Below are 65,423 nucleotides of genomic sequence, written 5' to 3'. Positions count from 1 at the left end.
CGCTTGAATACCTATATTATAATCGCAAACTTTATTATGACATGACAATCAAATAAAGTTAATTTTACCATTTAAAAAAAAACTGATGGAACTTACAAGAAAAAACTCTTTTTTAAACCAATAGAAACTGAAGAATTTCTTTCCACAAAACTTGAAAAACACGTATTAGCATTAACGTCGCATTTAGTCAAGAAAGTCATTATTTTTTTTATCACAATATAGGTTCTCACTATGCAACCAACGTAACATAAGAAACAACAAGAGTATTTGAATTCGTAAAACTTGCGGCGCAAGAAATGATTTTTTCCCAAAAATATTATATACTATATATATATATATATATATATATATATAATATATATAACACGCTTGAATACTTATTTTATAATTACCAAAAATTTGTATAAAAAAAACTTGAACAACATGAAATTCACAAGCAAAAAACGCTTTTTTCAACCAATAGAAGTCCACGGCAGTTGACTGTGAAACTTCTTTTATAAATATAGTAAGCCGTTTTTTCTTTCTTTTTTCTTTTTTTAGCCAATAGAAATTTAAGAAAGCTATAAATTTCTTTATTTAAAACTTGAAAAACACACATTAGCGTTAACGTTGCATTAATCAAGAAAGTTGTTTTTTGTTTTTTATCATAACATAAGTATTCATAAGGCAGCGTAACCTATAAAAAGCTCTATTTTTTCCCATTCACACACCATTCGTACTCAAGGGGATTAAGCATCTCTAAAAGGGTGAATTAAATGCCTTTAAAGCGTGCTAATAGAGACATATTTGTCACTCGATAGAACCCCCGGCCAATTATGTTCAATCTGTGATTACTTTAGGTGCCAAGAGTCGTAACGGAAAATAAAACCAAAACCACAACAACAAGTTATATGTTTGCTTGCCTTACAAGCGGAATCAACGCACAACCCATCCACTCATACGACGCAGCTCTACAGGTCAATAGCTCCGGGAAAGACGGTCTCGTGTTATGGGGTTTCACTGTATTTAAGGGAAAGTTTCCTGTCCAGGGGGTCGTCTATTCCGGGGCAGTGGTTCTTTCAAGTTTCTTCAGTCTCGGGTCACCTGGAGAGTAACTTCCTTGCTTCCCTGTTGTGTGGGCGGATTCCTTTGTCTTCCAGCCCCCCTCTTTTGGGTGTGTTCCATTTTGCTCTTTTGTTTCACGCCCACAGGTGTGAACTGAGCAGACAGACAGATGCTTCATTAAGTCGCTGATTTATCTCTACCTGTTTCAAGCTAGCCTTGAGACAGTGTATATCAGTATGAAGTGAAATGTTGGTTGTGAATGTGTATTCAAACGTTTAAGCTCTTAGATGAGGCTAGTAATTTATACTCTATATTTTTATTATCTTTTTAGCATTCATTTAACTTATGGCGTATACGTATAGTGTATAATAATTTCCAATTTAACAATAACATACTCATTTTTGTCATTCATTATTCATTCCTTTTTAAATAAATCTATAAAACGTCACGTCGTGGTACGCCTCTCTATTCTGGTGTAATAACGGTCAATTTAAGAGCCTCTTACTCAGTAAAGAACAGATTATCACGACAAAAGTAGTAAACTTCAGTTAAATGAGATTGATTAAAACTAGTGTTTCATAGTTAATTAATTAGGCCAATTAATTAATTATTATTCACGTAAATGTAATAGTTTCCCTTGAACTATAACCAAGGGTGGTGCCCCCTTTCTTCAGGTAAATCTTACCTAGAGGCAATTTTAAAGTTAAATTTACCAGAACTTAGATGTTCTGAAAATAAACCTTTTTATAAGGCCTATAAATCACTACATTGAGCACCACCTCTGGATGAAGCCGCCACTCCCCCGACGGAGGCTTGCCCCGAGAGAGCAGGTCTGCGACCTGATTCCGGTCCCCGGGCAAATACATTGCTCTCAGGCTTGCCAGGCGTGGAGCCGCCCACAGCAGGATGTCCCGGGATGCTTGCAACAGCTGTGCAGACCTGGTGTCCCCCTGGTGGTTTATATGCAATACAGTCGACACATTGTCTGACCGCACAAGCACATGTCGCCCTCTCAGGAAGGGAAGAAAGTACTGCAGGGCCATATACACAGCTCGTAGCTCTAGAACATTGTCAAGTCAAGACTCAATTACACTCCAAACCAGCAGAGGGTGAACATGTGCAAAAGACTCTGGTGGGACCAACATCCTGGCCTGTGTTGCCAGTAGGACCGAATTCACCTGCGCACCCACCAGAACAGCATGGCCTAAATGTTTGGACTGAGCCAAGTCAGTCTCTCTCACCTGCTCCTGAAAACAGGACATGACCACAGCTCCTGATCACCAAGAAGATGCAACTGGTAGGAAAGAAACTACTTTTAGTGAGAATTATGTTTGCTCCTGATTGCTAATAATTGATTAAGATACTTTTGTTTAAGCTAATTTAAGCTTGCATTTTGTCTTTTGGTTTGCACTTAAAACACGTACTTAAATAATTTTGTAAACTTGGTTGGAAAAGCAAGTTATATGAACATTTTATTTAACAAAAAGTTGACCTTTATTGAAATGTATTAAAACTAATTCATGTTTCTGTTTTAAAGGTTTTCAACCTATTCTTTATTGACAATTATATTCCGAACTGGAATCTTCGAGTGAAATCATCAGAAGAAAATAAAAAACCAAAGAAAGAGAATTGAGTTGTCCTTTGCATCCTTCGACAAGTGGTCAAGCCCTTTTCAAGTTTAGGCATAGTTGTGGTCCGAACACACACAGAACTTGACAAACATTGATGTGTTCCGAGCAGTCTCGAGCAGACCACAGCCCCTGGGCTGTACGGTTTTGCCACACTGCACCCCACCCTGAGAGGGAGGCGTCTGTTGTGATGGCCTCTCGACGGAATGCAACCGAACCCATCTGCATGCCTTGGAGGAGAAAACGTCTCTCTCTCCACGGAGCCAGAGTAAGGAGGCAACGGTGTGACACCTAGAGTCTCCTGTGCCGGTGCCACCTGGCATCCAAATGAAAGTTGTTCAGCCACCTCTGAAGGGGACGTAGCGACAACAGCCCCCAAAGAGACCACGGTGGCGGCAGCCGTCAGTTTGCCTAGGAGTCGCAGAAACTCCACGTAATGCAACCACATGCCCCTGCAAAAGAGGGGAAGGAGGCGGAGGATGTCGTCCACCCGCTGTGGTGAAGGCCAGGCCTTCATTGAGACTGTATCGGGTGTCATCCCGAGGAAAATTGTGCTCTGCGAGGGAACTAGGCAACTCTTTGTAGAGTTGACCCTGAGACCTAGTCGAGACACATGGGAAAGAAGGTTTGTGGTGTCCAGGGTCACCCGAGACCGGGACGGAGCACAGATGAGCCAATCGTCTAGGTAGTAAGTAAGTAAGCACGTAATTTTTATTTATATAGCGCTTTTCCAGACCAGGGTCACAAAGCGCTTAAACAATCAAAACAATATTCAATAAAGTATATACTTTAAAGGTCAAGATAAAACTGATAACACAGGTAGGGCAGGATCTTTATGACCTGCGACTGCAGGGGCGAGAGGGCTGCCATCACAACCCTGGTAAATACCCACGGCGAAAGGGAGAGGCCGAACGGGAGCACCCTGAACTGAAAATGACGTCCCTGAAAGGCGAACCTCAGGAACTGTCTGTGGTGTTTTGCCATGGGCACATGAAAGTAAGCATCCTTTAGGTCTGTTGAAGTAAACCACTCCTACGGAAACAGTGCGCAGAACCTCTGCAGGGCTGAGCATGTGGAATTTCAAGACCTTCAGGAACTTGTTGAGTCCCCTCAAGTCGAGGATAGGGCGGAGTCCGCCATATTTCTTTGTTACGAGACAGTAAGTCGAGTAGACCCCTCCTGGTTGTAACAGGGGATCTATCTGCTCGATTGCACCCTTGTTCAGGAGGACGGACAACTCCCGGTTGAGGGTTTGGGCTTTTGCCGGGTCGTGTATGATCCTGACCCAGCCAACGGTTGGGGGACGGCGTCGGAACTGAAGTTTGTACCCGTTGGTCAAGGTGGAGAGCACCCAAGGGTCCCTAGTGGAAGTAGCCCAGTAGCTGAGCTGCTGCTGGGAAAAACAGCCGACGGCCGACCCCAATGCCTCAGTGCCGGGTCCCCCGGCCTCGAAAGGCTCTGGTGGTACGACGGACAGTATGTGAGGCCTGAGGTTGCCCAGAGGGCAGCCGCTCAGGGGCTCGAAAAATCTGTGGACGTGGGCGCTGAGACCTGAGGTAGCCTCTGGGGTAAGCCTGTGGATGAGAGCGGCGCTGGGGGGGAGCTGAAGAACTCCTAGGTCTGCCCGGAGGAGGCACACTCCTGCGAAGCCCGGACAGCTGCTGTTGAGTTTGTCTGGCTTGGTCAGTTCGCTCAAGTGCCTCTAGCGCTGCAGGTCCAAAAGTTCCCCCGGTTCCACTGGAACACTGCGGAGGTTTCTCCTGCATGCCTCTGTCAGAGGTCATTGTGCCAGCCAAACCTGGCGGCGAGCCTGGACGAGAGTGGACATCAACCGCCCCAGCTTTCTAGACATCAGCGCGAATGCCTGCAGGGAAGCGTCACTGAAATTATGGACAGAAGCATCCAGCAGAGTGTCCTGTAGGGATGCTGATAAAGCAAGCATCAGGTGGGACATAGAATTACCTATGCGTCCCATGCGTGCCGCTGAGTCATAGGCTTTGGAGAGCAGGTCATCCGTCACCCGACACTGGGGACGAGGACACCTCGCATCCGTACTCAGAGCCTCATCAGGTGAGACAATTAACACAGCTATTGTCGGCTCAACCGCTGGTATGCGGCCCAAGCCAAACTTGGGTGCATCCTGCATGGCTGCCAGGGTCCAGCCGTCTGAAGTTGCACGAGGGAAGGCTCTAGAGTCCCTCCAGCATGCATGCAACTCCCTCAAATATTCATCAGATGGAGGCACAGTAAAGTTGGCGGGAGCTGATCCGCGCCTGAAAAAAGCACTGGCCGGAGCTGGCTAAGCCTGCGGTATATCCAACTGCAGGCGAGCCAGGGCCGTACGAATGATGGCCCCCATTGAGCCGTCTTCAGAACCAACAGTAGAGCTGTGCGCCGCGGAGGCGTGGGAGGCTACATGCTCACCCAACTCTCTTTCATCAGTCCCAGACTTGAAGGCCAGGAAGAAGGATCTCATTTGATTAACCTCCTCCGTTAATTGGTCCACCTCGGAAGCAAGTCCGGACTCTTTAACCTTCTTCCTAGAAGTGGGGCCTCTAGTCTCAGCAGCCTGCCGTTTAGATCGGCGGGATTGAGCTGGAGTCTGCCGCAGGGCTGAGGTCAACTGCTCAGGCAACGAAACGAGGCCCAACAGTTGTTCCACCTCAGCAAGTCTGGCAGCCCTTACTCCCCGGGGCATGAAGCTGCAGTTCATACAGGGATCTTCTGAAAGACCTTCCCTCAGATGCTCGAGACCAAGGCATGAGGGACACATATCATGGCCATCTTCAGGCTGCAGAGAAGCCATACAGACTGAGCAAGAGTGGCCGCCAAGCATGTTAGTAATGAGCGGAAGGCCACACAGAGAAAAAACAACAAACGCTGGGAGCGGGAGCGAAAACAAAGCCTTCACCAACGAGTGTTACACATATGAGATATAGTAGCTCAAACGCTGGCAGCGGGAGCGAAAACACAGCCTTCACCAACGAGTGTTACACATATGAGATAGAAGTAGCACAAATGCAGGGAGAGGGAGCGAATACGCTGTCGTCACCAACAAATATAAAAAATAATCCACTTTAGTAGCTGAAAATCAGCAGTACAAATGTCAAGAGAGGGAGCGAAAACACTGCCGGCACCAAAAGAAATCAAAATACAACCAAAAGCGAGTACAACAGGTTGTACTGATGTATAAATATTTAGTGTACAATGTTGAGAGAGGGAGCGAATACATTGCCGTCACCAAAGAAAATCAAAATACAACCAAAGCGAGTACAAAAGGTTGTACTGATATTCACAATAGATACGGTATATAAATATTTAGTGTACAAAGCCGGGAGAGGGAGCGAATACACTTCGGTCACCAAAATAAATCAAAATACAAACAGCGAGTACAACAGGTTGTACTGATATTCAATGATATATAAATATAGAATACAATGTCGGGAGAGGGAGCGAATACACTTCCGTCACCAAAATAAATCAAAATACAAACAGCGAGTACAACAGGTTGTACTGATATTCAATGATATATAAATATCGAGTACAATGACGGGAGAGGGAGCAAATACACTTCCGTCACCAAAATAAATCAAAATACAACCAAAAGCGAGTACAACACGTTGTACTGATATTCAATGATATATAAATATAGAGTACAATGTCGGGAGAGGGAGCGAACACACTCCCGTCACCGAAAGAAATCAAAATACAACCAAAAGCGAGTACAACAGGTTATACTGATATTCAGTGATATAAGAAAGTTGCTACTTAGCCAAACGATGACGATCCCCGGAAGTGTCCACGGCTCACCGCTACAACTTATCCGCGTCAAAGTTCGTTGCAGTCTCTGGAGGGTGAAAGTTTCGCAGCTCCGACAGAAGTCGGGAGGTTACCAGCAACGAAAGTACTAGCCCTTGAGCTAGCTCGGTGACATGCTACCTGCGCAGCGAGAAGATGAAAAGGAACAGATCCTCGGATGTCACCGGAAGATATACCCTATCCGGGGTCATCAGGTGACTTTGTTGGTATTGAACTCGAACAGCGCATGCGCGAGATGGATACATTCAGTGCTTGAAGCACCGGCTCTGGCGGTCAGTAGGGACGAAATAGAACACTGGCCACCACAGACTGGTAGAACATGCAGAGCAGTTTCCTGCAGATTTTAAATGAACGGAGCCTCCTCAGAAAGTACAGTCTACTCTGAACTTTCTTATACACATGGTCTGTGTCAGTTTACTGTCCAGCAACACACCGAGGTACAACTTGTCGCCTTTTATGGACACTGGACATGGCTTTGTCCTGGACCTCCCAAAGTCCAGCTCCTTGGTCTTTGAGGTGTTCAGCTGCAAGTGGTTCCTCTCACTCCAGTCCACAAAGTCCAACACGTCCTCACACCCAAGGCGTCATACCGTCCTACGCCGTGCAATTTCCCCCTGGCGTCCCTAAGGTGATGTTACAGGGGGGACAAAAACGTCGGTTTTAGCCTACCCGGGTCACCCAGTAATATACAGAGCACTCCCCGACGTCGGATTCAAACGACCTGGGTTACATTTCAGGCATCGCCTAACTCATCGTTGCCATGGTAACGTGACGTGACGTGTCGCTGTTGTCATTTGGCTACCGTAATTCTAAAACTATGAAGCGCACTTGAAATGTTTAATGTCAACAGTGCGATTCTACCCCCGATTGTGCTTAACGACCTCGATCCACTTTGAGGTCATACAAGATGGCTATAATTTGGTAAAAAATGCTTAATTTTAATTTTTTGAAGCTTGGATTGTTCACGCATCGCGGAAGTCAAGAGGCTCTCACGGAATAATACATGCTTTTTTGTTTAAAAGCGCCATGGAATACAATTGTAGATGTGTGCTTGTATAAAGACCGAGTTAAGTTTTGTATTTTGCTAAAATATAGCTAAAAAGTTTTCAAACTTCCGCACACGCAACTTCCGCCAAACCCCCGGATGATGACGTCAGACTTGTTGTTACTCGTCCCAGAGCATGCGTCTTTGCCCTCACGTTTGTGCAGTAACTTGACAGAACCAGGTGCGCGTCACTCGTCTATTAAGGTAAGATATAATTATTGCTTTAAGTCGACTCAGAAATAAGGTTTCATTGCGTGTAATGTAACTTTCTGTGGTGCGTTCACACGAGAGCTAGTTCGCTAAAACTTAGCTTTTTAAATTATAATGTAACTCACACACGTATTTTGTTTGAAAGGAGGAAAATATATTTATATTCCAATAAAAAGTTTGCTATATTGGCAGCTCATGGTAGGCGATTTATTTTATTAATATTCAAGATATTGATTTCATTTATCACTTCCGCATATTAATACAGATAACATATTTATCGTATTTAATTATATAAGTATACGTTTATTTGAACCCTTTTGGATGAGGGATTTGATCTGTTGTAGTTTTCTTTAAATTAATAAATATATTAAATAATAATGAAAAGTATTTTAAATTCCAGCATAAAGAGGTAAACCAGATGGAAACACCATCAAACAATGGATGAAGGAACATGGAGAGCTTATCTCTGAATGATCAAGTATACTTGCTTGTATTTATTGATTTATTATATTTAAAAGGGAGCACTAGTATGTTTTAGTTTTGTTTTTCCATGGAAGTGACCTGCAAGAACTGCCCAGAACTCCAGACCTGCTTGACATGAAACCTTTCTCTCTGTGGTTCCTGCCAAATGATTTCAAATGTGAGGTAAGTGAGTAAGTAATATTTGTAACATAGTGAACACAAACTTGTAAACCTACAGCACATCCCATCATGGAAATAATCTAAAATGCAATTCTATGTTCTTTTCTAGGTGAGATGGAGTGCTGCATATCAGGTGCTGGACTAACCATCGGAGGTGGAAGGGGTCATGGACATGTCAAAAGCAGGTGAGATGGTTACATCATACACACTTTGGTCATTAAAATAGTCATGTTTGGTAATAATGATAAATACATTTATGTGGCAGGACGCACTGACATGCTGACGCTTATGGCCAAGGTTTTCTGTCTTCTGTTGTTGGAAACACTTGGTCGTGCCTGTCAAGGTGGTAGGTACCAGACTGAAGAGTCTTTTTCAATAGATTTTACACTTCAAATGATCAGAATCATACGACTTCATTAATACAATGTTTTCCAGGTTCTGTTGACTTTCGGACAAAGAGGATTCGACGTTGTTATGGCAGTAAGGAGACGGCAGGAAGTGAAAGATTCTTGAGAAGGAGATGAACCACCTCTGGAAGTCTCTGTCAAGTCGTTGTGATTCCCTGAAAGAGTTGTCTCGCATGGCAGCGTCACAGCAAGGTAAGAGTTTATTTAGCAAGTGAAGAACAGAAATAGTCCAACTACAGCTGATCATTCTTATTGTCTTATTCTTTTAAGATGCACCATGGGCTTGACTGGTGAGGCTTTGAAGGATCTTCAGAGCATTTTAGGAACAGGAGCAAGTCAGCATGACGTCACTCGAACCATGACTCAGACCAGAACCTACTACACACAAGTCTTCGCTGAGGACGAGACCATCAACGTCGTGCAGATTGACTCTGATGGTTACTCGTGACATTTGTGACGATCTGTGAACAATTGTTTGATATAAAGCACAATTTGATATCATTTTGAATAACGTCCCATAGTAGTCATCATCAGTGCAGGTAATGTGTTGTGAAAATGACTATTGGTGATTTAAAAGTTGTAAAAAGCTCTCTGTTTAGCCTAGTTTGAGATCGACATAGAGTTCAACATGAACAATATTCAGGCAAAGCAGACATCATATGTTAATGAATCATAAATGAATGAATGCTTTATTTCAAACATGTTACATAAGAAACTAAACTTAAGACAAACAAACAAAACCAATGACATTAGTCAAACAATAATTATAGTCAAAACAATAATATTAACCCAATATGTCCAAAGTAAGAAGGATAAAGCATAAGCTCGTCTATACCTACCCCTTCACTACTCAATTATTAACCATCAACACCCAAAGTACATCAACAAAATACAAACATAAACAAACAAACATGCAGCAAAACACAGTGGCGATATTTAAGATAAATAGAGATAAACCACTGCTTTCTTGAAATCACCACACTTGCAATAACTTTCATAATTTTGTCATTCCATGTGAAATGGGTAAGCAGTAAAAATTGATGTAATTCATCAATAATCATCATTGTTTAAAATAGCAACTGAAGAGCTATTTGTAAATTAGACTCAAACTATGAAATAGAAGACAGCACGTCTAAAAGCTTTGTGAGACCCACAGTACATGTTTGAACTTTAAAATATGCATATTTATGTTATTGATAGGTGACTCAGGACTGCTGTTATACTATCAGAAAACTACACACACCAACATGATTCATTTGTTTGTTGTTTGTTGTTTGTTTGCTACATCAAAGGGTTAATTCTCTAACTTCAAGAGGCATGAAGGCCGTTGTAAAGCGGATATTTATATGACACATTCAGATGGTCTCCTACTATCATGTGAGAAGTTTGGTGTCAATGAGTCCAAAAATGAGGGAGATGTTGTCATTCTTCTGTCAAGATGGTCTCTGAGTGTAACAGAATGACCAGACCTGATCCTTCAGAAATGGACTCAGGCAACTTTTTTTCTACTCAGACCTCAGAGCTGATATTTGGATATGTTATTCTAGACTCCATTCTGAGTTGAGCTGTGGTGGTTTGATGTTGCTATGAACTGTGAATTCCTGTGCCCCATGGTATCATGGGAAACTTGGAGAAATCTGGACTTTGATTGACCATTGTTAATTTAAATGATCTGAAACTTTTAGAGGTTCTTCATGTTCCATTTGTACACATATATTTTCAAGGGTGTTTCTCTAGGTGCTTCCTGAAGCTACTTCCGGTTTGGGAGGGGTTATCATTATGGTTCTACCAGCATATGATTTTACAGGTGTCAGAGGTCACGCAGACCAAGTTTCATATGGCTGAGGGTCACAGAGGTCACATAAGAGCAAAAGAGCGACAGTCATGAAAAACACGTTTTTGGCCCCGGTTCATTCCCAGCGGCCCCTGGGGGTCTGAAAATGAGCATGATAGTTCACACTAGCCTCAATATCAACCCTCTGTTAATTAATGTACATGTTATTGATTACTAATGTATGATTATGTTTGTACTTAAGCAATACATATTATTGATTACGTGTGATTATAGATGTAATTATTCCAATAGTATTAAAATTGTAACTTTTGACACTGGATAAGCTATTAACTCCAATATGAATATTGTACATGAGTTGCTTTTTATCAACCTGTCATAATAAAAGATATGAACTGTTATCATAAAAACTTTTTTTTTTTTTTTTAAGCATTCATTGGTATCAATTATAGGCATCTCTGAAGTTACAACTGCATTGATCATGTTGGGATGAATACTATGGGAGCATTATTCAAAAAGATATCAAATTGTGCTTCATTACAGGTTTCATATCAAACAAATGTTCACAGATCGTCACAAATGTCACGAGTAACCATCAGAGTGAATCTGCACGACGTTGATGGTCTCGTCCTCAGTGAAGACTTGTGTGTAGTAGGTTCTGGTCCGAGTCATGGTTCGAGTGACATCACGCTGACTTGCTGCTGCTCCTCAAATGCTCTGAAGATCCTTCAAAGCCTCACCAGTCAAGCCCATGGTGCATCTTAAAAGAATAAGACAATAAGAATGAGCAGCTGTACTTCTGTTCTTCACTTGCTAAATAAACTCTTACCTTGCTGTGACGCTGCCATGCCAGACAACTCTTTCAGGGAATCACAACGACTTGACAGAGACTTCAAGAGGTGGTTCATCTCCTTCTCAAGAATCTTTCACTTCCTGCCGTCTCCTTATTGCCATAACAACGTCGAATCCTCTTTGTCTGAAAGTCAACAGAATCGGAAAACATTGTGTATGAAGTTGTATGATTCTGATCATTTGAAGTGTAAAATCTATTGAAAAAGACTCTTCAGTTGGTACCTACCACCTTGACGGGCACGACCAAGTGTTTCCAACAACAGAAGCCAGAAAACCTTGACCATAAGCGTTAGCATGTCAGTGCGTCCTGCCACAGAAATGTATTGATCATTATTACCAAACACGACTATTTTAAAGACCAAAGTGTGTATGATGTAACCATCTCACCTGCTTTTGACATGTGTTGACCCCTTCCACCTCCGATGGTTAGTCCAGCACCTGATATGCACTCCATCTCACCTAGAAAAGAGAGAGAACTCGGGATTTGATGACGTGGTGAAGATCCTGGATCAGCAGCAGCTCTAGAGGTGGAGCCCTGGGGCTCCGGGAGAGAAATAAAAAGGTGTGGGTTTGGGACAAATGTATACAATACACAGGTATACAGACTCCGGTGACGGGTGAAGATATAGAGGGGAGAGGGGGGGGGGGGGGTTGAAATGTTAGAGTGTGGTTTTGTGTGTGTGTGTGTGGTTTTGTGTGTGTGTGTGTGGTTGTGTGTGTGTGGTTGTGTGGGTGAGTGTGGTTGTGTGTATGAAAAGAGTGCAAGTAGAGACCCAGGGGCACCAACCACCCAACCCTGCATGGTGGGCAGGCAGAACCCAGTGACACCAAGAAGCCACCACACCACCAGCCAGGCCAGAGGGCACATACCTAGCACAGCAGGATCCAGACATGGGGGCCCAAGCCGCGGCAGGAACCCGCGGGAGACCAGGACCCGGCAGGCGAGATAACCACCAGAGCCAAGCCCGACCCCAAACACCAGCGAGAAAGCGGACCACCACCGTGGGGGCCCCGGCGGCGCGAGAGGGCAAGCACAGGCGCCAAGGGCCCGCCCTCCAAGGGACAGCCAGGAAAACCAGTCAGGGGATAGAGCTCCGGGGCCAGGCCGGGCCACGGAAGACCCCCAGATCGTCAGGCCACCACCAAGTCCATAGCAGGGGACCGCGAGAAGACAAGCCAAAGAGATAGGGATCCACCACAGCAGCGGCAGCGGAGCCCCCCCCAATACCCTGTGAACACGGCCAGTAGCCGGGTCGAGCGCCACCGCATGAGCCCAGGGGAACAATGGCCAAGCACCGGCTCAGGTCCTCCGGTGAGAGTCCCCCGGGTCACAGGGGGGCCACGGTTGTGTGGGCAGGGATCCCATTAAATTTTATTAGTTTGTTGGCAGGGCGGGGGTAATGGGGCTGCAGCCGTCCGGGAACGGCCCCCAATCTTCAAACTGTAGAACGTCCCCAACAGCCACAGCCCACCTCCTCCATGTCATGAGGGAAGTTGGGGGGCCAGCAGTATTACATGGGCGGTCAACGGTCTCTAAGGTGCAAAGGCCCCGCCCATCACACGTACTGACCCCCAGCCCCCGCCCCCACCCACCATGCAGCACCCAGAGGGACAGCATTACTTGCATGGGCGGTACATGGTCTCTACGGTAACATGGGTCCGCCCAATGCCTCCGCCGTCCCCCTAACATGTCCCTGCCCAGTGTGGCCCCCCCCACCCGGGAAGCCCCCGAAAGACCGACCAACCCGGCCACGCACCCCCAGGACCAAGGGCGACAGACTCCCCCACCACAGCACATGCCACACAGGGCAAGTAGAGGACCACAGCCACCGCTGCAGCAGACACCCACCCCAAGACAGGCCCCCACAGCCCCCCACCACAGACCAGGTGAAGCCATTGGGGCCGGAGGGCCATCCAGAACACCCGGCCAGCTCCAGCCCCACCCCTAACGGTTCACCCGCCAACCCCGTCAGCCGGACCAGCAACCCCCCCGCCCCAGCACCGCCCCCAACGCAACCCCCCCCCGCACACCACCAAAGACCCCCCGGAAGCGGGCCACCCCCACGCCGGCACACGGGGCCATCGCGGCACCAGCGGTCACCACCACCAGGCCCAAGGCCCCACAGGTCCACCCTCACACCCGAATCGGCCAAGCCAGAACGGCCCCGGCGAGGCCAGAGGCAAGCATGACCCCCAGCGCCACCGACGGTCCTAAGAGTTTGTGTTCACTATGTTACAAATATTACTCACTTACTTCACATTTGAAATCATTTGTCAGGAACCACAGAGAGAAAGGTTTCATGTCAAGCAGTCTGGAGTTCTGGGCAGTTCTTGCATGTCACTTCCATGCAAAAACAAAACAAAAACATACTAGTGCTCCCTTTTAAATATAATAAATCAATAAATACAAGTAAGTATACTTGATCATTCAGAGATAAGCTCTCAATGTTTCCTTCATCCATTGTTTGATGGTGTTTCCATCTGGTTTACCTCCTTATGCTGGAATTTAAAATACTTTTCATTAATATTATATATATATTCTTTCATTTAAAGAAAACAACAGATCAAATCCCTCATCCAAAAGTGTTAAAATAAACGTATACTTATATACTTAAATACGATAAATATGTTATCTGTATTAATATGCGGAAGTGATAAATGAAATCAATATCTTGAATATTAATAAAATAAATCGCCTACCATGAGCTGCCAATATAGCAAACTTTTTATTGGAATATAAATATATTTTCCTCCTTTCAAACAAAATACGTGTGTGAGTTACATTATAATTTAAAAAGCTAAGTTTTAGCGAACTAGCTCTCGTGTGAACGCACCACAGAAAGTTAAATGAAACGCAATGAGTCTTAAAGCAATAATTATATCTTACCTCAATAGACGAGTGACGCGCACCTGGTTCCGTCAAGTTACTGCACAAACGTGAGCACAAAATGCGATCGATCTTTGTCAACAAGTGTGACGTCAATATCCGGAGGTTTGGCGGAAGTGGCGTGTGCGGCAGTTTGAAAACTTTTTAGCTGACGCTAAATTTAAACTAAACTTAACTCGGTCTTTATACAAGCACATCTACAATTGTATTCCATGGCGCTTTTAAACAAACAAGCACAATATCTCATTTTATTCCTGTGGTGTGACGGCTCTACATTCCTGCACGATCAGTTTATTAACGTGCGTGACGTCACCTCTGCAGGATCGCGATTACTGTTGACAAACGTCACGTAGACGCTCATAATCGCAGCTAAATAAGCATATGTCCATAAACGCAATCTCAATGAAAGGTTCTATTTTCATAGAAAAGCGCACCGGATTATAAATAGGATCAAGCGAAATAGCACATCCAGACTTTATTTTACTCATTCATAAAACAATGTCAAAATTATGGAGTTGAAACACCTAAAGATATACAATATAGTCACTTTTACAGGACCTTTTAAGCATGTATTAATCCATGAGAGCCTCTTGACTTCACGCGATGCGTGAACAATCCAAGCTTCAAAAAATTAAAATTAAGTATTTTTTACCGATTTATGTTCATCTCTTGAAGTGGTTCGAGGTCGTTAAGCACAATCGGGGGTAGAATCGCACTGTTGACATTAAACATTTCAAGTGCGCTTCATAGTTCTAGAATTACGGTAGCCAAATGACAACAGCGACACGTCACGTCACGTTACCATGGCAACAACGAGTTAAGCGACGCCTCAAATGTAACCCGGGTCGTTTGAATCCGACGTCGGGGAATGCTCTGTATATTACTGGGTGACCCGGGTAGACGAAAACCGACGTTTTTGTCCCCCCTGTAACGTTACCTTAGGGACGCCAGGGGGACATTGCACGGCGTAGGACGGTATGACGCCTTGGGTATGAGGACGTGTTGGCGGGGCACCACTCCGACAACCAGCGATTAAATGATGAATAGCGAGTAAACATATCATCATTGGCCATATTGGGAAGGGGTCCAGAGAACACTACGGAGTCCGACATTGTTCGTGCGAATGCACACACCGACTGAACGTTAACCTTGGTGACCTCCGAGCGACGTAATCGGATGTCGTTGCTGCCGACATTAATAATCATCTTACTGTATTTATGTTTAGCTTTAGCCAGCAGCTTCAAGTTTGATTCAATGTCGCCCGCTCTGGCCCCAGGACTACTCTTGCTGGCTTCGCTAGTTTAACGTTCCGAAGTATGGAATCGCCTATGAACAGAGCAGGTTCCTCGACTGGTGACTTGTCGAGTGGAGAAAATCTGTTGGAAACGCTAAGGGGTTGGTGGTGCTCCGTTGACTTTGGCCGGGAACTATTCCTCCCACGAACAGTCACCCACCAACCCTGGTTTCCCGGCTGCTCGGGAATTGCTGGAGGACTACCTGCTAGGCTATGTGGCTGTGCACTGTCTACCTGACACTGGCTAGCTAGCGGTTTAGCATCGACAGCGCACAACCGGCTCTCTAGTTCAACGAGCTTCACCTCCAATCTAGCTAACAGGCTACACTTCACACAACTACTGCTATCTCTAAAGGAGGTCGAAGCGTAACTAAACATCTGACACACCGAGCAGGAAAGAACAAAGGAGGGAGAGGGAGAAGGAGGAGACATACTGAGAGGAAAGTTTGACGAATGCGCTCACCGGGAAGTTTTTCAAACTTGTCCTCGGCCCGATTCGACTCCGGAGGATGTTGGTCCAAAAATAAATGTAGATGTTCACGGATGCTCCAGTAATAAGGCGATCAAAAAGAGAAACGATTGTTCTGCTTCGAGCGAGAGAGACGCTGCACGGTGCTCCACTACGATACGACAGGTGATACCCGTGTTCATGTGAGGTCAGACGGGTAGATGTTAGGTCAGACAGGTACATATGAGGTCAGACTTGTACAGGTGAGGTCAGACAGGTAGATATGAGGTCAGAAGGGTAGAGGTGAGGTCAGACGGGTAGATGTGAGGTCAGAAAGGTAGAAATGAGGTCACACTGGTACAGGTGAGGTCAGATAGGTAGATATGAGGTCAGAAGGGTAGATGTGAGGTCAGACGGGTAGATGTGAGGTCGGACGGGTAGATGTGAGGTCAGACAGGTAGATGTGAGGTCAGACAGGTAGATGTGAGCTCAGACAGGTAGATATGTGTGCGTGGAACCATAAGTAGATTCTGATCCACAGACCTCAGAGCCCGAGCTGGGGTGTAAGGCTGGATCAGATCAGTGATGTAAGGAGGAGCCTGACCACGAATAGCTCTGAAAGTAAGAACCAGAATTTTAAAGTTGATCCTGAAAGAAACTGGAAGCCAGTGAAGAGTTTTAAGGATCGGAGAAATGTGAGTTATCCTACTTGAGCGGCTCAGAATTCTCGCTGCAGAGTTCTGAATCAACTGCAGACGAGACGATCCTTCTTGTTAAGACATGAAAACAAACTGTTACAATAGTCCAGACGAGAAGAAACAAACGCATGGATTATAAGATCCAGATCATGTTGTGACAACATTTTCCTAAGTTTAGAGATTTTTCTCAGTTGAAGGAAACCGTTCCTGGTCAGTTTTCTGCAGTGTTGAACAAGAGACATGTCTTTATCAAATACAACACCCAGGTTTCTCAGGCTCAGTTTGACAGACTGACCTAAGTCACCCAAGTACTGACTCAACCCTGGAATCTTATCATCAGGAGCAATCACCAGAGTTTCAGTTTTGTCCACATTTAGCTGTAAAGTGTTTTCACTCAGCCATTGTTTGATTTCTAGCAAACAATTGACTAAGCTGTTCAGCCTTTGGGGCTCAGTTGGGTCAAAAGAGCAGTAGAGCTGGATGTCATCAGCAAAAATGTGATAAGAAACATCTGGAAATCTCTGAATGATTTTACCAAGGGGAATCAAGTACAGCAAAAACAATAAAGGACCCAGAACAGAACCTTGAGGGACTCCACACAACAGATCTGCCGATTCAGACCTCATTTGATTGGCAGATACACTAAAACTGCGCCCAGAAAGGTAAGATGAGAACCATTCTAACACAGACCCAGACAGTCCCACTTCATCCCTTAGTCTTCTCAGCAGGATCTGGTGATCAACTGTGTCAAAGGCTGACGACAGATCTAAGAGAACCAGAACAGTGAATTTACCAGAGTCAGCCGACACCATGATGTCACTGGACACTTTCAATAAAGCTGTCTCCTTAGAATGATGTCTACGGAAGCCCGACTGAAACTTCTCATGGATGTCGCTCTGATCCAGGAACAAAGACAGCTGCTCAGACACCACCTTCTCCAAGATCTTGGACAAGAAAGGGAGCTTAGAAATAGGCCTGAAATTACTGAGGTCAGTTGGGTCTAAGCCTGGTTTTTTGAGCAGAGGCTCCACAATGGCATGTTTAAATGCATTGGGAAAAACCCCTGTGGAAAGGGAGAGGTTTACCATATTGGTAACCCAGGGGCCAATTACATCAAATACTTTGATAAAAAGCCTACAAGGAAGGACGTCATCTGAGCAAGAGGAGGGTTTCATCTTGTTCACTAGTGCCGAAATATCACCCAAAGATACAGCAGTGAAGGATGACCAAGAGGAGGAGATGGGCTCAGAGACAGTAGGGGTTCCCAACAAAGGGGGAGAGATTTTCTCTTTGATCAATTTAATTTTGTCAATGAAAAATCTCAACAATGCATTGCTGTCAGCTTCACAGAAGACCGGCGTGATTTGAGGAGCAGGAGACACGAGAGAATTAATCGTGTCAAACAAAACTTTGGGGTTTTTCCTATTTGCTGCTACCAGTTTTCTGATGTAATCAGATCTAGCAGTTTCTACCATCTCATTGTAAGAAGTCAACAGATCCCTGAGGTGAAGTCTGTGCACCTCAAGTTTAGTGGACTTCCAGAGACGCTCAGTCTTTCGACAAAGTCTTTCAGACTCAGGAGATCTTCATTTGTCCAAGGGCACCGTTTTTTCTGAATTTTCAAGTTCGATTTAACAGGTGCCACTTGATCCAGTATTTCAACACAATGATCAGTGTAACAGTTAATCAAACTGTCCACATCTGGACAGTCATCAAAGGAAAGATGGTCAAACATAGCAGAAAAACTGTCTGCAGTATCGGCTGAGATGACACGCCTCTGAGACCTAACTTTCAAAGGCTTAGGTTCAGGGATGAAGTCCAGGTTGAACAAGACAAGAGAATGATCACTCAGATGGACATCATGTACAGATACATTAGAAATGTTCAGGCCAAGAGTAAAAACTAAGTCTAAAATGTGGCCTTTTTGATGAGTGGGTTCAGAAACATGTTGCTCAAAATTAAAGGCTTCGGTTAAAGTTAAAAGTTCTTTAGCAGAACAAGATGTGACGTCATCAACATGAAGATTAAAGTCTCCAAGAATAAGAACAGATTCCATCTGAATAATGGAAGATAAGAAGTCACTAAAGTCTTTCAAGAACACCGCCGCCAGAGTTGTTCCGAGCGATCGCAATTGCGCGTCTCATCCTGACCTGTACTCCAGCCCGACTCGATCCCTTGTGGAAATCGCCCGGTACTCGAGAGATCAAACGATATTCCACAGAGTCCGAGTCGATGAGAAGCGGAGCCGGAAACACGTTCACCGGACGTTGGTAGCTGTCGCGAGTGAAGTCCTCCATCGACTCTCTGATGTTGAGAAGAGCATCACGATCATAGATCTGAGATGCTTGAGACATATCTTAAGTGATATGAGCATAAAATCCGGACAAGTAGTCGTTAAAACGACTGTTTTTGGCAATTATTGCAGGAGCTTACGTTTCAAGCAGCCGATCAAAGGCTCACCGGAAGCGGAAGTGTGAGGTCAGACAGGTAGATGTGAGGTCAGAGAGGTAGATGTGAGGTCAGACGGGTAGATGTGAGGTCAGACAGGCAGATGTGAGGTCAGACAGGTAGATGTGAGGTCAGAGAGGTAGATGTGAGGTCAGACGGGTAGATGTGAGGTCAGAGAGGTAGATGTGAGGTCAGACAGGTAGATGTGAGGTCAGACGGGTAGATGTGAGGTCAGACAGGTAGATGTGAGGTCAGACAGGTAGATGTCAGGTCAGACAGGTAGATGTGAGGTCAGACGGGTAGATATGAGGTCAGACAGGTAGATGTGAGGTCAGACGGGTAGATGTGAGGTCAGACGGGTAGATATGAGGTCAGACAGGTAGATGTGAGGTCAGACAGGGAGATATGAGGTCAGACAGGTAGATGTGAGGTCAGAGAGGTGGATGTGAGGTCAGACAGGTAGATGTGAGGTCAGACGGGTAGATGTGAGGTCAGAGAGGTAGATGTGAGGTCAGACAGGTAGATGTGAGGTCAGACGGGTAGATGTGAGGTCAGACAGGTAGATGTGAGGTCAGACAGGTAGATGTCAGGTCAGACAGGTAGATGTGAGGTCAGACGGGTAGATATGAGGTCAGACAGGTAGATGTGAGGTCAGACGGGTAGATGTGAGGTCAGACGGGTAGATATGAGGTCAGACAGGTAGATGTGAGGTCAGACAGGGAGATATGAGGTCAGACAGGTAGATGTGAGGTCAGAGAGGTGGATGTGAGGTCAGACAGGTAGATGTGAGGTCAGACAGGTAGATATGAGGTCAGACGGGTAGATGTGAGGTCAGACAGGTAGATATGAGGTCAGACAGGTAGATATGAGGTCAGACGGGTAGATGTGAAGTCAGACAGGTAGATATGAGGTCAGACAGGTAGATGTGAGGTCAGACAGGTAGATGTGAGGTCAGACGGGTAGATATGAGGTCAGACAGGTAGATATGAGGTCAGACAGGTAGATGTGAGGTCAGACAGGGAGATATGAGGTCAGACAGGTAGATGTGAGGTCAGAGAGGTGGATGTGAGGTCAGACAGGTAGATGTGAGGTCAGACGGGTAGATGTGAGGTCAGAGAGGTAGATGTGAGGTCAGACAGGTAGATGTGAGGTCAGACGGGTAGATGTGAGGTCAGACAGGTAGATGTGAGGTCAGACAGGTAGATGTCAGGTCAGACAGGTAGATGTGAGGTCAGACGGGTAGATATGAGGTCAGACAGGTAGATGTGAGGTCAGACGGGTAGATGTGAGGTCAGACGGGTAGATATGAGGTCAGACAGGTAGATGTGAGGTCAGACAGGGAGATATGAGGTCAGACAGGTAGATGTGAGGTCAGAGAGGTGGATGTGAGGTCAGACAGGTAGATGTGAGGTCAGACAGGTAGATATGAGGTCAGACGGGTAGATGTGAGGTCAGACAGGTAGATATGAGGTCAGACAGGTAGATATGAGGTCAGACGGGTAGATGTGAAGTCAGACAGGTAGATATGAGGTCAGACAGGTAGATGTGAGGTCAGACAGGTAGATGTGAGGTCAGACGGGTAGATATGAGGTCAGACAGGTAGATGTGAGGTCAGACAGGTAGATGTGAGGTCAGACAGGTAGATATGAGGTCAGACAGGTAGATATGAGGTCAGACAGGTAGATGTGAGGTCAGACGGGTAGATATGAGGTCAGACAGGTAGATGTGAGGTCAGACGGGTAGATGTGAGGTCAGACGGATAGATGTGAGGTCAGACAGGTAGATGTTAGGTCAGACGGGTAGATATGAGGTCAGACGGATAGATGTGAGGTCAGACAGGTAGATATGAGGTCAGACAGCTAGATGTGAGGTCAGACGGGTAGATATGAGGTCAGACGGGTAGATGTGAGGTCAGAGAGGTGGATGTGAGGTCAGACAGGTAGATGTGAGGTCAGACAGGTAGATATGAGGTCAGACGGGTAGATGTGAGGTCAGACAGGTAGATATGAGGTCAGACAGGTAGATGTGAGGTCAGACGGGTATATATGAGGTCAGACAGGTAGATGTGAGGTCAGACAGGTAGATATGAGGTCAGACAGGTAGATGTGAGGTCAGAGAGGTAGATGTGAGGTCAGACAGGTAGATGTGAGGTCAGACGTGAGGTCAGACAGGTAGATGTGAGATCAGACAGGTAGATGTGAGGTCAGAAAGGTAGATGTGAGGTCAGACAGGTAGATATGAGGTCAGAAGGGTAGATGTGAGGTCAGACAGGTAGATATGAGGTCAGACAGGTAGATGTGAGGTCGGACGGGTATATATGAGGTCAGACAGGTAGATGTGAGGTCAGACAGGTAGATATGAGGTCAGACAGGTAGATGTGAGGTCAGACAGGTAGATGTGAGGTCAGACAGGTAGATGTGAGGTCAGACAGGTAGATGTGAGGTCAGACAGGGTTAAATCAAACACCAGAGTTGATTAGAATTATTTATTTATTGAACCTTTTGTGGAATCACCTCCTTTGATCGACAACCATCAGTTCTGACACACACACACACACACACACACACACACACACACACACACACACACACACACACACACACACACACACACACACACACACACACACACACACACATCAGAACCGTCACGAGGCTTCAGAGAAAGTTCTAGAAGTTCTTCTTCATCTGGACTCGTGGCTCCAGAGACAGTCCTCCAGGGTCTGTCGTCTGGTCCAGCCTCCAGTCCTGTCTCCCATGTTCACGCTCTCTCCAGGTCCTTGTACTTCTTGCGGAACACGGACACCTGGTCCTTGAAGAGCACCGGGTCCAGGCGCAGCTGCGAGTGCACCAGAGGCATGTAGCCAAACCAGCTGAAGGTGTTGATGCACTCCTGCCGCTGACTGAAGTGCTCGGGGTCGACCCAAGGAACCGTCCTGGTGCCCTGGTGAGCCAAGAGAAGGTGGTGAGACTAAGAGCATCGGCAGGATCTCAGGAAGAGGAGCGCCCACCTGTGGACCCGGGAGCTCCTTGGACTGCTTCCTCTGGGCCACTTTGATTGGCGGCAGGTGCGTCGCAGCAGAGACCAGGAAGTTCATGAGGATGTCCTCGCAGTTGCACGAGCGGTCCACCAGAGTTCTCAGGGACTGGGGCAGGTAATGAGTGAACAGGTAGTGGTAGTACCTGCGAACATATGCAGAGTTTGAAACATGTTACCACAGTCCTATGAAACTGCTGTTCTCAGAGCGAACACTAGAGGTCGCTTCAGACTCACAGACTTCTTGTCCATCACATCAGAAGTTCAACCTTTAACGTCTGAACATTTGTTTCTTTATTATTCAGTAAACCATAAAAACAATCGATACAAAACTACTTCCAAGCTTTTCAACTTAAAAATATATATTTTTATTATAGAAACTTTAGGATTAAAGAATTAATGTTTTACGATATTAAGGCTTAAACTCAAAAAGATGATTCAATAGAAGAAAACGCTTCAAATAAAGGAAAAATGTTTAAATTAATTTTTTATTGAAATAAATGTTTTGTTTTGAAAAAACTTTTGATGATATTGTTTTTGATCAAAATCCACTTTCTTTTATTCATTTATTTTATTGTGCAACTGATGTGTTTGATTGACTTTTTAATGTTAGTAAATCGTTTGTGTCATTCTTTTATTTTATTGGACAGACTTGTAGAGGCTCATGTTCTTCTGTTGAATTATCTGTGAAATCATGGTTTATTCTTGAGATTCTTCTCTTAATGATGACGTTTAAGTGTTTGAACAGTTTATAAAACGCTTGATGTGTCAGTCGTGGATCTTATTCCTGCCGTGATGAGCTTCATTCATGTCGCAGTATGACGTGATGATGGACTAGAGCTCAGATGATGGAACCCTGGATTCAGGAGATGTTCACCCTCGACATGGTGAAGAGAGAACCACACGTTGAGCTGGAGCGACTTTACTTTCAGCCTGTTTTGAACTGTGGCTCTGATGGAGGTCCAGCTGACAGCAGCACATGCCGAGCGTCTGTAACGGAGACTATTGAGACTTGTCTGGACGAACAACAGCTCCACGTCGGCCTCAGATGGAAGAAGTTCTTCAGGTGGTCACCTGTGGTAGAAGGCAGCTCCAGTCAGCACGATGGAGTAGTCGTTGGTCCACTTGGACGTGTAGCCCCAGGCGTGTTTCAGGGGGTCCCAGAAGTGGCTCCTGGGCGGGTAACCCACGATCCTCTCGGGGAAGCTCCTCCACACCAGGAAGGCGAAGTTGACCTGAACGACAAGAGTCAATCCTGAAGCTCCTCCTTCTCGCCATCGTGTCCACAAACCTCACTGGTCAGCAGAACCGTGTCCTCGTCCAGGCTCAGCACAGCTTCCGTTTCTATGGCAACGTGAGGTAGAAACCGACTGGAGGCCTGCGACACAAACATGAGCCATCGGGGAAAGTCAGGACATGAGCGACACACCTGTCACAGAGAGGACGAGATTCTTACCTTCCGTCTGCCGTCCGTCACCGTGAGAGGAACCGACATGGGCGGAGCTTTCTCACTGTTCCAGATGATGATGATCTGCAGGAATGATGTCGGCGTTCAATAACATCCCAGAAAACTCAGGTTATTATTTATTACTCAAGGTTATGTTGGTGTCTCAACAAGAAGGATGTGTCTCGCCTTCAGTTCATACAAAACAGCCAGAATTCTGATTCGCTCTCGTAGAAGAACTCACATTTCTCCGATTCTTAAATCTCTGCATTAGTTTGTTTCAGGATCATTTTAAAATTCTGGTTCTGACTTTCAGATCTTTTCATGGTAAGATTTCATTAATTAATTAATAAAACAAGTTTTAAAAAGTTTTTTTTGATTTTGTCAAGAGTTAAATAACATTTGTACATTTTTTAACAATTTTTGGTTAAAAAGAATATTTTGTATGCAACAATATTGAACTTATATGGTATATATTCATCATCCACGTATATATATATATATATATATATATATATATAAGATGATTCAATAGAAGAAAACGGTTCAAATAAAGGAGGGGTTAATATATATATATATATATATATATATATATATATATATATATATATATATATTTCTATTTCGTCCCTACTGACCGCCAGAGGCGGTGCTTCAAGCACTGAATGTATCCATCTTGCGCATGCGCAGTTCGAGTTTAATACCAACAAAGTCACCTGTGACCCCTGATGACCCGGAAGGGTTTATCTTCCGGTGACATCAGAGGATCTGTTCCTTTTCATCTTCTCGCTGCGCAAGTAGCATGTCACCGAGCTAGTTCAAGGACTAGCTCTTTCGTTGCCGGTAGTCACGCGACTTCTGTCGGAGCTGCGAAACTTTCGCCCTCCAGAGACTGCAACGAACTTTTGACGCGGAGAAGTTGTAGCGGCTCGCCGTGGACACTTCCGGAGATCGTCATCGTTTGGCTGAGTACCAATTTTCTTATCGTTGAATATCAGTACAACCTGTTGTACTCGCTTTGGTTGTATTTGATTTATTTCGGTGAAAGGAAGCGTACTCGCTCCCTCTCCCGACATTGTACTCTATATTTATATATCATTGACTATCAGTACAACCTGTCGTACTCGCTTTTGGTTGTATTTTGATTTATTTCGGTGAACGGAAGAGTACTCGCTCCCTCTCCCGACATTGTACTCTAAACTTATATATCATTGAATATAAGTACAACCTGTTGTGCTCGCTTTTGGTTGTATTTTGATTTATTTCGGTGAACGGAAGTGTATTCGCTCCCTCTCCCGACATTGTACTCTATATTTATATATCATTGAATATCAGTACAACCTGTTGTACTCGCTTTGGTTGTATTTTGATTTATTTCGGTGAACGGAGGCGTACTCGCTCCCTCTCCCGACATTGTACTCTATATTTATATATCATTGAATATAAGTACAACCTGTTGTACTCGCTTTTGGTTGTATTCTGATTATTTCGGTGAACGGAAGTGTACTCGCTCCCTCTCCCGACATCGTACTCTATATTTATATTCAATGAATACCAGTACAACCTGTTGTACTCACTTTGGTTGTACTTTTGATTTCTTGGTGACGGCAGTGTTTTCGCTCCCTCTCCCAACATTGTACACTAAATATTTATATATCGGTACAACCTGTTGTAATCGCTTTTGGTTGTATTTCGATTTCTCTTGGTGACGGCAGTGTTTTCGCTCCCTCTCCCGACATTTATATTGCTGTTTTTTCAGCTACTGAAGTAGATTCTTTTATATTTGTTGGTGACGACTGCGTATTTGCTTCCTCTCCCAGCATCTGTGATACTTCCATCTCATATGTCTAACACTCGTTGGTGAAGGCTGTGTTTTCGCTCCCTCTCCCAGCGTTTGTGATAATTCTATCTCATATGTGTAACACTTGTTGGTGAGGGCTGCGTGTTCGCTTCCTCTCCCAGCATCTGTGATACTTTTATCTCATATGTGTAACACTTGTTGGTGACGACTGCGTATTCGCTTCCTCTCCCAGCATCTGTGATACTTCTATCTCATATGTGTAACACTTGTTGGTGACGACTGCGTGTTCGCTTCCTCTCCCAGCATCTGTGATACTTCTATCTCATATGTGTAACACTTGTTGGTGACGACTGCGTATTCGCTTCCTCTCCCAGCATCTGTGATACTTCTATCTCATATGTGTAACACTTGTTGGTGACGACTGCGTGTTCGCTTCCTCTCCCAGCATCTGTGATACTTCTATCTCATATGTGTGACATTTGTTGGTGACGACTGCGTGTTCGCTTCCTCTCCCAGCATCTGTGATACTTCTATCTCATATGTGTGACACTTGTTGGTGACGACTGCGTATTCGCTTCCTCTCCCAGCATCTGTGATACTTCTATCTCATATGTGTAACACTTGTTGGTGACGACTGCGTGTTCGCTTCCTCTCCCAGCATCTGTGATACTTCTATCTCATATGTGTGACACTTGTTGGTGACGACTGCGTATTCGCTTCCTCTCCCAGCATCTGTGATACTTCTATCTCATATGTGTAACACTTGTTGGTGACGACTGCGTGTTCGCTTCCTCTCCCAGCATCTGTGATACTTCTATCTCATATGTGTAACACTTGTTGGTGACGACTGCGTGTTCGCTTCCTCTCCCAGCATCTGTGATACTTCTATCTCATATGTGTAACACTTGTTGGTGAAGACTGCGTATTCGCTTCCTCTCCCGGAATCCGTGATACTTCTATCTCATATGTGTAACACTCGTTGGTGAAGGCTGTGTTTTCGCTCCCGCTCCCAGCGTTTGTGATAATTCTATCTCATGTGTGTAACACTTGTTGGTGACGACTGCGTGTTCGCTTCCTCTCCCAGCATCTGTGATACTTCTATCTCATATGTGTGACACTCGTTGGTGAAGGCTGTTTTCGCTCCCGCTCCCAGCGTTTGTGATAATTCTATCTCATATGTGTAACACTCGTGGTGAAGGCTGTGTTTTCGCTCCCGCTCCCAGCGTTTGTTGTTTTTTCTCTGTGTGGCCTTTTGCTCGTTGCTAACATGCTTGGCGGCCACTCCTGCTCAGTCTGTATGGCTTCTCTGCAGCCCGAAGATGGCCATGATATGTGTCCCTCATGCCTTGGTCTCGAGCATCTGAGGGAAGGTCTTTCAGAAGATCCCTGCATGAACTGCAGCTTCATGCCCCGGGGAATAAGGGCTGCCAGACTTGCTGAGGTAGAGCAACTGTTGGGCCTCGTTTCGTTGCCTGAGCAGTTAACCTCAGCCCAGCGGCAGACTCCAGCTCAATCCCGCCGATCTAAACGGCGGGCTGCTGAGACTAGAGGCCCCACTTCTAGGAAGAAGGTTAGAGAGTCCGGACTTGCTTCCAAGGTGGACCAATTAACGGAGGAGGTTAATCAAATGAGATCCTTCTTCCTGGCCTTCAAGTCTGGCACTGGTGAAAGAGAGTTGGGTGATCCTGCTCCTCCTCCAGCCATCTTGGAACCGGAGGAAGATATAATCTCCATGGCAGCTTCAGCCACTGAGTTCGCCGAATATGGAGAGGAGGTGGTACCACAGCGTGTAGCCTCCCACGCCTCTGCGGCGGCCTCCCGTTCTTCAGCCCACAGCTCTACTGTCGGTTCTGGAGACGGCTCTATGGGGGCCATCATTCGTACGGCCCTGGCTCGCCTGCAGTTGGATATCCCGCAGGCTCAGCCAGCTTCGGCCAGTGCCTTTTTCAGACGCGGATCAGCTCCCGTCAACTTTACTGTGCCTCCATCTAACGAATATTTGAGGGAGTTGCATGCATGATGGAGGGACTCTAGAGCCCTCTCTCGTGCAAACTCAGACGCCCGGACCCTGGCAGCCATGCAGGATGCACCCAAGTTTGGGTCGGGCCGCATACCAGCGGTTGAGCCGGCAATAGCTGCGTTAATTGTCTCACCTGATGAGGCGCTGAGACCGGATGTGAGGTGTCCTCGTTCCCAGTGTCGGGTGACCGATGACCTGCTCTCCAAAACCTATGACGCAGCGGCACGCATGGGACGCATAGGTAATTCTATGTCCCACCTGATGCTTGCTTTATCAGCATCTATACAGGAGACCCCACTGGATGCTTCCGTCCATAATTTCAGCGACGCTTCCCTGCAGGCATTCGCGCTGATGTCTAGAGAGCTGGGGCGGTTGATGTCTACTCTTGTCCAGGCTCGCCGCCAGGTTTGGCTGGCACAATCACCTCTGACAGAGGCATGCAGGAGAACCCTCCGCAGTGTTCCAGTGGAACCGGGGGAACTGTTTGGACCTGCAGCGCTAGAGGCACTTGAACGAACTGTCCAAGCCAGACAAACTCAACAGCAGCTGTCCGGGCTTCGCAGGAGTGGGCCTCCTCCAGGCAGACCTAGGGGATCACCAGCTCCCCCCCAGCGCCGTTCTCAGCCACAGGCTTACCCCAGAGGCTACCTCAGGTCTCAGCGCCCAAGCCCACAGCCTGCTCAGCAGGCGGCACAGACTTTTCGAGCCCCTGAGCGGCTGCCCTCTAGGCAACCTCAGGCCCCACATACTGTCCGTCGTACCCCCAGAGCCTTTCGAGGCCGGGGGACCCAGCGCTGAGGCATTGGGGACGGCCGTCGGCTGTTTTTCCCAACAGCAGCTCATCTATTGGGCTGCTTCCACCCGGGACCCTTGGGTGCTCTCCACCTTGACCAATGGGTACAAGCTTCAGTTCCGACGCCGGCCCCCAACCATTGGCCGGGTCAAGATGACCATCATATGCGACCCGGCAAAAGCCCAAACCCTCACCCAGAAGTTGTCCGTCCTCCTGGACAAGGGTGCAATCGAGCAGATAGATCCCCTGTTACAACCAGGAGGGGTCTACTCGACTTATTTTCTGGTTACAAAGAGAGATGGCGGACTCCGCCCTATCCTCGACTTAAGGGGAATCAACAAGATCCTGAAAGTCTTGAGATTCCACATGCTCAGCCCTGCAGAGGTTCTGCGCACTGTCTCCAGGCAGGAGTGGTTTACTTCAATAGACCTGAAGGATGCTTACTTTCATGTGGCCATAGCACAACACCACAGACGGTTCCTGAGGTTCGCCTTTCAGGGACGTCATTTTCAGTTCAGGGTGCTCCCGTTCGGCCTCTCCCTTTCGCCACGGGTATTTACCAGGGTTGTAATGGCAGCCCTTTCGCCCCTGCAGTCGCAGGGCATGAAGATCCTGCCCTACCTAGACGATTGGCTCATCTGTGCTTCGTCCCGGTCTCGGGCGACCCTGGACACCACAAGCCTCCTTTCCCATGTGTCTCGACTAGGTCTCAGGGTGAACTCTACAAAGAGTTGCCTAGTTCCCTCACAGAGGAAAATTTTTCTCGGGATAACTCTCGATACAGTTTCAATGAAGGCCTGGCCTTCACCACAGCGGGTGGACGACATCCTCCGCCTCCTTCCCCTCACAACAGACGCCTCCCTCTCAGGGTGGGGTGCAGTGTGGCAAAACCGTACAGCCCAGGGGCTGTGGTCTGCTCGAGACTGCTCGGAGCACATCAATGTTCTAGAGCTACGAGCTGTGTATATGGCCCTGCAATACTTTCTTCCCTTCCTGAGAGGGCGACATGTGCTTGTGCGGTCAGACAATGTGTCGACCGTATCGCATATAAACCACCAGGGGGGCACCCGGTCTGCACAGCTGTTGCAAGCATCCCGGGACCTCCTGCTGTGGGCGGCTCCACGCCTGGCCAGCCTAAGAGCAATGTATTTGCCCGGGGACCGGAATCAGGTCGCAGACCTGCTCTCTCGGGGCAAGCCCCCATCGGGGGAGTGGCGGCTTCACCCAGAGGTGGTGCTCAATATCTGGGACACATTCGGCAGAGCAGAGGTAGATCTGTTTGCCACAAGGGAGTCGACCCATTGTCCCCTCTGGTTCTCCCTGAAGGAGGAAAGCAGTCCTCTGGGCCAGGATGCTCTTGCGCATGGCTGACCAGAAGGTCTCCTCTACGCTTTTCCCCCAATACCTCTGATATTCTCAACACTGCAGAGGGTCCTCCAGCAGGGTCACAGGCTGCTGTTGGTAGCCCCCATCTGGCCAGGGAGAACATGGTTTCCACTGCTGCGCAGGCTCTGCCGCAGCTCACCATGGCGCCTCCCCGACAGGAACGATCTCCTGTCTCAGCTAGAGGGCCAGATTTGGCATCCCGACCCTCTTCGCCTGCAACTATGGGTCTGGCCGCTGCAGGGCCCAACCCGCTTCTGACGCAGTGTTCAGATGCTGTCTGCGACACTATACTAAACGCCAGGGCGCCTTCTACCCGGCTGCAGTATGCAAATAGGTGGCAACTGTTTACTGCATGGTGTTCAGACAGGGGTGAGGACCCTGTGCACTGTTCAGTCCCAAAGATTCTGGAGTTCCTCCAGTCACTATTGGACAGTGGCTGGTCTCCTGCCACACTGAGGGTATACACAGCAGCCATTTCCTCTCAACATGCTCGGGTAGATGATTACACAGTGGGGTCCCACAGACTGGTGTCCCTCTTTCTAAAGGGCGCGTGGCGATTACGCCCCCCACGCACACAGCGTGCCCCAGCATGGGATTTGCACCTGGTGCTCGACGCTTTGTGTCTGCCTCCCTTTGAACCCCTGGCTCAGGCAGAGCTGAAGTGGGTTTCTGCTAAGACTGCTTTTCGCCTTGCCATCGCTTCAGCGAAGCGTGTTGGGGAACTACATGCCCTGTCTGTGAGTGAGTCATGTCTGCGGTGGAGCTCAGACGGCTCAGGGGTTACCCTCTGGCCAAATATGGCTTTTCTCCCAAAGGTTCTGTCATTATCGAGCCTCAACCGTCCCATTCAAGTGGCACAATTCATTCCCCCGGAAGGGGAAGACAGGTTGAGACTGCTGTGCCCTGTGCGGGCTCTAAGAACCTATGTAGCTGCAACCGCAAGTATAAGACGGTCGGACCAGCTCTTCATTTGCTATGGTGGCCCTAGGAAAGGTTGTGCTCTTTCCAAACAGCGACTGTCTCACTGGATCGTGGATGTTATTACCCACGCATATAAAGGAAGTGGTCACCCCCTGCCATTCGAGGTGAGGTGCCACTCTACCAGAGCGATGTCTAAGTCATGGGCGGCCCTACGCGGGGTACCCCTGGAGGACATCTGTGAGGCAGCATCATGGTGCTCACCAAGCACTTTTTTCAGGTTCTATCGAGTGAATGTCGCCACTCCTTATCTATTAGGTGTGGTCCTGTTTCCCGACTCTGTTGCTTCCCCTCAATGAGGTATGTACTGGGATTCCTCATGACCTTGTTGTTATGGCTCATCCAGTGCTTGAAGCACCGCCTCTGGCGGTCAGTAGGGAAGAAATAGAACAAAAGTTACGTATGTAACTACGGTTCTATGAGTCCTGGATGACCGCCAGAGCGTTCTGTCACTCAGAATCCTTGTGGCTTCGCGAGAAGATTCTGCAGGAACAGATCCTCTGATGTCACCGGAAGTTATACCCCTTCATCAGGGGTCACAGGTGACTTTGTTGGTATTAAACTCGAACCGCGCATGCGCGAGATGGATACATTCAGTGCTTGAAGCACCGCCTCTGCCGGTCATCCGGGACTCATAGAACCGTAGTTACATACGTAACTTTCGTTTTCTCTCAATGTTGTTTCAAGTGGTATGTTTTTTACTGGAAAACTGTCAGGTTAATTCTAGAAATAACTTGAGCGAGAACTGTGTAGTATTGATAGTATTGATAGTATTGAATTGTAGTGAATATAGGGTTAAATTTGATCAGAACGACCAGCACTCTGGTTATAACAAATATTAAAATGTAATATTTTAAGAATATACCTGGAATAATGGAGCACCACCTTTGAGTCTTAGTCCAAAGGAAACTATTAAAATTACATGGATAATATTATAATTATTATAATTTACTTTGTTTTTTTAGTGGAAGCAAAATCAAACATGAAGGAAAAGCGCTATACAAATATTACTTACTAACTTACTTACATACAAATCCCCCTTTGGTCATTGTTGGGAAACCGTCGCTGTTTGTCCATCAAGGCCAAGGTTGTTGTACGGCGTCGAATGTCATCCAACTCATCCAAGATCGTCCCAGAGTGTCCATAGGGTTCCTGGCAATAGTGTCAGTGATACACAGATTGATGTGTTTCACCCTTATCACCCCCTTTCCTACCATTAACCAAACATTTGGTAAAGACCATATGGATGGGGGAATGGAGTTCAGAACATTATGTTTGTCAATTCTCTACATCCGGGCCAATGACATGGGTGTGTCTAAAACCAGATAAAAAAAGAATAAAAATATTTGCATCACGACTGAAAGTACACAATGAGAGGGATGAAAGAGCTGACAGAGAAGAAAAAAATCACACAAAGGGAAGATTAATTTTTTCTTTGTCGTCCTATTAATGTGATTTTGGATCTTTTGTGGTTCTTGTACCATTGACAGACATTTCCAAACATCTCTTTATTTAATTTTTCATTATAACATTATAGTATTTATTTATTATTTATTTAAAGTAGGGTAAGTATAAGTAGTAAAAACAGTGTTATAATTAGTAGCAAAAGTACAAGTAGAATTTGTAGTAAAGCTAAAGTAGAACATGATGGACAGGAGTTTACTAGTGAGTCTAGCTTCATTCCACAGAGCCCTCCTGATCAACCTGTCCGACCTGTTGACACTTCTGTTCCCAACCCAACACACCTCAGCATAAAACGAAAGTTACGTATGTAACTACGAGTCCAGGATGACCGGCAGAGGCGGTGCTTCAAGCACTGAATGTATCCATCTCGCGCATGCGCTGTTCGAGTTTTAATACCAACAAAGTCGGTGACCCCTGATGACCCCGGATAGGGTATATCTTCTGGTGACATCAGAGGATCTGTTCCTGCAGAATCTTCTCGCGAAGTCACAAGGATTCTGAGTGACAGAACGCTCTGGCGGTCATCCAGGACTCATAGAACCGTAGTTACATACGTAACTTTTGTTCTATTTCTTCCCTACTGACCGCCAGAGGCGGTGCTTCAAGCACTGGTGAGCCATAACAACATAACAACAAGGTCATGAGGAATCCCAGTACATACCTCATTGAGGGGAAGCAACAGAGTCGGGAAACAGGACCACACCTAATAGATAAGGAGTGGCGACATTCACTCGATAGAACCTGAAAAAAGTGCTTGGTGAGCACCATGATGCTGCCTCACAGATGTCCTCCAGGGGTACCCCGCGTAGGGCCGCCCATGACTTAGACATCGCTCTGGTAGAGTGGCACCTCACCTCGAATGGCAGGGGGTGACCACTTCCTTTATATGCGTGGGTAATAACATCCACGATCCAGTGAGACAGTCGCTGTTTGGAAAGAGCACAGCCTTTCCTAGGGCCACCATAGCAAAGCAAGAGCTGGTCCGACCGTCTTATACTTGAGGTTGCAGCTACATAGGTCCTCAGAGCCCGCACAGGGCACAGCAGTCCCAACCTGTCTTCCCCTTCCGGGGGAATAAATTGTGCCACTTGAATGGGACGGTTAAGGTTCGATAAAGACAGAACCTTAGGTAGAAAAGCCATATTTGGCCAGAGGGTAACCCCTGAGCCGTCTGAGTTCCAACGCAGACATGACTCACTCACAGACAGGGCATGTAGTTCCCCAACACGCTTCGCTGAAGCAATGGCAAGGAGAAAAGCAGTCTTTGCAGAAACCCACTTCAGCTCTGCCTGAGCCAGGGGTTCAAAGGGAGGCAGACACAAAGCGTCGAGCACCAGGTGCAAATCCCATGCTGGGGCACGCTGTGTGAGTGGGGGGCGTAATCTCCAAGCGCCCTTTAGAAAGAGCGACACCAGTCTGTGGGACCCCACTGTGTTATTATCCACCCGAACATGTCGAGAGGAAATGGCTGCCGCGTATACCCTCAGTGTAGCAGGAGACCGGCCACTGTCCAATAGTGACTGGAGGAAGTCCAGAATCTTTGGGACTGAACAGTGCACAGGGTCCTCACCCCTGTCTGAACACCATGCAGTAAACAGTTGCCACCTGTTTGCATACTGCAGCCGGGTAGAAGGCGCCCTGGCGTTTAGTATAGTATCGCAGACAGCATCTGAACACTGCGTCAGAAGCGGGGTGGGTCCTGCAGCGGCCAGACCCATAGTTGCAGGCGAAGAGGGTCGGGATGCCAAATCTGGCCCTCTAGCTGAGACAGGAGATCCTTCCTGTCGGGCAGGCACCATGGTGAGCTGCAGCAGAGCCTGCGCAGCAGTGGAAACCATGTTCTCCCTGGACAGAAGGGGGCTACCAACAGCAGCCTGTGACCCTGCTGGAGGACCCTCTGTAGTGTTAAAAATATCAGAGGGATTGTGGGAAAAGCATAGAGGAGACCTTCTGGCCAGTCGTGTGCAAGAGCATCCTGGCCCAGAGGACTGCTTTCCTCTTTCAGGGAGAACCAGAGGGGGCAATGGGTCGAATCCTCTGTGGCAAACAGATCTACCTCTGCTCTGCCGAAGATATCCCAGATATTGATGTAATGAACTTATCTTCATTGGAAAACATCTGTGAAAGCTCACCCACTCCTCAGGATCTGAGTCAACATTCTTCCGTTGATAAGAAAACCCCACACCAGGTGAAATTGGCATTTCACAAACTTCGAGTGAGTAATCACAGCAGAGGAGGGATATTTCAGGGCAATAAGGTCCATTAGCCCGACTTCCCGAAGCAAGGAGGATTAGAAGTTTGACAAACGGTCAAGCTAAACCTTCAATGACCAAAAAGTTCAACACTTCATGGTGAGATTCTGACCAACCAAGATCAGATAAGAACTTTTATGGCTTCCTGCAGACGCAGAGTTTAAGAAGATGCGAACCAACATTGAAAGTGCTAACAGATGTTTTCACAGGCAGAATGTGTGTATGTGTGTGTGTGTCTTGGATAATATTCATCGAAATGTGTATGATCTGCTTAAAGAAATATACTTGTAAGTGAATGTATCTACGCGCAAGGTGTTGGAAGTTATCAAAATGAAGAAAGTAATCACAGATGAAATATAAGAATTGAATTAATCATTATCTGAACCTTCATTTTGTAATACATGTTCTATATTTGTCATGTTTGGTGTTATTTGAATTTTCACGCTCCGGGGGAAAAGAATCTAGAAAGAACAAATCGTTTTAAAGCATTTTTAATGTACATATGATCTTTCTTGTGTGATGAGAAGAAAAGACAATAAGAGAGGTGAGGAGGTGAAGGAGGAGGGGGTGTTGGACTGGAAGGACCCTTTTCCCGCCGAAGAAACGTCAACCAATCATAAGGGTTTGCCCCTTTTTACGATCACTAAGTTTCAACATAAGAACTGTGTTCAACTTAGAGAATTCGTGTTGTTTCCTCCAAATGATCAGAGCGTACCTCTTAACATCAGAGCGTACCTCGTAACATCAGAGTTTATCACAACCCGCGTGATAAACTGGTTCATCACCAACTGCCTTCAAGACGATCTCCGGCCTCCTGACGAACTCCTGCAAGTCCAAACTGAGGACCGCACTGAAGGACCCACTTCCAGCATCCTTCCAGACTCCGTGAGTTTCTTAATAATCTTGACCAGACCGGTCCGATTATTCCAATATTCGCAGCACGTCTCCCAGACTGCGAATCTCCATCAAGTAGCAACAGCCCGTGAATCATCCTTACCTCCCGTAAGAAGAAAGTGTTCCTGACCTAAAGACTTTCCCTCAGCGAAGTGAACATTCCAGGCGTTCAGTGCGTTCACGTGAGGTGTCTACAACCAGGAAGCCGACACTGTGATTCATCGGACCGCTTGGCCCCCCTCGTCGAAAGAACTTTGATTCCCTCGTTCCGGACTGTCTTCCTCATCATCCTCTCCTTCATCCTCATCCTCCAACTCCGTCATCCACCCGCTTGCCACCTTCATCTGGTCTCCAGCTGCTGCCTAAACCTCCATTCAACATCTACCGTCAAGTAAGAAGCTGATCACTTCATCTTGAACAAATTGATTTGTGTCTGGGTTGTTTAATATGCGGGTAGTCTATTAAGATTTCGTCCACGATTCTTTTCCCGTTTCCGTTTTATTCTCGGTTCCGAAACTTACCATAATAAAACGATTAAAACTAGTCCGTTTCTGTCGCTCCAACACGACGTCATGTCCGGGTCTTAATACTTTGCTTTATGGAGAGAAAAGGTCAAAATGCAGAGTGTACGGGTTGTTTATTCGCCGCTTCAAGTCAAACAAAGACACAAATTTTACTATCGAAAGGACTCGCTCTTTGCCGGCAGCTCTACAGGTCAATAGCTCCGGGAAAGACGGTCTCGTGTTATGGGGTTTCACTGTATTTAAGGGAAAGTTTCCTGTCCAGGGGGTCGTCTATTCCGGGGCAGTGGTTCTTTCAAGTTTCTTCAGTCTCAGGTCACCTGGAGAGTAACTTCCTTACTTCCCTGTTGTGTGGGCGGATTCCTTTGTCTTCCAGCCCCCCTCTTTTGGGTGTGTTCCATTTTGCTCTTTTGTTTTACGCCCACAGGTGTGAACTGAGCAGACAGACAGATTTCCCTTTCCACAGGGGTTTTTCCCAATGCATTTAAACATGCCATTGTGGAGCCTCTGCTCAAAAAACCAGGCTTAGACCCAACTGACCTCAGTCATTTCAGGCGTATTTCTAAGCTCCCTTTCTTGTCCAAGATCTTGGAGAAGGTGGTGTCTGAGCAGCTGTCTTTGTTCCTGGATCAGAGCGACATCCATGAGAAGTTTCAGTCTGGCTTCCGTAAACATCACTCTACTGAGACAGCTTTATTGAAAGTCTCCAGTGACATCATGATGTCGGTTGACTCTGGTAAATTCACTGTTCTGGTTCTTTTGGATCTGTCCTCAGCCTTTGACACAGTTGATCACCAGATCCTGCTGAGAAGACTGAGGGATGAAGTGGGACTGTCTGGGTCTGTGTTAGAATGGTTCTCATCTTACCTTTCTGGGCGCAGTTTTAGTGTTTCTGCCAATCAAATGAGGTCTGAATCGGCAGATCTGTTGTGTGGAGTCCCTCTAGGTTCTGTTCTGGGTCCTTTATTGTTTTTGCTGTACTTGATTCCCCTTGGTAAAATCATTCAGAGATTTCCAGATGTTTCTTATCACATTTTTGCTGATGACATCCAGCTCTACTGCTCTTTTGATCCAACTGAGCCCCAAAGGCTGAACAGCTTAGTCAATTGTTTGATAGAAATCAAACAATGAGTGAAAACACTCTACAGCTAAATGTGGACAAAACTGAAACACTGGTGATTGCTCCTGATGATAAGGTTCCAGGGTTGAGTCAGTACTTGGGTGACTTAGGTCAGTCTGTCAAACTGAGCCTGAGAAACCTGGGTGTTGTATTTGATAAAGACATGTCTCTTGTTCGACACTGTAGAAAACTGACCAGAAACTGTTTCCTTCAACTGAGAAAAATCTCTAAACTTAGGAAAATGTTGTCGGAACATGATCTGGATCTTGTAATCCATGCGTTTGTTTCTTCTCTTTTAGACTATTGTAACAGTTTGTTTTCATGTCTTAACAAGAAGGATGTGTCTCGCCTGCAGTTGATTCAGAACTCTGCAGCGAGAATTCTAACCTGCTCAAGTAGAAGAACTCACAATTCTCCGATCCTTAAAACTCTTCACTGGCTTCCAGTTTCTTTCAGGATCAACTTTAAAATTCTGGTTCTTACTTTCAGAGCTATTCATTGTCAGGCTCCTCCTTACATCACTGATCTGATCCAGCCTTACACCCCAGCTCGGGCTCTGAGGTCTGTGGATCAGAATCTACTTATGGTTCCACGCACACGGCTCAGGGCCAGAGGAGAGAAATCTTTTCAGGCTGTTGCTCCTAAGCTTTGGAACGATCTTCCTCTCTCTTTGCTCTTTATGGATCTACTGACTCCTTTAAGAAACATCTTAAGACGTTTCTATTTGTTCAGGCTTTTCCTTGATTTTCTGGAACTCCTGTGTTGTTCTCAGTATTATCTTGTTCTTTAAAGTGTATATACTTTTTTGAGTATTGTTTTGTTTGTTTAAGCGCTTCGTGACCCTGGTCTAGAAAAGCGCTATATGAATAAATATTACTTACTTACTTACTTACTTACAGATGCTTCATTAAGTCGCTGATTTATCTCTACCTGTTTCAAGCTATCCTTGAGACAGTGTATATCAGTATGAAGTGAAATGTTGGTTGTGAATGTGTATTCAAACGTTTAAGCTCTTAGATGAGGCTAGTAATTTATACTCTATATTTTTATCATCTTTTTAGCATTCATTTAACTTATGGCGTATACGTATAGTGTAGAATAATTTCCAATCTAACAACTCCCCCTGTTGACGTGGCCTTTACAGGTCACGTCATAAACAAAAAAGAAATCAATTTTCTAAATCAATGGTTGTTCCGCAGCAATATTTTATCATTACTTTATTATAATATTATCTAATATTATCATTTTCCCAATAACATATTATTATCATGTACCTGCACACGCTATATGTATAACCGAAAGTATAATCATCTGTCTGTTATATTAAAACATGAAACGGTGACACAAAGTTTGGCCTTATTCAGAAGTGGTCTTTCATCATTCTTTCATGTTTCTCAGCAGTCCAGTCCATCAGCATTATCGTTATCATCATCCTCTGCAGTTGGTCTGTTCGTTCTTCATCTTCCATAGTCGGTGTGACTGTTCTTCTTCGTCATCTAGTCCTCTTCGTCCATGTTCCGATTCCAGGCGTGCAGAGGAAAAACTGATCCCAGAAATCCGTCTTCTTCGATCTTCTCCGAGTCCATCTTCTTGAACCTACACACAAACAACCTTCATTCAGGAGTAGCTCTGACCAAAAAAAAGTTTTTTATTAATGTAATAGAATTGGGTAATTTCCCCATGTACTTATCGGCTTGTTTCTTCTGATGGGGAATGTGGTTGATGCTTCTGAGTGCGTTTACTCATCCAGGTCAGAAAATCCTGCGTCCACTGATTTTGACCCTGGTTGGAGAGAGTAATATACACGTTCCCTGCCCTCTGCCTGTTATCTGGCAGTATGAGCGACCACAATACATGTTCTTTTACCCCATTTGTTTTGTTGTTCGTGTTTATTTTGTATTTTTATTATTTCCATGTTGGTTCTTATTAACATTTTTTATATATATTTTTTTTATTTCTACTTTTAATATATATTTGATTTCTTCTTTAGTTTATTTTAAATCTAGATCAGTTTTAGTTTTAATCTAAATGAGCTAATTTTTATTGTTAGTGTAGTTTAAGTTTTTAGGTTCATTCTTAGTTTTTGTTTGCTTATTTTTTCATTTTTCTTTTCTTTTTCGCTTTGATTTACCCGGGGCGTCCCCCATTTAGGACATAAAACCAGGAATCCCCAAATTAGGAACATCACTGTCATCAATACTGTTCACTGTTCATTCATTCCATTCATTCCATTCATACATCAACCTCCCCTAGAGGACACATAACATCTTTTTATGTTACCTGTCCTTTGGGTTACTGTTGTCTGATCATCTCAAAGATCACCTTGATCCAACTCCCCCTGTTTAACTACGCCGTCTCTGCTGTAGTCCTTCTTGTGGAACCTGTGAGAGTCTTAAGATGTTATTTTACCAGGTTTTCTTCAAATGGTGGTGTGACTGTTCTGCACTGGTGTTGGTGCCACCCCCTGCTGTGTCACATTCCAGGTATCTCCACCTGAATGCTAATTTAAACCTGGATCCACCATGACCTTTGTTAGGTCATTTTTAAGGCTTCCTTTGTCTCCTTCAACTGTAAAAGGAGAACTAGACATATTCGTTAAATACAAGAAAAACATATAACTTTTCTTTCTGCAAAATTGAAACTGGGGTGTTATGTTGTCTGACCTCACCTGTGCTGAACTTTGGAAATCATTCCTTTACCATTGAATTAAAACCTACATCTATTTTATATGAAACCTTTTAAAAAAAATTCAAATGAATGTCACCACTATTTATTTATGTTGCGAAGACTTCCCTGTCAGAACCATGTCTTCTAAATGAGATTGTAAAGCATTGTACAGTAAGGATGCAAAAGTAACCATTTTCACTTTCATTGATAAATTCAACTTCTGTAATTAACAAATTCCTGATAAAAACATATCTCATGGGCTTTGTAATGCAATGTTTTTTCAAAGCCAACTAGAATCCTCTGTGCATCACCGTCTTGCCCAAAAAAACATCTTTCCTTTTGACCAATTGTTTTTATCATTAATTACATTAGAGACCTTTCTTAACTGACCATTTCAGCAACTGATTCACACCTCCACTTCTACAACCTGATTCACACCTTCATTACTACTCAAAATTCTTCTCCTTACCTACAACCTACAACTGGACACAGAAGTCACTTTCTCCATGAGCCTGACATCATCTCCTCTGTTGCACCACGGCTCATGTTGAATTGTTTACAACCTGTGGAATGTCGGCAGGGGTCCGTGTCCTTTGTTTTAACTGTCCTCACAACACAACTCGCTCCAGCCTCTGTGCAGCTGATTTAAAACATCTCCTGTCCTGTAATTACACAACTTAACACATTCAGTTAGTAATAGCCATGAAATTGAATTCCTTCGTCTTGATGATTATTTATCTGTTGTTTTTAGCTTTTCTTTGTGCTATCACTAGTTTGATGAGGGCTGAGGACTCATATCAGGTAGGGGCAGTAGATGCCGGCCCCTTCTACTCGGCTTGCGGAACTGTTGTCCTGCATGACTACTGAAAAATCTACATCCCCTTTTTATTTTAAGAGATTTGTAATGTGCTGGGATCTGTGGGTAGAAAGGACATTCATTTCTCCAGTGACCTGGTTGTCCACATGAAAAGCAGCAGTCGTTGCCTGGTGTGAAATACTGTTGGGCTGCAGCCATTTGCTGCCGCTGTTCAGCTTCCAAATCTTTGTGCATGCATGACATCAGTTCATTCACATCCACCTTTGTAGGGAACACCTTTCTCATGGCCTTAAATATTCGTTTTGCATGAGGAGAAAAAAGTGCCTGATATGGCTCCCTACAAGTTCCTGCTTTTTCCTCTATTTTTAACAAATTATCAAAAACCACACATGCCGTAACAATTTGTCTCCAATCTCCAATAGCCAATACAATTCCTGTCATATTGTTGCAAAAAACATTAATCCACGACCTGCTCCCCTTTCCAAAGGAGGAAGTTTTTCTTTCAGACATTGTACATCCATCATAGTTGCTGAGACGTAATCAGTATAATCCCTCTTTCTTCTACTCTTCATCACTAGAGGAAACTGTCCATGAGGTCCTGTTCCCAATCCATCTAGTCTCCCTTTCTCACCTTTTCTAGTTTTAACTTTATGTTTAGAGGGTGTCAGTGGCGTGCCTGGGTCAAGTCTATAATTACAATGATTGTCTTGTTCCTCATTCTTACTGCTGCTTCTTTCCTCACTGTCATCTTTCTTTTTCAATTTTTCTGATTTGTCATCTACCTCCTCACACAGCTGCTCTATAGTTCCAAGTGTACTTGTCATGGCTGCACTCACATCTTTATCTACTTTTTCTTGTCTTATTGCTATTTCAAACATGTTAAGTGTGGCTAACAGATCTCTTGTGAGAATGTCTTGCCTATGTGTTATTATTGCTACATTATCGATTATCTCTTTTAAATGTATCATTTTTGTTTTATCTATTTCATTACCATCTTGATCCATCATCAGCTGCCCTCCTGTAACATTGAACACTGGAGCCTGGGTGTTCACTTTCTCTTTCATTACCATTTTTTGCAATCTATCAGACAACATTTGTGAGTTTACATTTTGGTTTCCACCTTCTAGGTAAGGTGGTGGTGAATCAGTTTTTTCAGTTACATTATTTTCATCAACAACTTCCTTTTTAACAGCTTTCACTGGTGCCATCACTTCAGTATTTAACTATCATTTTTACCATTTCCATAATCACAAAAAATCGGTCTCCATCAGTTTTAGTTTTTTCTAACAAAGCCAGTCTGAGTTTTTCACTAAACAACATGCTTGTTTTTCTCCTCCTAATGACTTCAAGTTCTAGATTAATATTTTTCACATTTTCACCAAGAATATCTTCTTCAGGCATACGCATGCCCCAATCAGGCAGATTTCCAACCTTTCTTTGCTTTTTAGCCCATTTATACCAGTTTTTTACAACATTTTTCCGATCCAACGGAGCAATTTTTTCCATATACCAACTTACAGAGCGAAACAATACAGCACCACATGATCCTATTCCACAAGACTGCCATTTTACCCGCAGTTCAGATAAATCCATTTCTTTTTTTTATTTATTTTATTTTTTCCTTATTTTCTTTTTTTCTTTTTCTTTTATTTATTTTATTTATTTTTACACTGTTGTTTACACAATTGTTCGTCTCCCTCTCTATAAGAGAACTGTCACGCTTGAATACCTATATTATAATCGCAAACTTTATTATGACATGACAATCAAATAAAGTTAATTTTACCATTTAAAAAAAAACTGATGGAACTTACAAGAAAAAACTCTTTTTTAAACCAATAGAAACTGAAGAATTTCTTTCCACAAAACTTGAAAAACACGTATTAGCATTAACGTCGCATTTAGTCAAGAAAGTCGTTATTTTTTTTATCACAATATAGGTTCTCACTATGCAACCAACGTAACATAAGAAACAACAAGAGTATTTGAATTCGTAAAACTTGCGGCGCAAGAAATGATTTTTTCCCAAAAATATTATATACTATATATATATATATATATATATATATATATATATATATATATATATATATATATATATAATATATAACACGCTTGAATACTTATTTTATAATTACCAAAAATTTGTATAAAAAAAACTTGAACAACATGAAATTCACAAGCAAAAAACGCTTTTTTCAACCAATAGAAGTCCACGGCAGTTGACCGTGAAACTTCTTTTATAAATATAGTAAGCCGTTTTTTCTTTCTTTTTTCTTTTTTTAGCCAATAGAAATTTAAGAAAGCTATAAATTTCTTTATTTAAAACTTGAAAAACACACATTAGCGTTAACGTTGCATTAATCAAGAAAGTTGTTTTTTGTTTTTTATCATAACGTAAGTATTCATAAGGCAGCGTAACCTATAAAAAGCTCTATTTTTTCCCATACACACACCATTCGTACTCAAGGGGGTTAAGCATCTCTTAAAGGGTGAATTAAATGCCTTTAAAGCGTGCTAATAGAGACATATTTGTCACTCGATAGAACCCCCGGCCAATTATGTTCAATCTGTGATTACTTTAGGTGCCAAGAGTCGTAACGGAAAATAAAACCAAAACCACAACAACAAGTTATATGTTTGCTTGCCTTACAAGCGGAATCAACGCACAACCCATCCACTCATACGGCTTCTAAATCGATTAACTCAGCCAGACGAAACTAAATGCAGAAATTAAATAAAAGGTTTTCTGCTTACCATATTTTGGGCCCGTTCGTCTGACTGGCCTCAGTCGCCGTCTTTTCGTCCAAGAATCTCCAAACAAATCCGGGTCACTCGCACCAATTAAAACGATTAAAACTAGTCTGTTTCTGTTGCTCCAACACGACGTCACGTCCGGGTCTTAATACTTTGCTTTATGGAGAGAAAAGGTCAAAATGCAGAGTGTACGGGTCGTTTATTCGCATCTTCAAGTCAAACAAAGATACAAACTTTACGATCGAAAGGACTCGCTCTTTGCCGGCAGCTCTACAGGTCAATAGCTCCGGGAAAGACGGTCTCGTGTTATGGGGTTTCACTGTATTTAAGGGAAAGTTTCCTGTCCAGGGGGTCGTCTATTCCGGGGCAGTGGTTCTTTCAAGTTTCTTCAGTCTCGGGTCACCTGGAGAGTAACTTCCTTGCTTCCCTGTTGTGTGGGCGGATTCCTTTGTCTTCCAGCCCCCCTCTTTTGGGTGTGTTCCATTTTGCTCTTTTGTTTCACGCCCACAGGTGTGAACAGAGCAGACAGACAGATGCTTCATTAAGTCGCTGATTTATCTCTACCTGTTTCAAGCTAGCCTTGAGACAGTGTATATCAGTATGAAGTGAAATGTTGGTTGTGAATGTGTATTCAAACGTTTAAGCTCTTAGATGAGGCTAGTAATTTATACTCTATATTTTTATTATCTTTTTAGCATTCATTTAACTTATGGCGTATACGTAAAGTGTATAATAATTTCCAATTTAACAATAACATACTCATTTTTGTCATTCATTATTCATTCCTTTTTAAATAAATCTATAAAACGTCACGTCGTGGTACGCCTCTCTATTCTGGTGTAATAACGGTCAATTTAAGAGCCTCTTACTCAGTAAAGAACAGATTATCACGACAAAAGTAGTAAACTTCAGTTAAATGAGATTGATTAAAACTAGTGTTTCATAGTTAATTAATTAGGCCAATTAATTAATTATTATTCACGTAAATGTAATAGTTTCCCTTGAACTATAACCAAGGGTGGTGCCCCCTTTCTTCAGGTAAATCTTACCTAGAGGCAATTTTAAAGTTAAATTTACCAGAACTTAGATGTTCTGAAAATAAACCTTTTTATAAGGCCTATAAATCACTACATTGAGCACCACCTCTGGATGAAGCCGCCACTCCCCCGACGGAGGCTTGCCCCGAGAGAGCAGGTCTGCGACCTGATTCCGGTCCCCAAATACATTGCTCTCAGGCTTGCCAGGCGTGGAGCCGCCCACAGCAGGATGTCCCGGGATGCTTGCAACAGCTGTGCAGACCTGGTGTCCCCCTGGTGGTTTATATGCAATACAGTCGACACATTGTCTGACCGCACAAGCACATGTCGCCCTCTCAGGAAGGGAAGAAAGTACTGCAGGGCCATATACACAGCTCGTAGCTCTAGAACATTGTCAAGTCAAGACTCAATTACACTCCAAACCAGCAGAGGGTAAACATGTGCAAAAGACTCTGGTGGGACCAACATCCTGGCCTGTGTTGCCAGTAGGACCGAATTCACCTGCGCACCCACCAGAACAGCATGGCCTAAATGTTTGGACTGAGCCAAGTCAGTCTCTCTCACCTGCTCCTGAAAACAGGACATGACCACAGCTCCTGATCACCAAGAAGATGCAACTGGTAGGAAAGAAACTACTTTTAGTGAGAATTATGTTTGCTCCTGATTGCTAATAATTGATTAAGATACTTTTGTTTAAGCTAATTTAAGCTTGCATTTTGTCTTTTGGTTTGCACTTAAAACACGTACTTAAATAATTTTGTAAACTTGGTTGGAAAAGCAAGTTATATGAACATTTTATTTAACAAAAAGTTGACCTTTATTGAAATGTATTAAAACTAATTCATGTTTCTGTTTTAAAGGTTTTCAACCTATTCTTTATTGACAATTATATTCCGAACTGGAATCTTCGAGTGAAATCATCAGAAGAAAATAAAAAACCAAAGAAAGAGAATTGAGTTGTCCTTTGCATCCTTCGACAAGTGGTCAAGCCCTTTTCAAGTTTAGGCATAGTTGTGGTCCGAACACACACAGAACTTGACAAACATTGATGTGTTCCGAGCAGTCTCGAGCAGACCACAGCCCCTGGGCTGTACGGTTTTGCCACACTGCACCCCACCCTGAGAGGGAGGCGTCTGTTGTGATGGCCTCTCGACGGAATGCAACCGAACCCATCTGCATGCCTTGGAGGAGAAAACGTCTCTCTCTCCACGGAGCCAGAGTAAGGAGGCAACGGTGTGACACCTAGAGTCTCCTGTGCCGGTGCCACCTGGCATCCAAATGAAAGTTGTTCAGCCACCTCTGAAGGGGACGTAGCGACAACAGCCCCCAAAGAGACCACGGTGGCGGCAGCCGTCAGTTTGCCTAGGAGTCGCAGAAACTCCACGTAATGCAACCACATGCCCCTGCAAAAGAGGGGAAGGAGGCGGAGGATGTCGTCCACCCGCTGTGGTGAAGGCCAGGCCTTCATTGAGACTGTATCGGGTGTCATCCCGAGGAAAATTGTGCTCTGCGAGGGAACTAGGCAACTCTTTGTAGAGTTGACCCTGAGACCTAGTCGAGACACATGGGAAAGAAGGTTTGTGGTGTCCAGGGTCACCCGAGACCGGGACGGAGCACAGATGAGCCAATCGTCTAGGTAGTAAGTAAGTAAGCACGTAATTTTTATTTATATAGCGCTTTTCCAGACCAGGGTCACAAAGCGCTTAAACAATCAAAACAATATTCAATAAAGTATATACTTTAAAGGTCAAGATAAAACTGATAACACAGGTAGGGCAGGATCTTTATGACCTGCGACTGCAGGGGCGAGAGGGCTGCCATCACAACCCTGGAAAATACCCACGGCGAAAGGGAGAGGCCGAACGGGAGCACCCTGAACTGAAAATGACGTCCCTGAAAGGCGAACCTCAGGAACTGTCTGTGGTGTTTTGCCATGGGCACATGAAAGTAAGCATCCTTTAGGTCTGTTGAAGTAAACCACTCCTACGGAAACAGTGCGCAGAACCTCTGCAGGGCTGAGCATGTGGAATTTCAAGACCTTCAGGAACTTGTTGAGTCCCCTCAAGTCGAGGATAGGGCGGAGTCCGCCATATTTCTTTGTTACGAGACAGTAAGTCGAGTAGACCCCTCCTGGTTGTAACAGGGGATCTATCTGCTCGATTGCACCCTTGTTCAGGAGGACGGACAACTCCCGGTTGAGGGTTTGGGCTTTTGCCGGGTCGTGTATGATCCTGACCCAGCCAACGGTTGGGGGCCGGCGTCGGAACTGAAGTTTGTACCCGTTGGTCAAGGTGGAGAGCACCCAAGGGTCCCTAGTGGAAGTAGCCCAGTAGCTGAGCTGCTGCTGGGAAAAACAGCCGACGGCCGACCCCAATGCCTCAGTGCCGGGTCCCCCGGCCTCGAAAGGCTCTGGTGGTACGACGGACAGTATGTGAGGCCTGAGGTTGCCCAGAGGGCAGCCGCTCAGGGGCTCGAAAAATCTGTTCCGCCTGCTGAGCAGGCTGTGGACGTGGGCGCTGAGACCTGAGGTAGCCTCTGGGGTAAGCCTGTGGATGAGAGCGGCGCTGGGGGGGAGCTGAAGAACTCCTAGGTCTGCCCGGAGGAGGCACACTCCTGCGAAGCCCGGACAGCTGCTGTTGAGTTTGTCTGGCTTGGTCAGTTCGCTCAAGTGCCTCTAGCGCTGCAGGTCCAAAAGTTCCCCCGGTTCCACTGGAACACTGCGGAGGTTTCTCCTGCATGCCTCTGTCAGAGGTCATTGTGCCAGCCAAACCTGGCGGCGAGCCTGGACGAGAGTGGACATCAACCGCCCCAGCTTTCTAGACATCAGCGCGAATGCCTGCAGGGAAGCGTCACTGAAATTATGGACAGAAGCATCCAGCAGAGTGTCCTGTAGGGATGCTGATAAAGCAAGCATCAGGTGGGACATAGAATTACCTATGCGTCCCATGCGTGCCGCTGAGTCATAGGCTTTGGAGAGCAGGTCATCCGTCACCCGACACTGGGGACGAGGACACCTCGCATCCGTACTCAGAGCCTCATCAGGTGAGACAATTAACACAGCTATTGTCGGCTCAACCGCTGGTATGCGGCCCAAGCCAAACTTGGGTGCGTCCTGCATGGCTGCCAGGGTCCAGCCGTCTGAAGTTGCACGAGGGAAGGCTCTAGAGTCCCTCCAGCATGCATGCAACTCCCTCAAATATTCATCAGATGGAGGCACAGTAAAGTTGGCGGGAGCTGATCCGCGCCTGAAAAAAGCACTGGCCGGAGCTGGCTAAGCCTGCGGTATATCCAACTGCAGGCGAGCCAGGGCCGTACGAATGATGGCCCCCATTGAGCCGTCTTCAGAACCAACAGTAGAGCTGTGCGCCGCGGAGGCGTGGGAGGCTACATGCTCACCCAACTCTCTTTCATCAGTCCCAGACTTGAAGGCCAGGAAGAAGGATCTCATTTGATTAACCTCCTCCGTTAATTGGTCCACCTCGGAAGCAAGTCCGGACTCTTTAACCTTCTTCCTAGAAGTGGGGCCTCTAGTCTCAGCAGCCTGCCGTTTAGATCGGCGGGATTGAGCTGGAGTCTGCCGCAGGGCTGAGGTCAACTGCTCAGGCAACGAAACGAGGCCCAACAGTTGTTCCACCTCAGCAAGTCTGGCAGCCCTTACTCCCCGGGGCATGAAGCTGCAGTTCATACAGGGATCTTCTGAAAGACCTTCCCTCAGATGCTCGAGACCAAGGCATGAGGGACACATATCATGGCCATCTTCAGGCTGCAGAGAAGCCATACAGACTGAGCAAGAGTGGCCGCCAAGCATGTTAGTAATGAGCGGAAGGCCACACAGAGAAAAAACAACAAACGCTGGGAGCGGGAGCGAAAACAAAGCCTTCACCAACGAGTGTTACACATATGAGATATAGTAGCTCAAACGCTGGCAGCGGGAGCGAAAACACAGCCTTCACCAATGAGTGTTACACATATGAGATAGAAGTAGCACAAATGCAGGGAGAGGGAGCGAATACGCTGTCGTCACCAACAAATATAAAAAATAATCCACTTTAGTAGCTGAAAATCAGCAGTACAAATGTCAAGAGAGGGAGCGAAAACACTGCCGGCACCAAAAGAAATCAAAATACAACCAAAAGCGAGTACAACAGGTTGTACTGATGTATAAATATTTAGTGTACAATGTTGAGAGAGGGAGCGAATACATTGCCGTCACCAAAGAAAATCAAAATACAACCAAAGCGAGTACAAAAGGTTGTACTGATATTCACAATAGATACGGTATATAAATATTTAGTGTACAAAGCCGGGAGAGGGAGCGAATACACTTCGGTCACCAAAATAAATCAAAATACAAACAGCGAGTACAACAGGTTGTACTGATATTCAATGATATATAAATATAGAATACAATGTCGGGAGAGGGAGCGAATACACTTCCGTCACCAAAATAAATCAAAATACAAACAGCGAGTACAACAGGTTGTACTGATATTCAATGATATATAAATATCGAGTACAATGACGGGAGAGGGAGCAAATACACTTCCGTCACCAAAATAAATCAAAATACAACCAAAAGCGAGTACAACACGTTGTACTGATATTCAATGATATATAAATATAGAGTACAATGTCGGGAGAGGGAGCGAACACACTCCCGTCACCGAAAGAAATCAAAATACAACCAAAAGCGAGTACAACAGGTTATACTGATATTCAGTGATATAAGAAAGTTGCTACTTAGCCAAACGATGACGATCCCCGGAAGTGTCCACGGCTCACCGCTACAACTTCTCCGCGTCAAAGTTCGTTGCAGTCTCTGGAGGGCGAAAGTTTCGCAGCTCCGACAGAAGTCGGGAGGTTACCAGCAACGAAAGTACTAGCCCTTGAGCTAGCTCGGTGACATGCTACCTGCGCAGCGAGAAGATGAAAAGGAACAGATCCTCGGATGTCACCGGAAGATATACCCTATCCGGGGTCATCAGGTGACTTTGTTGGTATTGAACTCGAACAGCGCATGCGCGAGATGGATACATTCAGTGCTTGAAGCACCGGCTCTGGCGGTCAGTAGGGATGAAATAGAACACTGGCCACCACAGACTGGTAGAACATGCAGAGCAGTTTCCTGCAGATTTTAAATGAACGGAGCCTCCTCAGAAAGTACAGTCTACTCTGAACTTTCTTATACACATGGTCTGTGTCAGTTTACTGTCCAGCAACACACCGAGGTACAACTTGTCGCCTTTTATGGACACTGGACATGGCTTTGTCCTGGACCTCCCAAAGTCCAGCTCCTTGGTCTTTGAGGTGTTCAGCTGCAAGTGGTTCCTCTCACTCCAGTCCACAAAGTCCAACACGTCCTCACACCCAAGGCGTCATACCGTCCTACGCCGTGCAATTTCCCCCTGGCGTCCCTAAGGTGATGTTACAGGGGGGACAAAAACGTCGGTTTTAGCCTACCCGGGTCACCCAGTAATATACAGAGCACTCCCCGACGTCGGATTCAAACGACCTGGGTTACATTTCAGGCGTCGCCTAACTCATCGTTGCCATGGTAACGTGACGTGACGTGTCGCTGTTGTCATTTGGCTACCGTAATTCTAAAACTATGAAGCGCACTTGAAATGTTTAATGTCAACAGTGCGATTCTACCCCCGATTGTGCTTAACGACCTCGATCCACTTTGAGGTCATACAAGATGGCTATAATTTGGTAAAAAATGCTTAATTTTAATTTTTTGAAGCTTGGATTGTTCACGCATCGCGGAAGTCAAGAGGCTCTCACGGAATAATACATGCTTTTTTCTTTAAAAGCGCCATGGAATACAATTGTAGATGTGTGCTTGTATAAAGACCGAGTTAAGTTTTGTATTTTGCTAAAATACAGCTAAAAAGTTTTCAAACTGCCGCACACGCAACTTCCGCCAAACCCCCGGATGATGACGTCAGACTTGTTGTTACTCGTCCCAGAGCATGCGTCTTTGCCCTCACGTTTGTGCAGTAACTTGACGGAACCAGGTGCGCGTCACTCGTCTATTAAGGTAAGATATAATTATTGCTTTAAGTCGACTCAGAAATAAGGTTTCATTGCGTGTAATGTAACTTTCTGTGGTGCATTCACACGAGAGCTAGTTCGCTAAAACTTAGCTTTTTAAATTATAATGTAACTCACACACGTATTTTGTTTGTTATTTTGAAAGGACGAAAATATATTAATAACCCAATAAAAAGTTTGCTATATTGGTAGGTCATGATAGGCGATTTATTTTATTAATATTCAAGATATTGATTTCATTTATCACTTCCGCATATTAATACAGATAACATATTTATCGTATTTAATTATATAAGTATACGTTTATTTGAACCCTTTTGGATGAGGGATTTGATCTGTTGTAGTTTTCTTTAAATTAATAAATATATTAAATAATAATGAAAAGTATTTTAAATTCCAGCATAAAGAGGTAAACCAGATGGAAACACCATCAAACAATGGATGAAGGAACATGGAGAGCTTATCTCTGAATGATCAAGTATACTTGCTTGTATTTATTGATTTATTATATTTAAAAGGGAGCACTAGTATGTTTTAGTTTTGTTTTTCCATGGAAGTGACCTGCAAGAACTGCCCAGAACTCCAGACCTGCTTGACATGAAACCTTTCTCTCTGTGGTTCCTGCCAAATGATTTCAAATGTGAGGTAAGTGAGTAAGTAATATTTGTAACATAGTGAACACAAACTTGTAAACCTACAGCACATCCCATCATGGAAATAATCTAAAATGCAATTCTATGTTCTTTTCTAGGTGAGATGGAGTGCTGCATATCAGGTGCTGGACTAACCATCGGAGGTGGAAGGGGTCATGGACATGTCAAAAGCAGGTGAGATGGTTACATCATACACACTTTGGTCATTAAAATAGTCATGTTTGGTAATAATGATAAATACATTTATGTGGCAGGACGCACTGACATGCTGACGTTAGGCCAAGGTTTTCTGTCTTCTGTTGTTGGAAACACTTGGTCGTGCCTGTCAAGGTGGTAGGTACCAGACTGAAGAGTCTTTTTCAATAGATTTTACACTTCAAATGATCAGAATCATACGACTTCATTAATACAATGTTTTCCAGGTTCTGTTGACTTTCGGACAAAGAGGATTCGACGTTGTTATGGCAGTAAGGAGACGGCAGGAAGTGAAAGATTCTTGAGAAGGAGATGAACCACCTCTGGAAGTCTCTGTCAAGTCGTTGTGATTCCCTGAAAGAGTTGTCTCGCATGGCAGCGTCACAGCAAGGTAAGAGTTTATTTAGCAAGTGAAGAACAGAAATAGTCCAACTACAGCTGATCATTCTTATTGTCTTATTCTTTTAAGATGCACCATGGGCTTGACTGGTGAGGCTTTGAAGGATCTTCAGAGCATTTTAGGAACAGGAGCAAGTCAGCATGACGTCACTCGAACCGTGACTCAGACCAGAACCTACTACACACAAGTCTTCGCTGAGGACGAGACCATCAACGTCGTGCAGATTGACTCTGATGGTTACTCGTGACATTTGTGACGATCTGTGAACAATTGTTTGATATGAAACCTGTAATAAAGCACAATTTGATATCATTTTGAATAACGTCCCATAGTAGTCATCATCAGTGCAGGTAATGTGTTGTGAAAATGACTATTGGTGATTTAGAAGTTGTAAAAAGCTCTCTGTTTACCCTAGTTTGAGATCGACATAGAGTTCAACATGAACAATATTCAGGCAAAGCAGACATCATATGTTAATGAATCATAAATGAATGAATGCTTTATTTCAAACATGTTACATAAGAAACTAAACTTAAGACAAACAAACAAAACCAATGACATTAGTCAAACAATAATTATAGTCAAAACAATAATATTAACCCAATATGTCCAAAGTAAGAAGGATAAAGCATAAGCTCGTCTATACCTACCCCTTCACTACTCAATTATTAACCATCAACACCCAAAGTACATCAACAAAATACAAACATAAACAAACAAACATGCAGCAAAACACAGTGGCGATATTTAAGATAAATAGAGATAAACCACTGCTTTCTTGAAATCACCACACTTGCAATAACTTTCATAATTTTGTCATTCCATGTGATATGGGTAAGCAGTAAAAATTGATGTAATTCATCAATAATCATCATTGTTTAAAATAGCAACTGAAGAGCTATTTGTAAATTAGACTCAAACTATGAAATAGAAGACAGCACGTCTAAAAGCTTTGTGAGACCCACAGTACATGTTTGAACTTTAAAATATGCATATTTATGTTATTGATAGGTGACTCAGGACTGCTGTTATACTATCAGAAAACTACACACACCAACATGATTCATTTGTTTGTTGTTTGTTGTTTGTTTGCTACATCAAAGGGTTAATTCTCTAACTTCAAGAGGCATGAAGGCCGTTGTAAAGCGGATATTTATATGACACATTCAGATGGTCTCCTACTATCATCTGAGAAGTTTGGTGTCAATGAGTCCAAAAATGAGGGAGATGTTGTCATTCTTCTGTCAAGATGGTCTCTGAGTGTAACAGAATGACCAGACCTGATCCTTCAGGAATGAACTCAGGCAACTTTTTTTCTACTCAGACCTCAGAGCTGATATTTGGATATGTTATTCTAGACTCCATTCTGTGGTGGTTTGATGTTGCTATGAACTTCCTGTGCCCCATGGTATCATGGAAAACTTGGAGAAATCTGGACTTTGATTGACCATTGTTAATTTAAATGATCTGAAACTTTTAGAGGTTCTTCATGTTCCATTTGTACACATATATTTTCAAGGGTGTTTCTCTAGGTGCTTCCTGAAGCTACTTCCGGTTTGGGAGGGGTTATCATTATGGTTCTACCAGCATATGATTTTACAGGTGTCAGAGGTAACGCAGACCAAGTTTCATATGGCTGAGGGTCACAGAGGTCACATAAGAGCAAAAGAGCGACAGTCATGAAAAACACGTTTTTGGCCCCGGTTCATTCCCAGCGGCCCCTGGGGGTCTGAAAATGAGCATGATAGTTCACACTAGCCTCAATATCAACCCTCTGTTAATTAATGTACATGTTATTGATTACTAATGTATGATTATGTTTGTACTTATGCAATACATATTATTGATTACGTGTGATTATAGATGTAATTATTCCAATAGTATTAAAATTGTAACTTTTGACACTGGATAAGCTATTAACTCCAATATGAATATTGTACATGAGTTGCTTTTTATCAACCTGTCATAATAAAAGATATGAACTGTTATCATAAAAACTTTTTTTTTTTTTTTTAAGCATTCATTGGTATCAATTATAGGCATCTCTGAAGTTACAACTGCATTGATCATGTTGGGATGAATACTATGGGAGCATTATTCAAAAAGATATCAAATTGTGCTTTATTACAGGTTCCATATCAAACAAATGTTCACAGATCGTCACAAATGTCACGAGTAACCATCAGAGTGAATCTGCACGACGTTGATGGTCTCGTCCTCAGTGAAGACTTGTGTGTAGTAGGTTCTGGTCCGAGTCATGGTTCGAGTGACATCACGCTGACTTGCTGCTGCTCCTCAAATGCTCTGAAGATCCTTCAAAGCCTCACCAGTCAAGCCCATGGTGCATCTTAAAAGAATAAGACAATAAGAATGAGCAGCTGTACTTCTGTTCTTCACTTGCTAAATAAACTCTTACCTTGCTGTGACGCTGCCATGCCAGACAACTCTTTCAGGGAATCACAACGACTTGACAGAGACTTCAAGAGGTGGTTCATCTCCTTCTCAAGAATCTTTCACTTCCTGCCGTCTCCTTATTGCCATAACAACGTCGAATCCTCTTTGTCTGAAAGTCAACAGAATCGGAAAACATTGTGTATGAAGTTGTATGATTCTGATCATTTGAAGTGTAAAATCTATTGAAAAAGACTCTTCAGTTGGTACCTACCACCTTGACGGGCACGACCAAGTGTTTCCAACAACAGAAGCCAGAAAACCTTGACCATAAGCGTTAGCATGTCAGTGCGTCCTGCCACAGAAATGTATTGATCATTATTACCAAACACAACTATTTTAAAGACCAAAGTGTGTATGATGTAACCATCTCACCTGCTTTTGACATGTGTTGACCCCTTCCACCTCCGATGGTTAGTCCAGCACCTGATATGCACTCCATCTCACCTAGAAAAGAGAGAGAACTCGGGATTTGATGACGTGGTGAAGATCCTGGATCAGCAGCAGCTCTAGAGGTGGAGCCCTGGGGCTCCGGGAGAGAAATAAAAAGGTGTGGGTTTGGGACAAATGTATACAATACACAGGTATACAGACTCCGGTGACGGGTGAAGATATAGAGGGGAGAGGGGGGGGGAGGGGTTGAAATGTTAGAGTGTGGTTTTGTGTGTGTGTGTGTGGTTTTGTGTGTGTGTGTGTGTGTGTGTGTGTGTGTGTGTGTGTGTGTGTGTGTGTGGTTGTGTGTGTGTGTGTGGTTGTGTGGGTGAGTGTGGTTGTGTGTATGAAAAGAGTGCAAGTAGAGACCCAGGGGCACCAACCACCCAACCCTGCATGGTGGGCAGGCAGAACCCAGTGACACCAAGAAGCCACCACACCACCAGCCAGGCCAGAGGGCACATACCTAGCACAGCAGGATCCAGACATGGGGGCCCAAGCCGCGGCAGGAACCCGCGGGAGACCAGGACCCGGCAGGCGAGATAACCACCAGAGCCAAGCCCGACCCCAAACACCACCGTGGGGGCCCCGGCGGCGCGAGAGGGCAAGCACAGGCGAGGACGACCGAGGAAGCAAAGAGGGGGAGGCACCAGGCGCAGGCACGGAGGCAGAGGGGCCAAGGGCCCGCCCTCCAAGGGACAGCCAGGAAAATCAGTCAGGGGATAGAGCTCCGGGGCCAGGCCGGGCCACGGAAGACCCCCAGATCGTCAGGCCACCACCAAGTCCATAGCAGGGGACCGCGAGAAGACAAGCCAAAGAGATAGGGATCCACCACAGCAGCGGCAGCGGAGCCCCCCCCAATACCCTGTGAACACGGCCAGTAGCCGGGTCGAGCGCCACCGCATGAGCCCAGGGGAACAATGGCCAAGCACCGGCTCAGGTCCTCCGGTGAGAGTCCCCCGGGTCACAGGGGGGCCACGGTTGTGTGGGCAGGGATCCCATTAAATTTTATTAGTTTGTTGGCAGGGCGGGGGTAATGGGGCTGCAGCCGTCCGGGAACGGCCCCCAATCTTCAAACTGTAGAACGTCCCCAACAGCCACAGCCCACCTCCTCCATGTCATGAGGGAAGTTGGGGGGCCAGCAGTATTACATGGGCGGTCAACGGTCTCTAAGGTGCAAAGGCCCCGCCCATCACACGTACTGACCCCCAGCCCCAGCCCCCACCCACCATGCAGCACCCAGAGGGACAGCATTACTTGCATGGGCGGTACATGGTCTCTACGGTAACATGGGTCCGCCCAATGCCTCCGCCGTCCCCCTAACATGTCCCTGCCCAGTGTGGCCCCCCCCACCCGGGAAGCCCCCGAAAGACCGACCAACCCGGCCACGCACCCCCAGGACCAAGGGCGACAGACTCCCCCACCACAGCACATGCCACACAGGGCAAGTAGAGGACCACAGCCACCGCTGCAGCAGACACCCACCCCAAGACAGGCCCCCACAGCCCCCCACCACAGACCAGGTGAAGCCATTGGGGCCGGAGGGCCATCCAGAACACCCGGCCAGCTCCAGCCCCACCCCTAACGGTTCACCCGCCAACCCCGTCAGCCGGACCAGCAACCCCCCCGCCCCAGCACCGCCCCCAACGCAACCCCCCCCCGCACACCACCAAAGACCCCCCGGAAGCGGGCCACCCCCACGCCGGCACACGGGGCCATCGCGGCACCAGCGGTCACCACCACCAGGCCCAAGGCCCCACAGGTCCACCCTCACACCCGAATCGGCCAAGCCAGAACGGCCCCGGCGAGGCCAGAGGCAAGCATGACCCCCAGCGCCACCGACGGTCCTAAGAGTTTGTGTTCACTATGTTACAAATATTACTCACTTACTTCACATTTGAAATCATTTGTCAGGAACCACAGAGAGAAAGGTTTCATGTCAAGCAGTCTGGAGTTCTGGGCAGTTCTTGCATGTCACTTCCATGCAAAAACAAAACAAAAACATACTAGTGCTTCCTTTTAAATATAATAAATCAATAAATACAAGTAAGTATACTTGATCATTCAGAGATAAGCTCTCAATGTTTCCTTCATCCATTGTTTGATGGTGTTTCCATCTGGTTTACCTCCTTATGCTGGAATTTAAAATACTTTTCATTAATATTATATATATATTCTTTCATTTAAAGAAAACAACAGATCAAATCCCTCATCCAAAAGTGTTAAAATAAACGTATACTTATATACTTAAATACGATAAATATGTTATCTGTATTAATATGCGGAAGTGATAAATGAAATCAATATCTTGAATATTAATAAAATAAATCGCCTACCATGAGCTGCCAATATAGCAAACTTTTTATTGGAATATAAATATATTTTCCTCCTTTCAAACAAAATACGTGTGTGAGTTACATTATAATTTAAAAAGCTAAGTTTTAGCGAACTAGCTCTCGTGTGAACGCACCACAGAAAGTTACATGAAACGCAATGAGTCTTAAAGCAATAATTATATCTTACCTCAATAGACGAGTGACGCGCACCTGGTTCCGTCAAGTTACTGCACAAACGTGAGCACAAAATGCTATCGATCTTTGTCAACAAGTGTGACGTCAATATCCGGAGGTTTGGCGGAAGTGGCGTGTGCGGCAGTTTGAAAACTTTTAGCTGATGCTAAATTTAAACTAAACTTAACTCGGTCTTTATACCAGCACATCTACAATTGTATTCCATGGCGCTTTTAAACAAACAAGCACAATATCTCATTTTATTCCTGTGGTGTGACGGCTCTACATTCCTGCACGATCAGTTTATTAACGTGCGTGACGTCACCTCTGCAGGATCGCGATTACTGTTGACAAACGTCATGTAGACGCTCATAATCGCAGCTAAATAAGCATATGTCCATAAACGCAATCTCAATGAAAGGTTCTATTTTCATAGAAAAGCGCACCGGATTATAAATAGGATCAAGCGAAATAGCACATCCAGACTTTATTTTACTCATTCATAAAACAATGTCAAAATTATGGAGTTGAAACACCTAAAGATATACAATATAGTCACTTTTACAGGACCTTTTAAGCATGTATTAATCCATGAGAGCCTCTTGACTTCACGCGATGCGTGAACAATCCAAGCTTCAAAAAATTAAAATTAAGCATTTTTTACCGATTTATGTTCATCTCTTGAAGTGGTTCGAGGTCGTTAAGCACAATCGGGGGTAGAATCGCACTGTTGACATTAAACATTTCAAGTGCGCTTCATAGTTCTAGAATTACGGTAGCCAAATGACAACAGCGACACGTCACGTCACGTTACCATGGCAACAACGAGTTAAGCGACGCCTCAAATGTAACCCGGGTCGTTTGAATCCGACGTCGGGGAATGCTCTGTATATTACTGGGTGACCCGGGTAGACGAAAACCGACGTTTTTGTCCCCCCTGTAACGTTACCTTAGGGACGCCAGGGGGACATTGCACGGCGTAGGACGGTATGACGCCTTGGGTATGAGGACGTGTTGGCGGGGCACCACTCCGACAACCAGCGATTAAATGATGAATAGCGAGTAAACATATCATCATTGGCCATATTGGGAAGGGGTCCAGAGAACACTACGGAGTCCGACATTGTTCGTGCGAATGCACACACCGACTGAACGTTAACCTTGGTGACCTCCGAGCGACGTAATCGGATGTCGTTGCTGCCGACATTAATAATCATCTTACTGTATTTATGTTTAGCTTTAGCCAGCAGCTTCAAGTTTGATTCAATGTCGCCCGCTCTGGCCCCAGGACTACTCTTGCTGGCTTTGCTAGTTTAACGTTCCGAAGTATGGAATCGCCTATGAACAGAGCAGGTTCCTCGACTGGTGACTTGTCGAGTGGAGAAAATCTGTTGGAAACGCTAAGGGGTTGGTGGTGCTCCGTTGACTTTGGCCGGGAACTATTCCTCCCACGAACAGTCACCCACCAACCCTGGTTTCCCGGCTGCTCGGGAATTGCTGGAGGACTACCTGCTAGGCTATGTGGCTGTGCACTGTCTACCTGACACTGGCTAGCTAGCGGTTTAGCATCGACAGCGCACAACCGGCTCTCTAGTTCAACAAGCTTCACCTCCAATCTAGCTAACAGGCTACACTTCACACAACTACTGCTATCTCTAAAGGAGGTCGAAGCGTAACTAAACATCTGACACACCGAGCAGGAAAGAACAAAGGAGGGAGAGGGAGAAGGAGGAGACATACTGAGAGGAAAGTTTGACGAATGCGCTCACCGGGAAGTTTTTCAAACTTGTCCTCGGCCCGATTCGACTCCGGAGGATGTTGGTCCAAAAATAAATGTAGATGTTCACGGATGCTCCAGTAATAAGGCGATCAAAAAGAGAAACGATTGTTCTGCTTCGAGCGAGAGAGACGCTGCACGGTGCTCCACTACGATACGACAGGTGATACCCGTGTTCATGTGAGGTCAGACGGGTAGATGTTAGGTCAGACAGGTACATATGAGGTCAGACTTGTACAGGTGAGGTCAGACAGGTAGATATGAGGTCAGAAGGGTAGAGGTGAGGTCAGACGGGTAGATGTGAGGTCAGAAAGGTAGAAATGAGGTCACACTGGTACAGGTGAGGTCAGATAGGTAGATATGAGGTCAGACTTGTACAGGTGAGGTCAGACAGGTAGATATGAGGTCAGAAGGGTAGAGGTGAGGTCAGACGGGTAGATGTGAGGTCAGAAAGGTAGAAATGAGGTCACACTGGTACAGGTGAGGTCAGATAGGTAGATATGAGGTCAGAAGGGTAGATGTGAGACGGGTAGATGTGAGGTCGGACGGGTAGATGTGAGGTCAGACAGATGTGAGGTCAGACAGGTAGATGTGAGGTAAAGGAACTCAAATCTCTTTCCTGTCTAATGAGTTCTGCGCATTCGTTTGATCCAAGGAAGAGTGACATTTTAGAATTAAAACAGTCAATTTATTAATAACAAAGTATGATTACCAAAGTAGGCCATACAAGACCTTAAATACAACAGTTAAACAAAGAAATGCAAATTATTCAAATTGTTCAGAAATACCACAGTTCCAGCGCTTGGTCCAGTCTCTGTCAGTCATCCTGGCTCACCCAGGTCCTCCCAGAGAGTGGCACTTAATCTTTAGATCGTCTCGTCTTTTAAAGCCCTCAAGACACTCAAGACACTCCCAGAACCAAATCTGACTCCATAATGAACAACAGATGTTGTTTGATCTGATCACTAATCTAAATAAAGAATCTCCTGACCTCCTTCACACCTGTTATCACCAACCAGGTTCGTGGGCCCTAAATTCTGTGTCTTGATACTTCAAAAGTCGAGAACATCCTTGTCTAAACAATCACGACATTTGTTACCGTGGCTTTATCCTTCCTCCCCCAATACATACAGTATGTTATCTTCACAGTCACCTTTAAGCCATGTCACCAAGGGCCATAAAAGTTAAGACACAGTTGGCCAGAGCCCCTGAGCCTTCAACCCCTGCTGTGGGAAGGGAGCGGTCGTAAAACACAACACAGGATGTTTAAGATCTGAATGAGAGATGACATTATCAATGTTTAACAGTTGATTACACAAAGGACATACATTCAACTCATCAATGGATACACCTATAGGAAAGTAATTTAGAATATGTCTTCAATCCCTCCTTTGACCTCTGAAACCAGAGGTCAACCTTTAAAATGTTGAAGTTCAAAACCTTTTGTCTCAAAATCTGGTATATGGTAAATGATCAATCAGTTTGCAGTTATTTTCATAACTTCTACACACCATTTTCTCACCACAAACCCTTAAACAAACTTTGTAATCGAAAAAGGAGCAGGCTGAAGCCCAAACTTATTTTCCTATCCTATGTAATCCATGAAATAAACCCAAAATATCAATTTTCTAAACAAAAAAATAAAAACAAAATCATTTCACATTTCATTCATTTCCCCTTGTAATCCTTAGGTATTTAAATTTCAATGTTATTAGCTTTTCATTTATATTTTTTTAAATGTATTTTATTTTTAAACTGACCAGTTTCTACAAAACTATGTCACAAAGCCTCTTTCATTATTTCGCTTACATAAATGAAACCACCTATATTTAACATTAGTTCTCAATTCTTAACTCAAAATAATGCTTCTAATGTTTTTAAATGTAAAATGTCAACCAACTTTTAAAATGCCAGACTTTCTAATTTATGTTTTAGTAGTTTTTCTAATGGGAAGCATTGCGAATTATTCTAATAACTCATTCTGGAGTTTTTAATCATAGGGTCTATGTATTTCTACATGTATTTCCCCAAAACCTCAACACAATTTCATATATGGCCTTATATGTGAGAATTATAATATGCAAAGACAATTATTGTTTTACAAATCCCAGACTTTGTAGATTATACAATTAGATTTTTTCTCATTTCTTTTTTCCAAATTATTATTATTTTTTAAATACTGTGGCTTCTAACTAAATTCATGCTCACAGATTACTCCCAAAAACATCATCTCATACAATCTTTCAATTTTTACGGACACCCTATGTGTCTGTTTCTCACTTTTGGAAGCATTCAAAAACTATTTAACCTGTGAATTTGATATGAATCATACACCCTCCTTTCACTGAACAATACCAATTGCTACAGTGAAATCTCAATAACATTATCTATCTATTTGTTCAAAACCAACCAAGATTTTATCACTTCCAGTGTGAATCTTAAACAAGAAAACCTCAATAGTTAATTCCCAAGTTTGTTTCAGAAAGGCAGCATTACAAGGGATATCATTCAAAGAGTTTTCAAGCGAGCTACCAATGTCGTTTGTGGGCTTCCAAACTTTTTAGTTCATCAAGTGAATTGAGATGATTTCATGAGCAAAACAAACACTCAATGAGGGACATGATCGCTTGGTGGAGGTGCAGGATTCCATTCAGCACCTCTTTGATAGAAAGAAATGGAAATTCCCTGAGCGCCCCAGTCCATGTGGGCTCAAGACTCAGGACAATGCACTCATGTAGGCATTGTAGGGTGTTTCCGCTGGTTGTTGTGGAAAGCCATATTTCAAAATGGTTTAAGGAAATAGGCAAAAGCAGGGAAATTGCCATCAAACGGTAGTTATGTGGTGGAAAAGGTCATCGCTGGCAGCGAGACTTCATCAGGTGCAGGGGTGGATCACTGCTGGTGAAAAAGCAGTGAGACTTCAAGGAGTGAGGATGCAGGGACCACAGGAAGTAGGGGCCGCAGATTCTAGGGCCGCAGTTGGTGGTAACGTTCTACCACTTGTTGGGGACAGCACGCATCTTCTGTCCACCTGGAACTCCAATCCGGTCCGGACTTGGATGTAGCTGGTTCAGCTTCCCGTGTAGAACCCTCACGTGTCTGGTCTGGTCTCACGTTACACCCTCCTTCGGCTGGTCCTGTCTCCAGCGTGGCACCTTCGACCTCTCCGCTAGACTCGCCGTTCGTCTGGACTAGGTCTCCTTTCTCAGACCCTCAAAGCCATGTCGGCGGTGAGCTCTTAGTCATGGTCCCACCCAGCACAGTCTCCAAACTCAACCAGGCATCGTCTCGCGGCAGCTATCACCACCTTCCTAAATTTCGAAAAATCTTTTCTTGTTATGAATTCCTGGTCTTACCTTAGTCATGGAGGTCCCACACTTAAACCTATCAGTGCTGCAAATCATTTCTCTGTAAAATTGAAGGTTAATTCGCAAGCGCACAATGTTCATCACAAAGGACAAGACAGTTACACATTATCACAATATCATGAGACACAACACACTCAACAAGGTCCTGGTGTCTCTAGACCACCAAACTACTGACAGGTGTGTTGCTTCTGCTCCTGGAGAATTTAAGTCATCATTAGAAACAAACACTGTTACTAAACATCATTGATATGTGAAATGGAGTCTTCAGGTTCCAACCTGATCCTGCAAAATAAACGTTTGGGGGTGAAGGGGGTCTTTCACTCTCACACAGACAGGATTGGGGAAAGAAGAGATTTACGAGGACTCTTCTCCACCTCACTTGAGGTGCAGCATTCCTGGAACCTTTTAGGATAAATCTTGTTCACTTCGTTGGACAAATATCAAAACAATGATCAATTAAATCATGCACATGCACATATCACATGCCGTTAATATGTTAGTGTTCATTGCTTCTTTCTCTCAGTGCAAACACACATGATCTCATCTTCTTGCACTTGATTCATCCTGGCTCTCACATAGACACACAGACAAATAGACACATGGACACATAGACACACAAACACACAGACACATAGATACACAGACACAAAGTATGTTGCACTGCAGTTGCACAGTGTTTGGTCTACGTCATGTCATGTCTGTAAGTCAGTCAAACGCATAAGTTCAGTATCATCTGATCAAACTGATGTGATCAAATATAAAGCGGTTATTTCTTTTAAATGTTCTTTCTTCAATTCATTTATCCAGTTGATCGACTCATAACGTTTTTTTTTGTTTTTTTTATTAAACTTTACTCAAATCAAATTCATAATAAGTGATTTCCAGTTTAAGTTTAGAAATTAACTATTTTAAAGTAATCATCAAATCAACAATTATCAAAAGTTCCCAAAAATATTCTAACCCCTTATAGTTATTTAAAGTATTTATATTTTTCTTTATGACACACACCAAACCGTTCCCTAAAGAATCTTAAAATCAATCATTTTAATTGTATTATCAATTATCACTTCTATAAAATCCTTCATAGGACATGATCTCACTGCCATCAGCGCTAATGACAATGTATCAAGCCTCGTCATTACTTTTAAAATCTAAGTTAAAAATTATTTTTACTTACAGACCTCAACAGACTGAATTAAGAATCAACTTCTTCATTAACTTCTTTATCACCTCGATTATTCATTCACTTCTGGTTGGTAAAGTCTCAACATTCCTAAACACAAATTAACAAGTTTCCTCTTTCATCTTCAAAGTAGATCTGAGATTGTTCTGTTGTCAAGCCTGTCACTCCAAACCAGTCAGCGTATCAAATCATTTACAATCAGAATATAATGTAGCAATACTTATCCTAAAAATTATCCAAATTCAATGATACTACATTTTCAACCATATATCTTCTTCCTCTCCTTTTATCCCTGTTTTCTTTCCAAAAGTAGCATATAAAAGGATAGTTTACTTCCCGTTTTTTATGCAATTCCATTTCACTTAAATTTCCTAACTCCCTACATTACACCGTCTCACAGTTATGACTGTTCAGAATCTCTTCTACTAGAGAATTATACTTCCCAATCAAAAATAAAAATCTCAAAATCTTAGGTCTCTCTTTTCTATTTTAAATCAGAGCTTTCAATGCTTTCAATTAATGGACAAGAAAATGTCAAGAAAACAATATCATGCAAGAAAAGGAGGATTTTCTTCAGCTACAAACATCCTCATGGGATCAGTCAATGTATTAGGTTTGGCCTGTTTCGCAAAACATGACTCATGAGTGGCTTCGTCGTATCATCAGACAGGGTTCTGACAAACTTTCTCTTCCACCTCAGCTCACCAGCATCACCTGCATGGTCCCATCAGTGAGAAATCTTCTCACGGGACTTAGGTCAAGTAATCGTGACTGTGCCTGTCTTAGGTTGTCCCATGGTTTTAGTCAGGATCTTACCCGTCATAAGCGAACCAGCCTTCCATACTCTCCTGAATCAGGCTGCTTCATAGGGCGAGAGTGATAACAGTAGAGGGGAGAGAAGCCACTTTGCCTTTTTCTTAAACCAAACATTTGTTGTGATGACTGTCGGACCCCAGAAAATTGTTTGTCAAAGTAATGGTCATTTTCTGATGTTTCACTGTGACCCACAGTACTTTGATTGTTTGACAGAAAATTTCACCTCCATAAAAGAAAAGCTTTTTTGAAAAAGTGTAATTAGATAGACGCTATGTTTCAAAATTGTGTTAAAAGTCACAGAGTGGAAGGAGTGTGTTAGTAGGGCAGGAACAGATCTCAGAGTCTAACCCCAAGTAGTGAACAATCCCACAGATAGAGCTCCTCCCTCTAGAGGTTCAGTCTAATTTCATGTCATGGACAAGAAAACACTCAGTGGAGCAGAACTTGCTTTGAATTATAAAATGATCTTGAAAACCTAAAAAATATACCTAATTTAAACAATCCTAGATGTTAAAACAGCTGACACAGTCTCAGAGTAAACAAACAAGCCACAAAGAACAATCTCAGTCAGAGTCGAAACTTTACAACAAGGACTAACTTTAGCTCACAATTTAAACAAGTAACCATTACTCTTATCAGCCAAGACAAATACTTCCATAGTCCAACCAAATAGAGTCAAGCAACATAAATTCACAGAACAACCATAAAACCAACTAGATTTAACCTCATGATACAATGTGTGTTGTATTTTTAAGCTTTTAAACTAAGATTTACAAAAAGTAAAATTCACAGTATGGAGGGATGCCTGTTACTACACAGTGTCCTTTTGACCTTACCATCCCCCCTGTTAAGACATGTGTTACTCCATGACAGAACTCTGTCCAACAATGAGCCTGTTCAATAATGGAACTGATTTTACTTTAATATGTTCAAATTCATTTTTATCTTTTCTTGTCTTTTCACTGATGTTGAGGAACAAAGGAAATATTAAGTATTTCCTTTTATATGTTTTATTTTAATTTATTTAAAAGCTTTTATCTTTTTACCTATTGTTACTTTTTATTGGTATAGGCGCTATAACCTTAATTATTTTCTTTGGAGTAATTTATTGTATTCAGTTCTTATCAATTTGGTATTTTTAATAGGAATTTTTATTTTCAATAACAATATTTTAAGGCCTAGTTTTCCAAACCATTCATAATAAGTGTATTTTTGTGTTCATATTACCAAGTCAGAAGTCTCTTGGGTCGTCAATAGTTCCATGTCAAGTCACTGGCTTTAGAAAGTTGTCTGCTTTCCTCCCGTCGATCAGATGGTCGAGTGACGTGGATGTTTGCCGTGATCCTGCATGTTCCAGGTTTCTCCTGTGTTCCTGTATTGTGG

At 44.4% G+C, this 65,423-nt stretch overlaps 1 protein-coding gene and 2 pseudogenes across 1 annotated transcript; 1 reads left to right on the top strand and 2 right to left on the bottom strand.

Moving 5' to 3' along the window:
* Window positions 1-21,974: 21,974 nt before the first annotated feature.
* Window positions 21,975-24,652, bottom strand: LOC148083041 (exostosin-1c-like). Its single transcript, XM_087785691.1, has 6 exons — window positions 24,551-24,652; window positions 23,707-23,781; window positions 23,542-23,628; window positions 23,325-23,485; window positions 22,225-22,396; window positions 21,975-22,157 (listed from the first exon to the last, which is right to left on the bottom strand). The coding sequence occupies exons 1-6, from the start codon at window positions 24,650-24,652 to the stop codon at window positions 21,975-21,977; spliced, it is 780 nt and encodes a 259-aa protein (XP_087641817.1).
* A 2,233-nt stretch (window positions 24,653-26,885) lies between these two features.
* LOC148083040 (uncharacterized) lies at window positions 26,886-29,952 on the top strand (annotated as a pseudogene).
* A 3,865-nt stretch (window positions 29,953-33,817) lies between these two features.
* LOC148083039 (uncharacterized) lies at window positions 33,818-47,319 on the bottom strand (annotated as a pseudogene).
* Window positions 47,320-65,423: the final 18,104 nt, after the last annotated feature.

The sequence above is a fragment of the Callionymus lyra genome, chromosome 3 (assembly GCF_982586985.1).
Source record: "Callionymus lyra chromosome 3, fCalLyr1.hap1.1, whole genome shotgun sequence".
NCBI lineage: Eukaryota > Metazoa > Chordata > Actinopteri > Syngnathiformes > Callionymidae > Callionymus > Callionymus lyra.
This window is presented reverse-complemented; position numbering and strand designations above follow the sequence as displayed.

Bases quoted from the DNA above. Each gene is read 5' to 3' on its own strand.
- LOC148083041 (XM_087785691.1), bottom strand. From the start codon at position 24,652: ATGACGATCTCCGGAAGTGTCCACGGCGAGCCGCTACAACTTCTCCGC. The intron at 22,397-23,324 runs GTGACCACCTGA...ATATGTTCGCAG, and splicing joins GGAGCTGCCTTCTACCACAG to GTACTACCACTACCTGTTCA. The intron at 22,158-22,224 runs GTGGGCGCTCCT...TTGGCTCACCAG, and splicing joins AGGAGCTCCCGGGTCCACAG to GGCACCAGGACGGTTCCTTG.